Below are 72,089 nucleotides of genomic sequence, written 5' to 3'. Positions count from 1 at the left end.
TTGTTCTTCAAGACCTTTCCTTTAAGGTTACCCCATAGGAAAACGTCAGGTGGGGTAAAATCCGATGACCTTGGGGGCCACAATCCTTTGGATATGACTCTGTTAGGGAAAAACGACCCTACCTCAGCCATGCTCACTCCCAAGGTGTGTGACGTTGCACCGTCTTGTTGGTACCATCCGAGTGTCAGTTCCTGATCGTCTAAATGGTTCAAAAACTCTCGGAAAAGGTCAATGTAAACTTCACTTGTCACAGTAGAGGTCACTGCTCCACAGGTTTCAAACTTCCTCACTAAACTGTGTATGCAGTGTTTCGACGGTTTCTTTCGCCCACCGAAACGTTCCACAAACAATCGCTGGCATGTCTTAAAGCAGCCACTTATCCAATATTGTTTGACAATAAACACGCCCTCTTCAAAAGAATACCAATACATTGTTAGAAACACAATGACAAAGTCACATCAAGCCACTTACTCCGCTTACGCTTCACTGAAACACGGAGACTCGCTGAACCTGCCTGTTGACCCACTTCTTCAGTCTTTACGACGCACAGTGTTGCTACGTCAACTTTCTCATGTACTGAACTGCAATCTGTCCAAATTTGATACCATACGGTGAAATACTTACCCAATGACGTGACAATTTATGGGTTCCCTTTCGAGTGGGACACCCGTTATTATACCTTCTTCAAATGTTTGCTCGTAGGGACCTATATTTTCTGCCGTACACGATAATCTTTATCTTTTTTACGTTTACATTTTGCAGCCATTCTTGAGAACTCCTACCATTTCTTTTTATTATTCTGTTAAATCCTGCTTCTTTTGCGCCAATCAAAATTCATTGCTTCGACGAAAGCAAATGAAATCGCGTCGAAAAGCAGATGACGCATGCTGCGAAAATAGCATGCATCTAGACTTTTCAGTCCAGCAGTTGCTTGCAAATGCATATTCCGTTCGACACGATCTCTTTGGCGTGACGTAAAGATTTTACTCACCCACCCCCACTTCTTTCCCCACACGATATGAAAGCATCGACATTACTCGTTCCTTGCGGCAAAATCGTCTGCTCTAAAGGCTCGGATTATTACCTTCTGTATGTTTTTGTTTGTGAAGTTGACATATGAGTACCTAATATTAAGGCTGGACTGGACCTTTGGCCGCGACCAGGCAGCTACTTTTAAATTTCCTCTTCCTTCAAAAAACCACTATACCAAGACCTGAAAAATCACATCTGCCTTGGATTCCTTCTAGAGCATCGTTTCTCAACCTATGGGGCGCTCGAGGGAGCGTTTGGTGGGTCGCGAAGACGGGTTAGAAAATTCATTTAAAGTGTCTTTAAAATCTATTACATTTACATTACTAGGATATATTGTTTTAACAATTGATAAAAAAATGTGTTGTACGTAGTCTAAACTCTACATTTCTGTTAGCGCTCTACACTCAGGGAACTAAATGCATCATATCGATTGATGCACCAGAATGCATCGATTGATGCACTAAAGGGTGGTTTATGGCTTCTTCAAAGAATCAGATTCACATTTTATGCATTTGGGTGCATTTTTGTATGTCGTGAAAGAAACACCAAAGTGCATCATTTGATTCAAGTTAGGATATCTTTCAGTCGAGATGCACTTCAATGCATCAGTTCATGCGTTTTGATGCACCTTGATGCATTTTGATGCACCAGAATGCATCTTTTTCGATGATGCACTTAAACGTTAAGGAACATCAACTGATGCATTAAATTGCATCTCGACTGAAGGAAATCCTCACTTGAATCAAATGATGCACTTTGGTGTTTCTTTCACGACATACAAAAATGCACCCAAATGCATGAAATGTGAATCTGATTCTTTGAAGAAGCCATAAAACACACTTTAGTGCATCAATCGATGCATTCTGGTGCATCAATCGATATGATACATTTAGTTTGAACACTAGTTCGGTGAGTAAAAAAAATCTGTTTTCAATTTCATCATGTGTCTTTAGTTAGATGTTAGACTAGAGTAAATTAGTCTTTTGAATTACATATTTACTTCTTCTATAATGAACCTATGTGTAATTTGTTTAAGATTTCGTAAAAGAAGGCTTCTTAAACTATTTGATGTTAGCAAAAATATGATCATAAAGGTGCACATCCCTACAAGTAATTCTGCCGGCCCCCATTCTCATGGGTCCCATGAAGTGTAATATCCTTCAAGGTGGGTCCCGGACTGAAAAAGATTGAGAACCACTGTTCTAGAGCATTCAAATGAATTTTCGTAATTACTTGCCTTTCTCTGTTGTCTAGATATTATCAATAGTTTAATATAGACACGAAACAATTGAGAATACCTAGACCACACCGAAAGCAAACAACACCAAGATTCACATGAATGTTCTCAAACGAATCCTAAGTAGATGTAATTTTCATATTTTGGAATATTATAGCGGTTTTTCGGAAGAACAGGAAATTTCGAAAAACGGCTTTGCTGACGTCGGCCAAACGTCCGGCCGAGAATAAGAAAATTTGTCAATATTTAAAACTAATAAGATGTTCATGTTATTGTGGAGGGAGAAATATACCCGTATTTTGAATTTGTTTTTATTGTTTTAAAAATTTCGCGTTTTCCTCTGTGCTGGGCAGAGCGGTAGCGAAGGGGTGAAGAATTTTCATAGCATGAGACTGTCAGGGTTAATTCTCCTCCGTTACCACTCCAACCACTCCAACCACTGGGAAAGGGTTGCTGCCATTTACTATTGCTATTCTTGGTCGACAATGAAAATAAATAGCTGTCAATTTATACTAGAATCTATTCTATAGAATGACATATACAAAATTAAGAATTACAACTCTCCCACCCATTTGTTTCACATAAGATAAAACCCCATTGACCAAAGAAAAAAATGAAATATTTGAATTGTGAGTTTGTTCAGTTCGTGCACTTTAAAATTTCAACTTGATAAATTGGAGGTACACACGCGACGCGGGGCGATAGTAGGAACTGCCACTGCCACTACTGCAGTTGGGCTTGACTTACGTGTCTGGATCAGCTATCCTCGCCTACAGAGCACTAAATTGTTCTGGTGATATGAGCTCATCTTCTAGTGTTGTAGCACAACTCAGTGGAAGATAAATCCTCCCATCCACTGTACTCATGTTTCGTCCACCTCACCAAAAGACACAAAGGAGCTCGAGACCAACGAAAGTTCTTCTCCTTTCCACACTTCGTATAACACCGTTGCACACCTCCTCTCGTCAGATTCTCAAAAAAAAACTCCTTGGAAAACCTACGTTTCCCTCTTCCAACAAAATTTCTTAAAAAAAAGAAGAGAGAGAGAGAAAGCCAATCAGCCAGTCAGTTCTATCGCCCTTTGGCTCCTCTGTCCTCCCTAGGACCAATGGTCAACCGTCTTTCATGGTTCCTCTCCATTCACCGGGTTTTGCACAAAAAAAAAGTCACTTCTTGGAGACCCCCTTTCACATAACACACACAACTGCCAACTCGTGTCCTTATTTACCCCTAACTTAGTTCCTGTACAAATTCTTTGTTGTAGCATTAGTACTCTATTATTACATGTATAACCACCCTTCATTCCTATGCAATGGATAGAGGATTTTATTATTAATTAATTGTCCAAATGATGAAAATGTAAAACTCAGTTAATTATATAGGTGTTTGGTTATACTGGATTCTGGGGTGTCGCTGGAATGCAGGGGTTGGGGTAGCCGTACGGCCTCTCTGTCTTCTGGGTTGACAAAGAAAAAGACAAGGAACGGTCGACTAAGAAAAACGAAGAAGAAGAAAAATGACGGGATTGCCAACGAGAAAAAAAATTATGAAAAATTAAAAGCATAATACTAATAGTAATAACAAAATAAAGGTGCGCAGTACACCTCATAGTGCCAGTAACAACATAAGGCGACTTACTTTGCATTTACGTTTACATTTCGTGTCTTTCTTGTTCATATGCAAGTGTGAGTGTGTTAATTTTCGTTCGTCCGGCCTCGTTTCACACGTCATCAACTCTAGTCCATACGTATTGTAGAATCCTGTAAATAATACCTTCCCCCGTGAAAAACACACACATACAAAAAATCGATGTGGTCTTTATCTTTCCTCTTTTAAGGAAAACTTTATTCATCAGCTACGTCAAGTTACCATGAACTGGCCAACAATTGTACTGAATCTTTATTTTGTTATTATTATTAGTATTATGCTTTTAATTTTTCATATTTTTTTTTCTCGTTCGCAAGCCCGTCATTTTTTTTCTTCTTCGTTTTTCTTAGTCGACCGTTCCTTGTCTATTTCTTTGTCAACCCAGAAGACAGAGAGGCCGTACGGCTACCCCAACCCCTGCATTCCAGCGACACCCCAGAATCCAGTATAACCAAACCCCTCGTATAATTAACTAAACTTTACATTTTCATCATTTGGACAATTAATTAATAATAAAATCCTCTATCATTGCATAGGAATGAAGGGTGGTTATACGTGTAATAATAGAGTACCAAAGCTACAACAAAGAATTTGTACAGGAACTAAGTTAGGGGTAAATAAGGACACGAGTTGGCAGTTGTGTGTGTTATGTGAAAGGGGGTCTCCAAGAAGTGACTTTTTTCTCCCCTTTTTTTGTGCAAAACCCAGTAAATGGAGAGGAACCATGAAAGACGGTTGACCATTGGTCCTAGGGAGGACAGAGGAGCCAAAGGGCGATAGAACTGACGGACTGATTGGCTTTCTCTTCCCTTTTTTTTTTTTAGAAATTTTGCTGGAAGAGAAAACGTGCGTTTTCGAGAGTGTGTTTTGAGAATCTGACGAGAGGAGGTGTGCAACGGTGTTATACGAAGTGTGGAAAGGAGAAGAACGTTCGCTGTTCTCGTACTCCTGTGTGTCTTTTGGTGAAGTGGAAGGAACAAAAGTACAGTGGATGAGAGGATATATCTTCCACTCAGTTATTCTACACCACGAGAAGATGAGCTTCTACCATCAGAACAATTTAGTGCTTTGCAGGCAAGGCTAGCTGATCCAGACAGACATGTAAGTTAAGTCAGACTGCAGTAGTGGCTGATAGTAGCACTTTCTGCTATCGCCCCTCGTCTCTTAAACCATCACGGATAGCGGAAATATGGAAGATAAGCGTGTGTACCTCCAATTTATTAAGTTGAATTTTTAACGTGTACGAACTGAACAAACTCACAATACAATTCAAATATTTTTTTTCTTTGGCCAATGGGGTTTTATTTTTATGTAAACAAATGGGTGGGAGAGTTGCACCTATTGATTTTGTTTATTTCATTCTAGAATAGATTATAGTAAATTCACAGCTATTTATTTTCATTGTCGACTAAGAATAGTAATAGTCAATGGCAGCTACCCTTTTCCAGTGCCTGGTTGGAGTGGCAGCGGAGAAGAATGAACCCTGGGAGTCTCATGCTCTGAATATTCTTAACCCTTCGCTACCGCTCTGCCCAGCACACAATGCATGCAAACTTGGTATGGTCACAAAATCTGGATAACGGATATCGGGATTTCAATTTATCCTATATCCGTTTCGGATACAACAGATACTAATCCGAATATCCGGGTAGAACAGATTTGATGAAGAATTTGTAGAAAATCCATACTGTGAAATGACAAATAAAAGAATATGTGGATAAGCCCATAAATTGTTTGGCCATCCCTAATGCAAACATGACGCAAAAACTTTAAAAATATGGCTCATCCTAACATACGATATATATATATATATATATATATGGGGGGGTCGTGTAAGTGGTGAGTTCAAACAAATTTTAGGGAATCAATATTGTGACACATAAAATATACATTTTCCTTTTGAGGAATTTTGGATAGAAATTGCACATGTGTGTGTTGTTATTGAGAAGGGAACGACACTTCTACTATGAAAGTATTTCTGTTACAGAATTAAATACAAGGGTTAAGTCATAAGTCATGGCAACTATTTTTTTCTCGAAAACAGGAGACAACACGAAAAATCTAAGATATACATTTGAAAATGTATGGAATGTACCTTCGAAAGAAGCCACCAAATTGTGTATGTAAACAAAGGTGAGGTAGTAAAGACGCACCCAAGTTCAGTCCGTGAGTGACAGCGTTCGAAAATGGAGGTCATGAAGCAGGGGCAAAATAACAGTTCTCCACGACAGAAATGCACGGGAATGCCATACAGAGCTACGGGAAACACTGGGTGTGCATGTCATGTCCTATCAAACAGTGGCGAGGTCTGCGGAGGCCTTCATACGAGACAGTGTGTCAATTGCCAAAATAAAACACTGTTGTCCAATGTCCTGTGTTCTGCCTCTTCCCTACGAGAGTCTCCTGCATCCAGACTTCATCTGGTGGCTTCTCTCGAAAGTATATTCCATACACTTTCAAACGTATATCTTAGATTTTTTGTGTTGTCCCCTGTTCACGAGAAAAAAAATAGTTGCCATGACTTATGACTTAACCCACGTATGACTATATGATATATATTTTATTGCATGTTGTTTACATGTAGACAGCCTAAGTTTTTAACGTTAACGTTTGTAGTTGTTACATTGGACGATAGTTTTATTCCAGATCAAGGTTTTATTAATTCGCGAGACCCAGTAGCGGCGATTGGGAGCACTCAAGGGGCAAGTGCCCCCCCCCCCACACTTTTCAGCATTTTGCCTCCGGATTGTCATTGTGTTCTCTTAATGCGAAGCCTTATACATATCAAGCGAAAGTAAACTGTTTTTGCCCTAACCCCTCCCCCCAGTTTTGACACCCAATCGCCGCTACTGGTGAGACCTGTAGATTTTTTTTTGTAAGGAACACAAATACACCGTGTCCACATTTTATTGGACGATTTTATAACAATGCAATTTAACTAACATTGAACAGACAGACATGATGTGAAAGAGGGATGTTTGAAGAAGTTTTGTTATGTATGTGTGACGCGCAGTGGCGCAACCACAGGGGGCATTGCTTACCCCCCCCCCCCAACCTTCGACGGAAGTCCATTCTAGGGGGGGCAAGGGGGTGCAAACATTGACAGCCAAGGGCACTTGTAGGTGTGCACAAAGGAGCAATTACCCCTTTCGATTTAAAGTTTTATGCAAATAAAAATACATTTCGTAATTTTTTTTGCTCGCTTCGCTCGCAATTCCTGTTTTTCTCATTTTTGTCAAGTTCAGAGCCATAGGTAGGGGGCGACGGAAGTCGGCCATGGGCGCCGAATGATCTAAATTTTAAAAAAAGTTGTGAAAGAGATCGTTCACTGTGAGGTCCTATGTCCGAGGAAACCGCCATCGGAGACGTCACACAACATGCTTGAGAAGGTTTGGTGAGAATGGCATGGACATCTGCCGTGTCACATGTTGGGAGCACATAGAATGCATTTAAGGCCTGTGTGAAACTTCAAATATTCCTCTTTAAAATGATACTAATATCATGTATTTCTGTTCATTATTATTGAAAAATACGTACAAAATCGACCAATAATTTGTGGGCACGGTGCATAAACATTTATTTCACATACAGCTTCTTTGAGCAGCAATCTTAGCAGAAATGAATGTAAAGTAGGAAGTAAAGAATTGTTTTATGCACGTACGAAACTCGCCATTCTTTTATGAATACCCTGTAGTGTATACCCACGAAATGTCCGCACGAGAGCAGATGATAATAGTCACATGCGTCGGAACTAAGGACGCTTATTTACGACGCAATTCCTCAGCGTCATCTTGCACCGACGTCATCTTCTCCCCTTTAACAACGTCACGCGCTTGCGATAGGCATTTGTATTCCTGGTGCGGTGTTGCGTTTCATGTAGGCCAAAGAAAACGACCTCCAGAAGGAGGCTTCGAGATTCACAGTTAACCAAAGAGCTCCCAAACCTCATTCACTTCCTAATTCACGCATTTCATAACTTATTAGTTATGTACTGTAAACAAGGGGCGTCTAGAAAGTTCCGGGACACCCGTCACTGGGAACTACTTGCGACATCTGGTGGCCACATCTCAATGAAGTGCCACCGTCAATAAAAATTGAACACCTAAATCCTGAAATACTGGCTTACCAGCAATGCGTTATATGGGTTGCCTAACTCTACGGCGATGAGTCCAACTTTTCCATAGGAATTTCTGCTATCGCCTCAGAGTTAGGCAACCCACATAACGCATTGCATGGAAGCGGGTATTCAGACCTCTTTGATGAAGATAATAGCAAAGATAAACGAGTCATACGTTTATCTCTGGTGATAACATTAGTAGATTTTTGTGAAATAGAAGTAGTTATGCGTTATTTGTATTAACAATGATTACAGAAGACGAGATTCTTGTTAGAACTCATATCCTCGGGCGAAATTGTCACAAACATGAGAAATATTTCACTATAGCTTTGTGTCCATCAGTTAACGTTATTTGCCTGGTAACCAACAAGTCCTGGATGATTCGATTTCCGGCGTCAACTTACCTGAGTGTATCCTAAAGCTAGTCCCTATTTATGTAATTGTGCTAAACATTGCTTTATGCTTTTTTGTAGGGTGAAATTAATGGAAATTTTGCTGTAACCCGGAAAGAAATACTTCAGAAAAGATTTTTGTCTAGGGGTGTTCCCTAATGTTAGAACAACTCAAATCCAAAATGCCAAATGTTGAACGTTTCGGGAAATACGAGGGTCATTCAAAAATTATCCGCACTATTAGGTTGCTCGCACTGCTTTCTGAACGGACATGTCAGTGAAGTGTGCATTTGTCGTTGATTTTTAGCATATTTGACTTTCAAACTCACAAAGCAGTACGAGCGACACAATGGTCAAAGGAAGACACTGTATATCCCATCCGAGAACACAACTTTTTTATGCTAACCCTCCCTTTCTACCCATTTTATTGTATTTTCTTTAGTCTACCATGCTCATGACTGACTTCACGTTGCGTTACGCTAGTTAGAAATATCTGCACACTGCTATTTACATGATAATAAATTGTTGTCTACAATGCCATATGTGAAGTTCAAAGATTGTTCGCGAAGATCTGCTTTTTCGAGAGACCTGTCTGCACGACAGGAATACGCTTAAAGAAACTGAAGTTCGAAATTTCTGGAGAGAGCTTAATACTTGTACCAAAAGCTTACTGCGCGAAGCAGTGTGTTTGAACAAGAACGGTTGGAAAGCATTTCTTCTTCTGTGCTGCAAATCTGTCTTTCAGCTTTTTTTCTGAAAGACCAACTGTCGGCGCTCGTCGATTTTCTTCTTGCAGTGAGGTGACGCGTTAAGAATTCCGTTTCAAACCATTCCTTTATATGAAAAGAGCTTTTCGAATCGTCTTGCCCGCAGCAACATTTTCTTTTGACAACTGCATGGAGGAAATTCTCGTTTTTGGTTTCCGAATGATCTTTTACTTTGTCTCGTGTGTTTCTCTACTGAATATAACGGACATTCTCGTATATACAGATGGACACTCTAGAGAACTGCTAATTCTTTCATGAGCCGAGTACTCAAATGCTAAATGCTTCTAAATTTCAAGAAATTTCAGACACTTTGGTGCAGAAAATATCAAGAATTTTGAAATAAGATCTTTAGAAATTTCTCGGCTGTTTGGTATTACGGGAAGTCGACAAATCATTTCACGAAGTCTGGATCTAACTTTGTTAATTCACTCCCTGTCATTTTGAATTGAAGACTAAAATTGGTAAACGCTGTAAGTGCCACAATAATTCAAACACCATTTTCCACGTTAAATTGTGAAATGTACCATGCTTTATAATGTGGTAAACGTGAAATGTGGCTGGTAGCTCTCTAAGTAATTCTAAGGGCGTGTAAAGAGGTCACTAGTGTGCACGTTCTTATGGGCTGATGTGCGGAACGATGCGATTTCCCAACACTTTCGCTTTTGGCACTTACAACGTTTACCACTTTTAGTTCTCAATTATTGTTGTTTATTATTATTACAGTACCCTTCGGCATGTAGAATTATGGATCAGAGGCACTTTGAAGGACAGTAGATTAAGTGGTCTCTGACTTTGATTGATACCTGTGCATTGTGAAGTATAAGAATCAAAGAACTGTTCGTCAACAAAGTGATAATGTTTATTGAAAGCAAGCATGGCGAATCCAGTTTCTATCTAAATAATAGACTTGATTCTGAACTTGTATACAACACCAAAGTATTTTCAATTCAATTTGAATATTATGATTTGTAAAATAATAATGATAATATAACAATAATAATAACATAAAAGTTTCTATAACTCTGCCCCCCTGAGGAAAAAAATCCTGCGGTTACCCTTGTAGTCGCATATGCATATATTTGCAGAAATAAACACGTGTGAATAGGTTAGGTCGGTTAGGTTTAATGCTGTTTGCACAGCAGACAATCAATACGTGACGTTTAAGTCACTGCTAACAAGTCGCTAACCGCTCGTCCTCGGTCAGGGCATGGCAGCTCTTTCACCTATTCCCATCGTCATGGTTTACCTAAACATTTCGGAAAAGTGACGGTAAATATAATTAAAATATAAATTCGTAGAAGAATTCATCTGAATACAACTTACTTGTGCCTCACCTTCAGACAATTTCTTCTCGCCACGTGGGAAATGTGGTTTTAATCCCATTTTAAGCTGACAACTTCCTTGTCATTCACCATTCCGTTCCTTATAATATCAGGCAAATTCCGAGATGATGCTGTTTAGGGCACCACTCCCTTCTATCTCTCTATCATTAGTTATCGTTTTGCCTCCATTGTCAGGGCTGAATTGATTGGCTGAAAAGAATAATATCACGTTCCGCCTAATGGGGTCAAATTTAAGTAGACTTAGCACACCCCACTTACCGTCAAATCGATCAGGAAGAAACAAGTTGTTGCCCTTCATGTTTCACAATGTACATGCAAATGTTTTATGAAATTCCTGAAGTCTTACCATGTGACACAATGCAAGTGTAAAGAAACCGTTGTATTTGATAATGTTTCCATACAACAAAAGAACGTACAATATTGGGGAGCGGTGGAATGTAGTGAATTAGCTGCTCGATAGATGTCACTGCTAACATTATACTTACCAAAGATAATAACGACACACAAATACTTTGAAAAAACGGGAAAAGAGACATTTGAAAACCTAAAATTGATTCAATTCTTTGTACGTTTTCTTGTTATTTGTTCAAGTCGCGTTGTATTGAAGAAAATGCTATAATTTTGACACTTCTCGTTAGCGTTTTATAACGTTTAATATTTATCACTCTCAAACAGCGGGGGCTCAAGGCCATGGCACTACTCTCAAAAGAAACGCATACCTCGCCAAGTATTGTTAAATGAATACATTAATAGTTTACAGACACGGAGATTCGAATCTTGCAATCGGTCAAGCTGACGTGACGACCGCCCTAACCTCCTCACTGCATCGCCAGCTGTTTCATTCCTACCCTCGCGAGGCAACAGTCCGTGCCGCCCAAGAGCTGGCCTAACCCATGGACCTAACCAAGTTGACACACGTGCAGAGGGTTGATGAAGTCTCCGCGAGGAACATTTCCACCATGAGCCGAGAACAAAGTGGCAGGGGGCGGGGTTAGCCCATAAGAAATCGTGCCCGTCTTCGCTTGGCACGGCGAGGGAACTTTCGCAGTGTTGACACAGTTGCCACCTTCAGAGAAAATTCGCTAAATACAACTGATATGTAAGACGGGAAGTAATTTCTGCCTACTTTTGGAGAAACGAACCTAGTATTTTTCAAAAGTTAAATGAACATTTGTGATAATAGATAGATGCACCAAGAGGGCCATCCAGACATTTTTTAAAATATAAAAGGAAAAAATCCTATGATGATGCGAGTTTCCTTTTCGACAATTTCTTTTCATAACAAAGATATTTTCGACATCCAGTTAGAATACATGTGCATGGGGAGGAGAAGGTGATAGGAGTTGTTTTTCCTTTCCTCTTGTAATTGTTATATTTTTAGGGAAGTGTCCTGTAGTGTATAAAGATAGATTAGTGAGTGAAGATGAATCGGATTAGTACGTTATTACTTAAACACACGTTGTATTCCACGTTACCAAACGAGGATAAACATCTTGGCCAGTGGCGAAGCCTCAAGGAGGCGGGACATTGCGGAGGGTTTTTTTTTTTCGATTTCTTGATCACGTTGGCACTACCCATCATAGTTTCCGCCGGCCGCCACTGCTCTCAAAGAGACCTGAAGATATAGTCCCAAGTTTCTGATCGAGCCAATGGTCCACTGTAACTTCAAAATTATGCTCTTGGTGTAAATAGTTCTGTTTACCAATACAACAGAAATCATAAGCGATACTTGAATTATAATAACCCCAACCTCTGGTAATTTTTACGAGGTGGTGTTCAAAATTATAGCCTTTTGGGCAATCCATGGGTCGCACTAATAAAAATAAGCCCGCTCATTTCTCAACTTTTTGTAGCACCTACTCCGTTTTGTAGGAATAAAAACTTTGAGAACCTGCTCGCATTTTGATATAAATAAAAAAAGATCTCATTCTCAGAACCTGAGCACGTGTTTATTCCTTAAGATGTACTCGACACAAACCACGAAAGTGAGTCTCTTTTTAAATTAAGAGTGGGGAAATTCGAAAGCAATTTTGACTATTTTTTTCAGGCCAGAAACTATTCATCCTACTCGCTTTGCCCTGAAGTACCACTCCTCGAGGACTTTCAAATAATAGAATGGAAGGGTCGTTCTTCCAAAATGAGGCCAGAAGATTGAGGATGGCGACTCAGCAAGCTGATGCAGTGGTGTACCCAAGAGGGGCGGGTTGGTGGGGGCTATAACCCCCCTTTTTGGCCAAGTGTTCCTAAAAAAATAACATAAAATGGAGGAAAAGATGGCAGAATGACGGCTGACTACTAAAAAAATATATACCTAACCCCCTCCTTTCGAAAATTCTGGGCACGCCACTGAGAGGATGTATGTTCCGGTAAGGACGGACACACATCCTTGGAATGATTCACTGCGACTGCCTCGGGGACGTGCATTACTCAGGTGCTCGTGCAAGGAATATGCTCTGTGCTACACATCGGTCTGTTGGAAAACTGTGAAAATCGTGAAAAAGCTTTATGCAGACGAAGACAACATTTTGTGCTTCATATCTTCTGCGTATGGATTCCATAATTTCTTAAATTATAAATAAAGTAATTTTTTTTTCATTTTTGATTTACATGGTACAATAATGCTTTCAGATTCATAAAAAAATATAACTTCAACTGCAAGCCGATGTGCCAAATTGATTTCGAAAGACATTCAAATTCAAATTCTTTATTTGCGGGGGCGAAGTTCAGCCTCTGTGTGTGTTTATATATGTGTGTGTGTTACCAACAAAAACTACATTTCACACAATCTAGCAGAAAAAAGCATTCCTGCTCTAATTGTTTCCTGGCATGGCGTTATTTACCGTCCATTGCTTCTGTTAATAGTGTCTATGGAAGTATTTGTGGGTCAGGCCAACCGTTTCTAAATAATTTATGAAAAGCTTTCCTTTGCCGCCATTTTCCAATATGACGGATTTTCCCCCAAACATTTAGATAGTGGAATTTTAATATGTGATTCACTACACCATTTCACACAATCTAGTACAAAAACCATTTGTGTTTCAATTATTTCCATGTGGAACCGTATATTTCCGCTACTAATGAGGCATTGGGACCTTCTACTGGCCAGCAGGTACTGTGGGATCCGTGAGTATTACCGTGCAAATTGTCCATGACTATTTTCTTTACATCCTATATGTTTTAAGCGATGGATTTTTATGTATGCTGGTGCAGAAGTTGTCAAAAGTTTTCTTTCAATTCTTGAAGCTCTTATTGGGTCAAATAAAGTGCATGAACATGGTGATGGACAATTTGCACGGTAATGCTCAAGGATCCCACTGTACCATGTTTCTAGCTATTCGTTTATGATACTTAGATGGTTGAGGGCGTCTGGAGGAAACGACCTAGAGTAAGTATTATGTAGCTTTAAGTTAGTCTTCGGTTAAGTCTGTGTGGCCGGCCATCTTTCTACTTGTTGAGGTTCCTGGTAGCCTAATGCGATCGCGTTTTTCTATTTTTTCATGTGCTCAGTTACACGTCATTAATTTCATTCATAATGCAACGCCATTGATGTATATTTCCTTGTGTTGATAGTGGCGTGCTCGCTAGGGGGTAAAGGGGGGTGGGTTTATTCCTCTCGTGGAAATATATCTAAGAAAAAGCTGGATCCACGGGGCTATGACATGTACACATTTCTAAAACAAGTCATATTCCAGACCCATTCAAAAATTCTGTGCACTTCTGGTTCTTCCTTTATAAAAGAAAAGCCGCAACAAATTTTGCGTTTTCTCTCTTAGGTAACTGAACGCCTCATTAATTCCTCGCCTTAACACCAGAGGTCTCCCTTGTGTCAGTTCAATTTAAGGTGACGACGTGGCCGAGAGATGCTAATATGTCCGCCCCAACGTGACTCGCGTCCATCATTGCTGGCTCGCAAGACAGCTGCGGAAATTTTGCACTTTAACAAGCGGCAGCACACCATGACGGATTATCCCCGCGCTGCGAATCGGGGCACGTTGACGTCAAGGCTGCAACGCCATCTGTTGAGGACCTTATGAAGATTAATGGAGCGATTGCGGGAAAGACTAATTTTCACCTTTTTCTTCTCCTTAATTTGCTTCAGGAGTGTATTTACTTCTCCTGTTAAGGATCTTCCTTACTTTGCACACAAAATTTCCCGCAGAGTTTTGTCCTGTGATTCGAAGCGGTACATAAAGGGCTTTCAGTGGCGTATTCTGAAAATTTGACCTGGTTTACCGCAACGATTCTTATTTATTTAATATATTTTTATTATACATCCTATCTAAATTAATTATATGTAATAGAAATAAAACCAATGGTGCAGACATGCAAGTAAAACAAAAATAGAAGTCGGCAATTTGTACATTTTGTCATAAAATCTTCCTTTTTACCTGAATTGAACCTGGATTTCCCTGCACCAATGGAAATTTCCATTCATACAGTAACACTGCCTCTGCCGAGCCCGGGCCTTTTCAATGGTTCAGAGGTAGCGTCCTCGCCTTGTAATGGGGTCCCTGGTTCGATACCCGGTGGAGGCATATAGTGGATCGGGTGCGATGGAGAAGTTACTTAAATAATTTGAAAATACTAATTTTGTAGTTCTTGAATCCGCGCACATTATGTAAAGGACAAGAACCTTAAATTTCAAAGCTTTTTTTTTTCTTTTTTTAAATAAACCACTCCAATACCCAGTAATGCTGAAATATTAACTTTGGAGAGAGAGACCTTCGATATCTTCGGCCCTGGACCCGAACTAGCACTACACTTAGGCTTCGGAAGTTCCACTGTCGTCAATATCTTCAGCTTTGAACCCGAACTGGAACTAGTAGTAGACTTGGTTACTTTACGGTTTTTAGTCCTTCTCATTTTCGAATCTCAAGCTACCAATCGACACTTTGATTGATTGATTGAGTTGGTGTTTTAAGTCAACTTTATGCACAGTAAGGCTAATCGGGACTGTACCTACAGTTTAAAGTGGGATCCGAACCACTATGTGCCTCCACCGGGTATCGAACCCGGGAGCCCTTGAATACCAGTCGACACTGACGGATTACTAATGAACTGTATCAACTGTCACACTTACCCTTGAAGTCTCATTAACCGATTCTATTGTACAGATCAACCAGGAAATTGAAGCCGCGTATTTATATCCTCATTATATTCTAGAACGTTCCGCAGATAAAACGATTCGTTAATATTGCCAGTAGTTCGACTCCTTCTCTCATTCAAGACCGTTCCCTCTCGCGCTTTCCAGAGATTAAAAAATTGCAAGGAATTGCCCTACGTGTGGCCCTACTTTTGCACCTTCCAAATGCTGACAATACCGAAAGCTCAAGAAACGTTTTCGTGCAATATTATCTGCAACAGGATTACAGAACATTCTCCATCTTGCATTGATAAGTATTTCTGTCCTTAAATTATCGTCACATTATTCAAGAAGCCAAAAACCTAATTTTATGTAGTGTAGACTGAAAAAAATTCTGGGAGGAGGACTCGACCCACCTGATCTCCACGTTGGATACGCGGTATTAAGAATAACAGGGTTATAGAACATTCTTCGTCTTGTCTCGATAATGATTTCTCTCAAATTATCGTCACATTATTCAAGAAGCCAAGAATGTAATTTTATCCAGTGTAAACTGAAAAATTTCCTGCGGAGGGGCGAGCGCCCTGTACCCCACCTTGGATACGTGCTATTATCAATAACAGGGTTATAGAACATTCCCTGTCTTGCCTCGATAATTATTTCTCTTCTTAAATTATCGTCACATTATTTTATTTCACACCACAAGAAACCAAAATTCTCATTTTATCTAGTGTTAAATGAAAACTTGGGGGGGTGGGTGGGTGGGCTGGAGCCCGCTAAGCCCTCCCTTGGATACGTGCCTCTCCCATTGCACATGTATTTTATCTTTGTTGTTGTGGTTGTTGTTATTATAATTATTAAACCCATTGTTACTATTCATCAACGATTCAAGAATTAATTCTAATTCTTGAATAGAGCACACAAGATTTCACGTTCCAATACTGTTATATCAAATTGTGCCGAAAACATTTTTTTAATAATGAAGCGACCTTTTTTTCAAATAGGTTGTTCACGGTGGCGTTCCCAAAGGGGGCTGATTGCTGTTTTTAATACTTATAACCCCCCCACCCGCTCAGTATTTCTAAGAGAAATTACTTTAAATGCTGCAAAATATAGCTAAATGTGTACAGGACAAACTAATTAAAAATAAGAAAACTCCCCTTTCAAGAATCCATGGCACCCCACTGGTTGCGCATCAAGTATTACGTTTAATTTACTTTTGAAATATTTTTATTACGTAAACCATACAATTCTACATATCTAGAAATGTCAAAAGAAAATTTGAACCCTGTTTGTAGAGCTTAAGTTTTTGTCATATCTCTTTGTATGTTATTTTTGTCACGTGTGTGGTTTTTGCGTGCTTATGCTATTTTTTGTTGTTACTCGATTTAAAAATATTAATATTTAAGAATTAATCCATAGCAATGAAATTTTTACACAACAAATGTTATTGCACGATAATGAAAATGTGTTCTCTTTTTGAACTGATATTTTGTTTTCTAATATCTTTGTTGATTCTTCTCAGGTTTTACATTTTCTATCACTATTCTTTATTTCATAATTATTAATTATTATTACAAGTAGTTCAATTGGGGAATGTTTATTCGCATTGTCCACAAAATAAAAAAAATCCCTGAACTTAAAAAGCTACGGAGGTAAAAGAAACATAGGTTAAAACGTATGGTGCACTTACCTCAATTAGTCACAACACTGCAGAGCCATCTGTCAATCAAAGACGAGAGATTGAAGCTTGATTTAGGCACCGCGAAACAAGCACCGAACTGCCACATGGCTTCTGCGCTTCTGACATGAACATTTTCTCGTGGACACATGCAGACAATCCCCCCTCCCTTGTCCGTATTCGTTCCCTCTCGTCTCCCCTCTGGAACTTACAAGGCTTTACTCCGCCTCGTCGTAGTAGAGACTTCCTAATTCGTCGGTTCGCCGCAAGGTGGCCGAAGGATCGCTACGACATTGCTTCCCAGGTAGCCCAGTGAGTAAATGGCACATATTACATATAATGTTCATGTCGGGAAAAATAGAGGGGAGCTGAATTTTTCGGCAGAATAGTAGACCAGGATAACTCACCTCCCTAACTCCCCCTGCCGTCGCTCGAGTTCTCTCCCACTAATATCTCGGAAACGAAGCAGCGTAGGACCAGAGCGTATAGAAGAAATAGTGTGCGCACTTCCTGAGTTGCCGTGGTCCACCGCCTAGATGGCAGTGGTGACGTTTGAGACGGCGCGGAAGATGCTCGCGTTGCTTACATAACTAACTACATAATAAACAAAAATGCATGTTACTTACGTTTGGAGAAGAGCTCAGCAGCTGGATAGTTTGGAGAATTTCCGAGATAACTTTGCTGTCTTCGAGGCACTTAATTCCTTTCTTATCTCCTTGGTGCGGAAGAAAAATCGACATTTCAGATAGTGAAATACGAGTTTAGGTAGCGTACGCAGCACATGATCTTCACAGCATCCTAATTGCGAAGTTTTTACAGCAATTATGCTTAAATTGTCCAAACACTCAAAAAATATATCACCCCATAAACTATTAGCACATGATATTTTTTCTGCAACAAATTCTTCCACTCGTAACAGCACATCATAAACACTTTTCGATGCATAGGTAAGGTATTTACAGCCGTCGCTCTAACCATAGTCTTGGATTAACGTAAGTGAGGCAGGTACATAAGTTGGTTCCCCGTGCAGAAAAGTTGTACACAGTTTACAATCCGTCGCTTTGGAAATATACCGCACTATGTATCCTGCCAAATGATACACCAAGTATTCTTTACCAACACTTTGTTCATTTAAGTTCGGTATGTTGTTTTCCCAGTCCGGTATTTGAATTTCATCTTCAACAATGGAAATTTTTTCCCTTATTTTATTTTCAGCTTGCTTCTTCACAGAAATATTTTTATTTTCGGTTGCTCTTGCCAGAGTTCGCATTTGATTAACAAAAGACGTCGGAGGAGATTCAGTCCTGTATTCACAGTTTCCGCCCGCAAATAAAGCAAGTTTTGCTGGTACGTAAATTGATTGCAGCATATGTAAGTGCAGAAAATCCACAGTGGAGGGATGATCATCGCAAGTGAACGACCGCAATATACCAAAATGGCGTTCTAGGGGATCTTGATTAAATTTTCCTGTCAAAACGTACTTGTAATTGTTCTTCCACAAATATTCGGACACTTCTAAAGTACTTTCTAGAGTCACTCTTAAGGACTCAAGAGTTTTTTCTGAAGCGAAGGAATTTCGATTATCTCTAAGGACAGCATTCCATTTTATTAAAGTTGTATGTGCTTCTGATCCTTTATATACTGCCTGTGCAGGAGTGAATGAATTTAATGCGTCAACCAGGCAGTTTAGGTCCCTTGTGAAATTTTCCGTTGTTTCACTGCCTTCTAACCCCTCTGCATTAATACTCCGATAAAATTTTATTCCATTAGCCACAGATCTGATGAACAGCTGCATTGCGAGTCTTACATTCGTTCGTTGGAATGAATTAGGATCCAAATGAGCAGAGGTCACTTTGTAGCAAGCTTTCATACCGGAAAGTTCAGTAGATGAATCATGTTCATACACTTTTCTGTAAAATGAATAATCAACAATATCACCATTATAGTACACCTGCACTTTATCATGGAAGTTATTCCTTATGCATTTAAATATATGTGGTGCGTCTGAAAATGCCCAAAGCTTTCTACTAGGGTCAGCTGGATTGGGTATAGAGCACTTAAGATTGTTTCTGTTTCCGGAAATTCCTAAGCATTTCCATAACTTTTTGTTAGATTGGCTACCGTCAGATGTAAAACCAATAATTCTCACCCCTGCTTTTTCCAAATGTATGATTACCTGGATAAGTATTTTTGTGAGAATGTCACCAGGGGTGGCATTCCTGCTAGCATATACTGCTATGGGTTGAATCCAATTATACAGAAAAGGAACAAACATAAAAACTAGAGCATGATTTGCTAATTGATTCTTGCTTTCGTCTGGAGTAAGATTTCCCAAATCAACAAAGCCGTCTATTTTTAAGGAATTCGAGTTAAACTGAATTGCTTCCCTAAGTTTAACTTCATCAAAAATCAGCATTCCGCTACGCTCATTATCATTCTTTTCACTAAAAAAATGTGTTATAGCGTCGATGGCATGAGAATTTACGCCGTAAGGACATTTAAGACCCTTCACCAATTTTCTCAAGTGAGCTTCAGAAGGCAAAGGTAGCAAATCGTGATGCAAACAGTGTCTATACCCCTTGGGGGACTTAATTTTTAATAGAAGAGAATCCAGTATAAACTCAGAACTGTATCTCATTCCTGTCTTACTTTTCAGTTGGCATTTCTTTAAGATTGTATCAATTACAATTTTTTGATTTTTGCTAAGAGACGCGAACTGTTTTGACTGTGTGACCGTTGTCTTTAATTTAGCATCTTTAACGCCTTTTTCAAGAAAATTTATTTTAGCCTGTGCGACCTTTAGTTTATTCTGCGTTCTAATTAATTGCGTTTCTGATTCTTAAGTTTTTTCTTTAGCAATGCTATTGTATTGCTAGCATCCGCAGTGTGAAGCAAATCATCCTCTACTGATAAGCTTAATGATACATTGCGACGAGTACTTACTTTATTATCATCTGTCCGCAAGGATTGCCTTTTCATGGGAGATTTTCGCTTCTTAACTGTCTTAGAGAGTTATTTGGGCAGATTAGGAAATATATGAGGAACTGCTTCTGGTTTTAATTTCCACCTTTTTCGTGGAATTTCTACTGTATCGCCATCCACTATGAACGAATCCACTTTCACTAAAAGGTCAGTGGAAAAATGAATATCACACACATATCAATTATGACTTAGTTTTTTATCTTTTCTAGGGATGGCACTCTCCCATTTTGAGAGACCATTACTGTCTTTAGGTGGCCTAAAAAAATGTCTACTGCCTGAAGAACAGCGGTCATATCCAGATCTACAGCCGGGTACGAAACACGTAGGCATCTTGTAGTTTTCGCTCGCTGCTGTCTCAAGCACAATAATAATGCGTTGAACACAACACAAACTAGTCACAACGTATCAATCACAAATCTAACGACACTAAACTCAATAACGTAACAACGTTGTCATTAATAAAAGTACACAATGTTATTCTAGCACAACAAAACACAACGCTCTACGTAAAGCGCGGCCGCACTGCAAGCAGAAGACGCTCGCAAGCGAAGGTGCTGCCAGTGTTTCGGTGGGGCACCGCTCTATTCACTTGGCTTACGGGAAAAAAACAAAGTGCACACACTTTCTCTTCTATACGCTCTGGTAGGACCTTGGAACCAGTTAAGAACTTTTCCCATGCAAATGCTCTCCATATCTCGTACAGATTATTTTTTTTTACATTCCATGAATAGTTAAAATATGTATTTTTTAAAAAAATTAAAGAGTGGTTACCTTAAAATTTTTAAAGGAAGAGAAATTTTGAAACGTGTTTCAATAAAAGTTGTAAACTAATAACTAAGCTCTCCTAAGATATTTTACTTTAATACATTATTTTATAAGATTAAGGATTAAGCATCTATTATTTGCAAGTGTGTTGAAGCGCTAGCGTAGAGCCAATTCGCCAATTAATTAACGGTTTATACCTCCCCGGTGGCGTAGTGGTAACGTCGACGCCTTGTAATCAAGGTGTCCCGAGCTCGATGCCCGGTGGAGGCACATAGTGGTTCGGATTCCACTTTAAACTGTAGGTTCAGTCCCGATTAGCCTTCCTGTGCATAATGTATACTTAAAAGACAAATCCAATCAATCAATTAACGATACAGATATATGTCGGAAAAAATTAAGTAACAGGTATAGCAAGAGCTTAGACCACCACAGGTTCCCATTTCTCCCCTGCAAGCTCTCCCTTCACACCTCTTAAAGAACAAAATGGATTCCAATTACTTTCGCCTTTATATCTCCGCAACAAAGTGACGTACGATCTCTTCGATTTTTTTATTCGATTACTCATGTTATTATCTGAAAGTTTTGTTATGTAAACTTCTTTCCGTATGCATCGATTTTTCTTTGTTATTTCGCAAGCAACTGTGTCCTTTTTTAGCTTTCGTGTTAGTATTTCTATTCGTGTTGTTTACTTTCCGTATCCCGAATCTATCAGGCATAAACTATTTGAAAAAAAAAGAAGAAAACAAATCACGATGAAAAATTCTGGTTCTTTGATTCTCTCACGTAGTATCCCAGACAGCCCAGTGAAGCTTGATCCATATACATTACCAGGTGATGTGGATGGTACCGAGATGTACTTGTAAAAACCGAGACGAGAACGAGACCAGATCCTTCGAGACTCTGTGTATGTATGTGTGTGTGTATGTTTGTTCCCGCATAACTCTCGAACGTCTGGAGCGATTTCAACCAAACTTTTTACACATATCACTTGCAACCTGGAAAGAAATACTGTGGGGTAAGACACCCCTGGCACCTCTAGGGGTAGAGGTGGGAAAGGGACATAAAATAGTATTCTGTTGCGTGGCATTTTTTGTGTGTCACATCCTACGAGTTATGCTTCCCGCTACACAGCACGGCGAATTGGGTTGCCTACACAGAAGGTGCGACTTTGCTATGTAATTGCCGTTCAACTTTAAGTTCATCACCTATCGGCAAGGGGGGTGAAAAATGACCTACATTAGTGTCGAATCCATAGTTTTCTGAGTCGCTAAGCTAATTGGTGACATTCGCGATGAAACAAAATATAGGTATAATTCATTATTTTCCTGTCTAATAGAAGATTGTGATAAATAAGTACCCGGGCAACGCCGGGTAATCATTAATAAATTTGGAAATAAATTATTTTTTTTTTTTGACACAATATATGTTATTTGCCTGTCTAAACAAACATTGTTCGTTTCAAATTACAAAACATGTGGTTTTTGTGGTCAAAGCAAACAAAAATTAAGAAAGTTCGGAACTTCTGTAAATTTTGAATGGGTACTAATAAATCAATCTATCAATTTTCAGTTTCATTGGTATATTTTCATAGACGCTTGCTGAAAGTCGATTGGTGTTTGATGTGGTGGCTAAAGCATTCATGCATGTTTCATGTTTTCTTTATTTCCAACATCGAATCCCCAAAATTTCATTCTGCACCCTCTCAGCACCCCTAGATGATTAATCCTGGCGCCGTCACTGGAAACGGACATCCATATACACATCATAAACTCCGTAGAAATTTGAGCGCGAAATGCAGGCTCGATCAGGACTCGAACCTGTGCCATAGCACTGACAATTGAGTACCAAACCAACCCTGGTTTCGCCTGATTTTTCGCTTTCGCCAAATTATAAGGTAATATCACAATTTTAATGTAATTATTTTAGGTGTTTAATGTTTTCTTAATATTCTTTGAAGCGAAAGCACAAACTGCTTCAAAGGCATAGCGAAATCCATGTTTCCAGCGTTTCTGGCTGTTCCATTGTATTTAATACAGTGTCTTATAACAGGCGAGTTCTGGTGTACTATCGAGCAATGGTGGATTAATGAATTTCTCTCGGAAGGGACGGATGCCTATACGACGCCCCCTTCTCAACCCAAGGAATAAAACTATATTTCCCATATCCTCAATAATCCCTATAGCGCATCTAAAGTTCTTTTCAGTGTCCTGATTTTTCGAACCCCCTTCTCGTCGCACATTCGTTAGTACCCATGGCCTGAACCTAATAACCCGTAGCTAAAACCTCGCCGTATGTGTCGTGAAATTTCACAATGTTTGCTACATTTAATTCCAAAGGTGCAAATTATAGTATTACTTCCAAGATGATTTACTCTTTGTAATATATGGCTGTTCATTGTGTTAATGTGTATAATGTTAATATTAGATTTGTTTTTACTTGAACACGTTATTAGGAAGCATTTATTACCAGAGGTACCCACAGGGGGAATTCATGACGGGCCTGCGTCATGAGAATTTTTGGGGCGGAAAAAATTGTATAGTTTACCTACCAATTCTACATATCCTCACACAAAAATGGGGGGATCGTTTCTTTTGATTGACTTGTTATTGATTTTTAGTTATGGTTATTATGTGCAGTTCTCTACCTACCTGTGGGTGATCGCTGCGATGGGGTTGAAATGAAACACCACCTCTTATGCCTTTGGAATCGGTTTGAAAGGTTGGGAAGTGCTGTTCGCATTATACAAGGTTAGTCAAGTAGACAAACTGTTAAGAATAAGGTTTAAGATAAGATTTACAACATACCCACAGTCACTTCGAGAATACATTACATCTACCTGAATAAGGTATTCCATATATACATAACAAATCATCTCCATTGCATCATAGGATTAAGCTCCGCTCAGAGTTCAGCACCCGAAACACCAGATCGTCCTTACATAGAGACCTTGTAATCCCCAAACCCAACAAAAGCAGATTTGGCCAGAATTCCTTCTCGTGCCTAGCAGCGGTAACCTGGAATTCACTCCCGACGAAGGTCAAACTCAGTACCAGCAAAGATCAGTTCTGTCGTCTTCTACGTTCACATACCTATAAATTCTAACTCCAGTAATATTATTTTCATTGCTTACCCCTCCCACCATTCCCACCACACACATATATTAATTTTTCATCCTTGTACTTCGAACAGAAATTCCATACACACTTATATCCAAACCCACACACCCTTACACTTTCCTTTCTTCTAAATGTGTATAGCTCTCAAACTTCCTTTATTTCATTGCTACTATAGAACACTTTATATACTAATGTAAATTCATCACATTGTCCTTAGATGTAGCTTTTGTATATATACTACATAGGGCATCAAGTCATTATTTGTATTAATATTGTTCAAAATGAAATGTTGTATGGCTTAATTGTAACCCTATTGAGATAATAAATAATAATAATAATAACAATACACTAACAATGACGCGAGCCTGAGGAAATTATCAACAAGTTTGCTGCAACGGCTTTGCAACGTCAGTAGTTGTTATCATTTATGTAAAATGTTATTTCAATCAATGTCAAAGTAATATACAACATACATGTTAATGTCTATATTGTAAATAATACCTGAAGTATCCATGCTTAAATATGTCTGTATTATATTGTTCCGCAAATTTGGTCACCAAAAAATTTGAGTAAATAATTCAGCATAACGGAAGGGGCGGGGGAAATGTTCTACCTTTTGAGGGGAGTGCGTCATAGGCCTTGGGGGGATGGGCACCCCTGTTTATTACCAAGCATTGTTCGCCACCATCTTCATCATCTTTGTTTTATGCAATGAGAGCTTCTAGAATTGAAACAAACAGCCAAACATGCTACTGACAAGCTTTTTCACCAGCATACATAAAACTCCAGTTCTTAAAAATACATAGAGCTGAAGAGAAAATGTAATTATATCAATCGTGGACAATTTGCCGAACAATACTTGCGCATCCCACTGTTCATCATTAAGGAATACTTCTTGTGCTCAGAATTCTTAACTACGGTCACCAGTCTTGCCGATTTCGTCGGGATAGTCCTTTCTTTGAGATTCCTGTCTCGACCTTTCTCTGAATGCAATCAGGAGGTGAAAATGTCCTGATTTTTGTAGCACGCTCTCTTGCACACGCATGTTGTTCTGTCTCAATGAATGATGTAGAGACGGCTTAAATCTCTGGCAACACTGCTCGAGTTGGGTTCCCCGCTTGCATACGAGAGCGCTCTTACACAAATGTGGTTAGTTACCCAGGCCTGCAATGAGTCGTTGTTCCCAATTCATAGCCTCGCGAGAAAGTTATCACAAGAGAGTAGATGGTAAATGACTACAGGAGGGTTCAGTGGGGACGTGCTGTCTTTCATTCGCCGTCGCTGTTTGCCTTTTCACGGTCAAGAAGACGTGGGCGTCTTCGTAATATTCCGCTAAATGCCTCGTTTTCTCGATTCTAGGTACGTCATTTTTACGTCAGAAAACAGAACGGGATTCCATTTCTGCTGCCATGGCAACCGTCCTTTGCACTTCTGTTTGCTTGACCTTATCTCGTTGAACGAGATGATACATACGCTCTGTTTCAAGGCGGCGCTACTTGATTTCATTTAAAGGACTACATCTCTCTTTTTCTCCCCGGGAAGTTAAACGGAATAATGTGAGAAACAAAAATGATAAACCAGTGAATTGAGAGAATGTAGTTGGAATGTTGATTTGCTTTCCAAATCAATTTTGTACGGGATGTAGAATCAGTTGTGACAGCAAGGATTTCCCAATATTTAATTTAAAGTTATTATTATAGCAGGATATCTAAAAACAGAGATTTATCCAGTGTTTTGAAATATTAAAGAGAGAGAAGAGTTAATTTAGTGCCAAAATGACTTCTAGGAGTGTGCACGAAGGAAAATGTTTGGTCGGAACCACTATAGTACACAGGACTTTTTTCTTTCGGATGAGGCTGGTATTTTAATGTAAAGATGGATATAGCTGCGTTCTATTGTGGGGTAGCGCAATAAAGTAATTTGTAATATCCATTTTTAACCTTTAAATGTTGTTCGAAAACAAAAATTGTAATCGGGGATCATTTTAAGGGAGTTTGCATTTGCCACTCCGAGTTCTTTCTGCTTTCATTTGAAAATTTTTAATTTTTCCCAAAATTTGGGGAGGGACAGCTCGACCCCGCGTTCGCCAGTAGTCGGGGCGGGAAATTTATAAAATCCATACCTTCGGGATAGGTAAGGAGGGGGAGATGTTCGCCATTTCTAGACAATGAAAATCTCAAATTAACACACTGTTTTTTTTTTTCATTGAGAGATTGTTTTTGTATTTCTAGAATAAAAGTGCTACATTCAAGAAATGTTAGATACTTATAGTGCAGAAAACATCTGGAATTAACAATTTCTAAACACGATGGTTTAAATGTTCCCGTTCCCGCTACCTACTTCTTGAGGGCCCTAATGACCTCAGGACGTGAGCATCAGGATACAGGGGAGGGGAGAAGGTGAACACCTCATCTGGAAATTGGTCTTCATTTCAAATTAGTCTAAGAGGCAGTGATGTGCGTCTATGCGTAAACAACGATAGTCTACATTCTACACGTAGACTATTTTATACACGTAGATTACGTAATCTATGTAAACAACATGGCGAAAGGTAATACGCCGTGGAATTAAAAGAAAATTATACTGCGTATCAGTTACTGATGTGTGAAGAGAACTTTTCATACTCTTTCTTCCAAATTCGAACAATTTCTCACCTAGGATGAAACCTAATATAGGAAATATTCTAGTGTTTTATGGGAAAATACCACTCTTGCCTCACGACTGCCATCTGTTGTTGTTTTTTGCATACTATTTATCTTCTTCCATAGTTGATGATAGAAGAGAAGAGAAATTTTGTTGTAAATAGAATTCTCTTCATTTCGTTAGGAATCAGTATAGTTGAAAATGTCACTTTCCTTTCATGAAACCCTTGAAAATTAATTTTAATGCACTTTAGTCTACGTAGACTATGTAAACTACAACCCAATGTAATCTACGCGTAGATTACGTGTAGACAACGCATGTAGACGTAAACTTATAGTCTACGGCACAGGTAAATTGTATGGTTTTGATAGTTCATAACACAAAGAAAGTTAAATTAATTTTCACTCAGAACAACCAAATGGTAAAATGAGTTATCTCGAAAAATCTTGTGCGTGCATTCCAATTCTTTTTATTTATTTCCTTATTACCTAAACAGAATCAACCTTTCATCCTTTTTCGATATGAGGCCACTGACACCTTCTTGGGGCGTGTTGACAAAATATCCGTGACGTGACCCACCACCCTGGCCAGGCTATACCCAGGGCAAGCAGGGTTTGGTAACAAACAGGTGACCTTGAACCATCCAGTATGAGGCCACGTTATGTGGGGGGAAACTTTTTTTTTTTTTCAATCGTCAGGGGCTAAATTTTAATCGGCCACCAGCGGTAAGACCTGTTATGTACTCAGTATTACGAACTGTACGCGCAGCCATTCTTTTATTGTAAGGTAACTGAACACAATGTGGCCTACCTAAGGTTTGCGATTGTTTTTAATCGTGCTCAAAGTCAGAAAGGTAAAACTAATGGCAACATTCAAAAGAGAAAACATTTATGGATATTCACTGAAAATTGGAGCCAGTTCCAAATAATGGCATGGGTGCAGTGAAGATTATGTTAAAATGTAACGTTTAGGCCATATTGGGTGTTGCTTCGGCTCGTAAAACTTTCCTTACTTTCTTTACTTGTGGCTTCAATCTGAAAGCTTCCTTTCGAACCGAATCGACGCGATAAAATGTCCGTTTCGCTTGGACTGAATAGTTTTCTCAATACCATGCATCGTGTCGCCTCAGTCTGTTGCTCGCCCATGCGCGGTAAATGCTTGCTTGTACACTAGAGGGACCTATGTCGCTTGTCACTTCGATGTGCACCCCCGCTGTCGCGTGTCGCTTCGGTCTGAAACCTCCATAAGAGATGTGATTTTCACCACATGATACACAGATAAACGATCCACATACTTGTAACAAAATGCAAGTCGTATAAATGTTTGTGTTGAGCCGGGTATCACTTGCATCCACAGGTTTCATCTTCCCAAGTCCTTCGGAAACTTACAAAGTGATACTTGGCTCGATAAATTTGTTCCCGATCGAACTGTGCTACACAGCTGGCACCCTTTTCCTTATTATAAAAGAATCCCCACTTAACCGTTTCATATTAACGTTCACAGCTCCGTCAGCGTAACCAGATATCCGAGAGGAACCAGACGAGTGCGCATGCTCCGCAGTAGCTCAAACAACACGTTGTTTTGCTTCCGTCACAGTTGCCAGGTAGTCATCCTCTATATACCCAGTTCCTTTCATAAAATTTCTCACATCACTTGTTAGAAAATATACATGTAAAAATCCATTCATTCTTCTGTTTTAACAGAAACTTTAGGAGCAAAATTGTTCAAAGCAAATAGAAAATATAAGGTACATACACAAGTTCACACAGTTATTAGGACAACCAGCAATGGCGCCCGCAGAAGGGGGTAGGAATGTCCCAGTGGAAAGTAGGGGTGTGCGGGACAGAATTCTTTTAAGTCGGGACGGGAAATGTTCGAAATTTCCCGAAGCCCTGGAAATCTCGGATTCTACAATTCATTTTCACCTTAAATGATTGTTTTTGCATTTCTGGAATAAAAACTAACAATTTCCGATAAGTTCTAGACACTTGCAATGCAGAAGACGTCGAAAATTAAATACTTTTTAAAATGACCATTCGGTATTTCCAGACTGCTCAGGATCCCGAAAAGTCGGGAAGTCATTTCCCGAAGTCGGGATCGGGATGGGAAATGTTTTTTTCCCGATTCCGGTTCCGACTTTTCGGGATGCCGCACACTCCTACTGGAAAGAAGCACATAAAATAGCCGTAGTAAATATAATATATAATTTTAATCGTGAATACCTTGATTACTATATATTCTTTCGAACCAATCTGTAGCCCATACTTTTGTTTTAATTTTTAATTACAACTACAGCAGTAGCTAATCTCCTACAACCGCAGACAAGACATGAACGTTCTTCAAATCGCTCGTCCATCTCTTTAGCTTATCTGCTACGTGTGGGGCGAAAACTAGCAGGCAGCCCGACTACAGACCTGAATCTGCGATGCTTGATTGATTGATTGATTGATTTAGTTTATTTTACTTCGCGTTTTGTGCCTCTTGGCTAATTTGCGAAGATGGGGATGAGTGATGAAATGATGAAATTGATGAATGGACATTCACAAACAACCAAGCCCGACCAGGATTCGAACCCGGGACCCTTGGCGTCGCATGAATCTGCGATGCGAAAAAGGCTGGTAGGGTCAAAAGAATGATCCTATGTTTTGGGGAAATACATCTATTTGAATAACCAAGTAGTTCGAAAAACAGATCGTGTATATTTATTTATTTCAGAGTAAGAATAATAATTACAATCTCAAATTAAAGATGATTATATCCTGATATTACAAGTAAATTTGTGCGTTGTGTGTAATACAAATTTCAGTTACATGTTAGTGCAAAAATGTTTGAGATCAACCAGTGCGAAGTACGGACCTACCTGATTGAACATGTTGATTACATGGATGTCGACTATAATACTATTAATACTCCTTTATTTAACACGAAGAAAAATGGGATTTTTATGTCCATATTTTTGTTCATACGTTGTCGGAAATACTATCCCTTTGTAGAATATCTCTATCAAAAACAGCAAAATCTTTTTCATTGTTGCAATATAGTTAATGAACTATATAAAAATGTGTACCTCAAAGTAGCATTTAAGGTGTATGGAAATTTAAGAAGGAAAATCTGTAGACAAAATTTACTATTTAAAGAATAATGATTCATACCTTTGCCCGATTCATTGTGGTGGCTTACAACAATGTACGTACCAGTATAACAATGCTCACATGTTAACCGTTTCTTAGAGCTTGTCTTGTAAAAATGTCTCAAAGAATGGCAGATTCAATTAACAAGGGAAAAGAAAGTAAGTATGGATTACATAATAATTAAATTCACTCTTCCCAACTTCTTAATTGACCGCTCGGAAAGAATTCTAAGTCCTGAATTTGTAAACGTAGCAACATTGCACTTGAGCGCTAGCTGAGTCGGTCATTCAACTAGACGAAAAACGCTGCTGTGAAAGATTTCCAATTTCGCACATTCCATGATCTTAGAAACTATACACCGCTAATATAACACACACACTCAAACAGAAATAGTAAATTGGTTTAAGTATCTTGAGGAATTTTTACGATTCTGCGTGCTCCACTTGAAATTAGATAAGTTTGAAACACTGAATAGGGCTTTTCTCCACCTAAAGGAAATTGCCATCAAGTTTGAGCAGAAAGAGGCAAATTTATGAGGAGTTTATGTGACATTTTATTCACAATACCCTGCATGATATCAAACAGTTCTCAAAAAATCATGATTTTCACGACTTATGGAGAAAAATGTGGTATGAATGAAGAATATAGAGAATGTCTGTAATTACGTTAATATTTGGTATACTAACTAAATTTGGCCTTCTAATCACGAATCTGTAGTTAAAATGCCGCGGAAGCGTGTAAAAATTCACGGGTAGCCCCACGAACTATGCACGGATAGCCCCACAAGCCATTAGCTGATAGCTCCAAAAATCATTCACGGATAGCACCACGAACCATTTCCGGCAAGGTTAGGTTAGGTTCGGTTAGGTTAGGCAAGCATAGTTAAAATTTTGTTCCTAAAACAACACGAAAAAGCTTTTTTCTTTTAAAAAAAATCAACTTACATCACCTTTTTTCACGATTTCCAGACGTGTCCGCGGCATTTTAACAACAGATTCGTGATTAGAAGGCCAAATTTAGTTAGTAGCTATACCAAATACTAAGGAAATTAGAGATATTCTCTATGTGCAGTACTGTAACGAAGGGGAAAGTTTAAAGTTGAAATGACTAAGATTGGTTATGTTATGTCCGTTCCTTCTGACTGATGTTAATACTCTCACCTCCATCTTGCGATGCGCTTAAAACTAATAGCAAATCACCAATTCACGTAAGGAAATGCCTATTGCGACCAAGGCACATGCGATAAATCTACTATAGTGGAACCACAAGCAAAGATACCTGCGCAGACCCGCGACTCCTGTGTACCGCACTCCCGCGAGGAGGGGAGGGGAGGGGGAGAGTGAACCACGCTTCCTTATGGCCCGGGCTGAACGCAAGAAGAAGCTGCGCGGGGACTTTTCGTCCAAGGTTTTTTTCCTTGTGGTCGCTTTATAATAACTATTTATATACTGAGTGACATCTAAATAATGCAAAGCAGAGAATGATCGTTAATTCGCCACTGCCTTGTATCAAAAATACTTGTCTTATTTCAACGAAGTATTTGAATTAGCAATCTTTCCACTAAATTCGCAATATTCAGAACCAACCCCCTCAGACTTAGCTCTACCTATCTTGATTCTGCGCATTCCACGTGACACATGATTGCCTCCTACCATCGAAATAGCTTCAGAAAATGCTGCACCTCTTACTGTTTCCTTTCACCTCGTGAAATACACAGATCAAAGTTAATTTCCAAGCACGGTGGATAAACTTTACGCCCAACGCTGTACTCTTGAAAAAAAAAGTCATGCCTCCATAGAGAATCGAACCTACGATCACCTTCTTTATGGTTGGTTGGTTGGTTGATTTGGTGTTTTAAGTCCACTTTATGCACAGTAAGGCTAATCGGGACTGGACCTACACTTTAAAGTGCGATCCGAACCACTATGTGCCTCCACCGGGTATCGAACCCGGGACCCCACCCTCTTTATGAACAATCACGCTATCTCTACTCCAAGTAGCTCACGATAAACTTAGCTACCAGTTTAAAGAAGCTAATACATACATGATGTCATGTCTATAATTTTCTCCAGGTGGAGGAGAACCTGTTCAGTGTTTCAAACTGCACATGAATTTCCCTACTTTCAATTTGAGAACGAAGAACCGTAAAAAGAAATTCAGCACTCTCATATCTACTTACGAGTTTTGTTTAATTAATGATGTATTGTATTACTAGTTTAGGGTTTCTACCATCATGGAATGTGAAAGAATGAAAATTCACAAGAGCCTTTTTTATTTAGAAAGAAGAACTGTTGCAAGTTGGCTCTGAAGTGCTATGTTGCCAAATTTACGAATTCAGGACTGAATTTTTTCAGGGCGGACAATAAGGTGTCGCGAAGAGTACAGTGGGATCCATGAGTATTACCGTGCAAATTGTCCATGACTATTTTTAATTTTTCTCTTACATCCTATGTGTTTTTAAGCGATGCATTTTTATGTATGCTGGTGCAGAAGTTGTCAACAGCTTGTTTTGAGTTTTATTTTAATTCTTGAAGCTCTTACAGGGTCAAATAAAGTGCACGAACATGGTGATGGACAATTTGCACTTTAATACTCATGGATCCCACTGTACATAGGGATGCACAAGTATTACTTGGTAAATTGTCCATGGCTATTTTATTAATTTCGCTTGAATCCTATGAGTTTTTAAGGAATAGATGTTTATGGATACTGGTGTAGGTTGTCAGCAGCTTGCCTGATACTTCGTTTAAATTCTTGAAACTCTAATTGGCTAAGCCCGACCCTGTGGCCGAGTGGTTAGCACATCGCGCTGCGACGCCAAGGGTCCCGGGTTCGAATCCCGGTCGGGCTTGGTTGTTTGTGAATGTCCATTCATCAATTTCATCATTTCATCACTCATCCCCAAATTAGCCAAGAGGCACAAAACGCGAAGTAAAATAAACTAAATCAAATCAAATCAAATCAAATCTAATTGGCTAAATCATAAAATGAGTATGGTAATGGACAATTTGCTTGCTAATGCTTATGCAGCCCACGTCATTTCTCACAACAAACAGAGTGTCACTAATTCTTGGTTCCCTTGGAGATAGGTCTGGGTTGATCTGAACTCTGTTATTGTTAGAAGGCAACAATACTTGCATGTTGTTTCTATAGAACTTTTTATCTTAAAATGAAAGCTGTTTTGTTATGCAACTAAAAAAAATAGATCTCAAAATTCAATCAACGAAAAATAAATGTAAGTAAGAGTTATATAATAATAATAGAAATTGAACATATTTGCTTTTTGTTCGCTCAGTAAACTTCAAGAATTCGAAATTTCATTTGCATCAGGAATTTTATTGTTATAATGAGGGGGTGCATGGTAAATGCCTACACAGATATATGGAACGACTATAAAATTCAATCACTATTCAATAAATATTATTATTAATTGAAAATTAAACATGCAAATGATATTATGCATATATGTATGCGATTGTCAATTATCGCTTGATGCTCAATTATTAATTGTGACGTATTACCACAATGGACTGCCACTTGACTGAGCTAATTAGTGATGAACGAAATATCTGTGGCTTTTCATTTTCTTTAATAGCAACACATAATATTAGTACCTCCATGAAAATGAGATATATATATATATATGTGTGAAGGGCACTTCCATAAAGATTGAAATTAAGACAACCCGTATTTGTCATGTTTGTTTGGCCTATAAAGGAAGAATATAAACTTATTATCCTAATTTTTCGAACACTGTATTGTGTGTGAAAGTACGTTTATACTACTATTTCCTTTAAACCTCGTTAATTTTAACAATAACGCCAAGTCTATAAACATTACTTACACATAAAAGCACGACAAACTTTAGATGAAATGAATATTTTATCTAATTATTTAATTAGTTGCTGCCATCAACAAAAATTAACTCCAATTACAGAAGGTAGTTTCACAAATACATTTAGCCTATTCATTATCATAATACAGGATGGATCTCAGCATAGTAGTAAAATACGTTCTTTGTAATCAAGACAACGGATTCGATTCCTGGCAAAGACACAGCGCAATGGTTCGATTCTTACCTCACAGTTCAACTAGCTTATTTGAGGATAAAGAAATAAACTTTTATCTATCTTTACACTTATTTTGTACATATCACCTCTTATTGCAAGTTCAGGGAATGAATTGAATTGTAGGCAAAATTCCATTTCTATTTCACAGGCATTGTCACGCTTCACCAACCGAAAGATGCTGGATGATGCACGTAACCGAGCTAAGATGTCAAAGAAGCCAACAGCACCTGCCAAGAGGAGTGCCTTGTTGGAATCAGGTAAACTATGACGTCAATGAAAAGTGTATACTCTATCCAGGGAATCTCTGGAGCAATGCCATGCACAACGGCAGAGAAGGGGAGAAAATGGAGTAGGCAGAGCTAAGCAGAACACGCTGGTAGCTGCAGTCGTTCTTCCCCTCCAAGCAATCCCCTTCCCTCTCACGCGGTTTATTGGTCGAGCCCTCTTCAGTTACTACTTGCGCTGAGACTTTGCTTGTTCGCTCACGCACCAGAGATTCCCGAGACACTTTTGGGTGCGAATGTTCACTTGCATAACTACGGATGCAAGATGGTCTCAACGGTAGAATGGTGCTTCTAGCTATGAAAATAAAGATCTAGATATGACACAAAGGTGGGAAGCACTAGCCTCCTCTAAATTTCTGATAAAGCGCACGCAAACAATAATTTTTATCTAACGCAGTGTTCACCTCGGGCGAGTGCCTGAGTTGTCGGTCCCTATAGTGCCGACTCTGGTCGCACTGTGTTATCTTCTATTTACATTTAGCTTCAGTTGTTAATAAATAACATTACAGCATTTGGTTCTATGTGTTTCACCTTGTACTTTTCAGAGTCATGGTCGACTCATGGACGACAGTCAGTGGACACTGTGACAACAGTCAGTGGGCAGCGTGTCAGTCAGTTGGCACTGTGACGACAGCCAAACTCCAAATGTTGCATGTTGCGAGAAGAAAAGTCATAAATGGTTGGTAAGTACAATTTACTCCATATTCTCTCTAAAATTGCAAATTTACTTTACTGTTGATTTGGCAGCAAGCTTAGTGTTAACATGTTCAATAACTTTGTGAAATACAGCAGATTAGATATGGTGTAAGTATTTAAAAAAATGAAAAGACATGCTGAGGACATCAACAGAAAATTTCTTTATTGCTTGCATTTGTTTCGTTGACAAGTAATTCTCTTCGCTATATTTTAAACGTTTATGTACGAAATGCAAAATTTTAATACAATGACCCCACAAATTTCTCATTTAATATTATAGAGAAAATTTTGTTAAGCCATCGCTTGACTTAAGGAATCTGTCATGCTATTCCTCTAATTTTGAAAACCCGCTACGATATACCAAATGGTAAAATAGAAAAAAATACATCTGTTTAGAATTCATTGTAGAGCATTCAATTGAATGGTTGTGTGGTTTTCTTTCGAAATATCTTCATTTATCGCAAACTGTGTTCCAAATACAGCTTGCTTGAATAATTGGTTTTTGAAATTTTGGGGTTTTTAAACTAAAAGTTAATCGTTGATCTCGAGTGCAGCCTGAACGTTATCGCGGGTGGAATCTGAGTTGGCGCCATAGGCGTAGCTAGAACATTATATTTGGGTGTGCACAAAGGAAAAAAATAAGGTCTTGCACCTTTTTAATACCATATTTTGCAACACAATCACTTGGCTCTTTAACTGCACTGATGTTTGTAAAGGAATAAATTCACTAAATGACAGTGTTGAAAATTTCTGAATATATGTAGTAGAAAAAATCAAATTGCATAGAAATTACTCACACAAAAAATGTTCATAAATGTTACAAACAAATACATCAAAATATACGCCATCTATAACAAGAGACGTCTGTCAAAAGGTACAATGTTCTTAAATTCATCAATAACTTCATTTACATCAATAGACTAAGCTTTTTCCTGTTCCACAAATAGCAAGAGCAGGGCTTCCAATTTATCCTGCTTCTCAGTTGCTCTTAATTTAGTTTTAGCTTGTTTATGTCGAGCATATCTAAAATAGAATCTTTCCGAAATGAAGTAAATAATTTTCTTTTGGCAGAGCAGAGATTGTGTTCAAATACTATGATGTAACTTGTATGTTTATGTTATGTATTTTGTCTACATGTTTTTATTTTTACTTATTTTTCATTCATTTTATTTTATTTTTATGTAGTTGTCTTTTCACAATTTTTGTATCATTTTATTCATACATTTATTACAATTATTTTATCAATAGATTTTGTAACTAAATCATACAGTTTATTGCACACTGTATTAATACTGTAATAACGTATGTATAAGAAATGTAAATTTAAATGTAATCGATGACACGGGTTAGGTGGCAGAACAGCCTCAGGCTGAACCTCGCCCACGTAAATAAAGAATTTTGAATTTGAATTTGAATTTGAATTTAAGCTTGGAGAAAACTCTCTCACACGTGTAGCTTGTGACAGGTATAGAAGAAAAGCGCTGTAGTACAGAGTAGAATGCAGTAAATATCTTCTTTCTCCAATGACATCAAAAACCGAAAAACTATAGACACCAGTTTCATCAGCGATAATGCACACGTTTGTACCAAGTAATGACATTTTCAACTTCTTACAAACTGCCGCTTATTTTCTCTCTTATTGAAATATCTGTCTTTAATTCTCTTTGATAAAGCAGCCCATTAGGTTGTGCCTAGGCACACCTGGCACACCCCGTAGCTACGCCTATGGTTGGCGCATCTTATATCTTTTTAAATTACTGAGGCAAAAGATAAGTTGCATCACTTTTCTACCTCAAACTACCTCAAAAGTAAATGATCAACGTTTTATTTACAGTTACACTTCTAAAGTAATGGTTAATTTAGCTTCATTTTGAAATTTCTTCCTACGATATCACGGCATGTTGTCGTTTCAACGAGCACGACAGAGCGAGGCATCTCTCCTTAGACAAAGGAGCAAATGCTTCATTTTAGAGAATTCTCAAAAAATTTCAAATTGCTAATTTACTTTATTTTTCAGTCTTCCACAAACATGAATAAAATAAATGCTATCTATCTCTTGCAGGTTCCACAAAAAAAAACGGTACACACGTTGTCTAAATTTAGAAAACCCTCCCCCGACAAGAGGCCAGTTATTGGGCCAAGGAAAAAGCTGGAGTACATTTCTTAAGGGTCGACTAGCGGTTAGGTGAAAGGGGTAGGGTGGGGAGGGTTAAAAGGAGCGAGGAACCAGCACTGCGGAGGGGTGAATGGTCCGTGGGGGATGTAACCCAGGCCCGGAGGGACGTAGGCACCAGCGGGTTGCTGAAAAAGCAGTCGTTGGTGAAAACTCCATACTACCACCCTTTGACGTGCCGCGTTTGAATGGGCGTTCCGGAGTGGTGTGATGGGCTAGTGGGCGTGGGTGAAAGCTTCTCCTCTGTTGGCGTTTGTGAGAGGCGGGCGAGGCAATCCCTTCTCCCTTCGTAGTTGTAATTCCGTAGGGGAAGGGTTGTAGGGGATGTAGTGGTTACATGGAAACTCGCACGACTCGCTACTCTATACTTCACACTGCTTAGTCTTCTGTCGCCTGGAAGCAGTTCTATCTCCTTTCCATTTTTTTCTCTTTTCAGTATTCATCCAGTGACTCATGGTCCACAATCAGAAAGCCATTCAAAAGATGGCAACAGTCTCAGACCACTCTCTTCTATTTAATTTACTGTCCCTTTTTTTACTTCTTCAGTCGAATAACAACAAACAAGGATAGACACAATGCAGTGGCGCCAACTTTTATGGGCCTCTGGGGCTCGAGCCCAACCAATAATGTGCCTGTTCACTATTTTATTTTAGAAATAAAGTCCTCGCTCTTAAAAGAACATGTTTTTTCACATACACTTAAAGAAATCTCACAACTTAATTACTTATTAGTGTTATGAAAATACTTCATAATGTGTTACGTCTCCAATGTGATGCTATTCCGTGTCCTATATCATTTATGCATCCATCGTTATATTGTTAAGAAAGTAAGGGAGGAAATGGCTTACAACTAGGATGAGAATCGATAAACACTAAAAATCTCAAAATAGTCAGGCAAAAGAGCACTGCATCTATTGCACACAACCTCTCTAATGAATGAGGGGTTAGAGCTTTGCTCTTCCCTTTAAGGTGATGTGATGCAATTTGATTAGTTGTTGCAGATGCATTGTCCTTCAACTACAGTGCATTCTGATTGTCTGTTGCAAACTAACGCACCATGTAATAGCAAAGAGTGATAAAATTGACGGACTTGGGTTGAAAGAAGGAAACGATACTCAAAATTCAACCAGAATATACAGATATTAAACTGATTTTTCATCACTTTCTCATTTTAGGTACTCAAGTAAGCAATTATTATCGAAATAGGCAGTTATTACTAAAGTAGGCAAAAATAGCCACTGTAAAATTCACGCATTCCTTTCAGAATGACCTGAAACGATTTTTAAATGTAAAAGCCTACATTTTCGTAGCAAAGGACCAAGAGCGGCATTTCAGAGCAAAATCTCAGCCTAATTATGACATATATTATCCCATAAAAATACGGCAAATCTACGAGCTCAGCCCATGGCGCCACTGCACTCATGCCTTGCACAGAATTCGAACCTAAAAACTCTCTTCAGAGCGCGGTACACTAACCACTCCATCGCCACAGTCAATGGCCCAGAACATATCGTGTAGGAATCCACTTCAAAAGCGACACGTTGTTTCTGCCACGTGCAGTTTTCAAGCAAGAGACGGTATTGAAAACTATTTACAATCTAGATATCAACATCATCTAAAAAGCACAGACAAACATCTAAACTCTATAAATATTCCCTTCATAGCTAAGGATTCAAGTTTTGGAATCAGTATGACTAGCATCTTATTGTATGACCTTTACAGTCATTCAACTTTGAAATTTTTAGAGGAGGATACAAAAGAAACTTAAAATACTAAACACTACTATAACAGATAATCTCGACTAATCAGTAGGAAGTGATTTTCTTCCGGAGGCTCCCTCTTCTCCAACTTTCCTCGCTCTTCGTAGCCACGCCCCTTACATAAGCAAAGCCATCTTGTGGCAAACCAATGTAACAATTCTATAATAAAGGGCCTCCCCGATGGCGCAGTGGTAGCGTCGTCGCCTTGCAATCAAGGGGTCCCAGGCTCGATACCCGGTGGAGGCACATAGTAGGCCCAGTCCCGATTAGCCTTCCTGTGCACAAAGTGGACTTAAAACACTAAATCAACCAACCAATTATTTAATAAAGCTACTGCATATGGTTATATTAGATTAGACAGTTAGGTAAAGTGAGCTAACTATGTAGCTACTACTGCTATTTCTCAAAAACGGATATCGCATCATATCATTTTATACAGTTACAGACAGAGATAACCGAGAATTCTATACTATAGTTTTTTTATGTGGGGCAATTGACGTACTTTTTGTTATTTTAGGTCTTATTTTTATTTTCTGAGGTTATCGCGACGATGAAGATGAAGTACATACGGACACAAACTCAACACACATGCCTTCTTCAGGATTCAAATCTAGTCTATGCAAATGGTGTAGGCATCCAAAAGCAACTGACCACTGAATGTAGACATGAGTCACTGGAGCGCGAACACTAATGTCAATTCCATTTTCTTTATTTTCTCTACTCGCGTTACCTTCTTTATTGTGGCATTGTTCTTATTTAAAAGATGTGTTCACTAATGCAATGCTTATAATCGAAGTTTGTGTTACGTCACACGCATATCTCTGCATACTGATCATTATGAACTGCTGAAACATCTTACTGGGGCAAACATCACATATCCATGCCTTCAGTAAGCTCAGGATTCCTGATTTTGTAATTCATCAGGTCTATATTTTTTAAACAAAGACCAATTTTGTTAATCTAGATCTATTATTAAACCGTTTTAGGGTTCCATGTTTTGTTTCCTTGTTTGTTTGTCTCTCTCTCTCTCTAGCTCTATCTTTCTTTCTCTCTCTCCGTCTCTCTCCCTCTATCTCTCTTTCTCTCTCTCTCACGTTTTTCATTCTGCCTCTTTCAAGCTCTATCTTTCTTTATCTCTCTCTTTCTCTGTTCTATCTTTGTTACTCCCCTCTCTAGTCTAACTTTTCTCTCCATCTCTATTCTTTTCTTTTTCCTTCTCTCTCTCTCCTTTTTTTTCTTTTATTTTTCTTTCTCTCTCTCTCTCTGCCTCATTATTTTCCTCTCTCTCCCTCTCTGTTCTTCTTTCTTTCTTTCATCCCCTCCGTAGCCTTATTTTTCTTTATCTCTCCCTTTCTCTCTCTCTCTGCCTCTCTATCTTTCTCTCTCGCTCGCATTTTGTTTCTTTCTTTTTTCTCTCTCACACCTCTCTTTCTTTCCCTCCTTCTCTCTCTCTCTCTCCCTCTCTCTTTTTCAATCTCCAAGTTCCCTCGAAATGGTATTTCATTGGTAAAGTTATCCACTAGGAGTTCTCTCTTTGATTCTTGTATCAGCATGTCATTTCTTAAGCTGTCCGTGCCCGATCAAATGAAACACGAACAACACATTGAATTCCAGTCTTAAAGTAAGTGACGCCATACAAGACCATCTTGAGGTTCAGGCCACAGCGCTCAGTCAAGACGTCATCATCTGGAGGCGATCGTCTTAACGCTGTAAACCCCTTGTCGTATTTTTATCATAGAGAATTAAGCTATATTTATTTCTTTTATGAAGTTAAATTTTGACATTTACCTTCCCGACGAATATAGATAGAAGAGAAAAGTAGAATATTGAATATTTATACCAAAATTTTTATTCAGAAAGTCCCTATGGCCACCACAAAAAATTCCTAGCATAGCACAAAGAACGGGTTGAAAACCGTTAGAAACTTCCTGGCGGAAAAATTTAAACAGTGTATATATTTGAAAAATATTATTGGGAATATTTGTCAGCTACAGTAAAACTCGTAACCCCTTTTGTATGAACTGTTGTATGTAAAAATCAATTGATTAAATCAAAACCCCGCATGTTAGGTTGACCGCAAACTTTCCAAGTTACCTAATGAATTAAATTGTCTATAACTTTACCAAATTAATCAACCAGATAATGCAGAGATTCTGTGTAGCTATACAATCTCAATACAAAAACTTACGAAAGTTATTGGTACAAGGGCAATGTTACATTTCTGCGTATAAAGACTAAACGTAAATCATTTGTCACATTGTAATTTCGACCCTATTGACTTATTGAACGATAATAAACAAATTGAATCTTTTCATTGTAGTTAGTAAGATCTGTGACAATAACTAGAGTTTCCAACATTTTCATTGAAAAGAAAAAGCAGATTAATATTTCGATCTTAGTGTTCACTTGGGAAATAAACATTTGGAATATTTCTTCACAGTGTCTTTACTCTGTTAATAAAATCGTGAAGAATGTTAAAAAATTATGAAACAATAAACATTATCCCTGATTTAATAATCAAAGTTACGAACATCGAAGCTTCACAAATACAAAAAATAAAAAGCAGTTCATATGAAACAGTTTTATTAAATTTAATACATTTGTAGTTCATATTAACATAGCTAGGTACCAAAATGCATTCTGTGTGAAAATATTTGTGTTTGAAACATAAGTAATATATTCTTAGATAATTTTACACACGAATATTTCATCGAAGTTCTTGTTACACATCGCACCCTCGTATTTGAATGCACAACATATCTTCCATTAGCCTCCGATTAGCCTAAAGAAGCATAAAGCGAGCTAAAATAAGAATGCAAATGTACACATCTATCAACTTTGCCCTGTCGTATAGCTTTCTTTCATTAAGCATATTTCGAAACTGAAAATTTGTGCAAATAATATGAATATGTTATCGAATGCTTGCATAAAAGTTACACTAACAAACTGCGTGTAGACACGAACGTATATTTTAAACGTTGACTAAATCTTGAAATTAATTTGCAATCATAAGCAACAACGTATCTTAACGTCAACCAACGTTTGTAATTCAGGGTAAATTTAAAAAAATTGTTGACAAGAGATAAAACATGAACACATTTAAGAGTATATTGCATTCCTATTCCGGACACATGAAATGTTTACATAATGAACTATTACTCTTATTTATTTATGAGTATAAAACCTTTGTTACTTAACTTGTATCTTTTCGTAGGGACCGAATGGCATGGAATTGCCCTAAACATGTCTCATTTTCAACGACATCTTGAAGAAATGTGAACGTTACTCTTACCTTTTTCATCATAATTGCCTCTGCAATTTAGCACACAACACTTATACACCAGACCTCTTGCATATTTAAGCATATTTACACGTCATGTAAACTCAATTACAGTTCTTAAATTTGAATTACAATCCCATATTCACTAAAAAGGTTCAACATTGATTCCGAAGAAGCAAATCAAACATGGCGGCGATCTCGCCTCCAGTTGATGACGCTTAGTCATGTGACCGGAGCAAGCCATTAGGCTTTCAGATAGAGAAGGTAATGCGCCATATCTCTTCTCGAATTCAAGATTACCGCCAAATACTTTCTAATTACGAATGGTTAAATAAAGCCCTTCATGACAAACTCTGGACCAATCAGAGCACATGTTACTAAAATGGATTATCGAAATAGCATCAAGGTACAGACTGCCATTTATTTATGTTCTCTGGCGAAGAGAAAGTTGTGCGGAGAGAGGAAACAAGCGGTAGTGACTTGCGAGAAAGGAAAGTCGAAATCGTGTAATATCCTTGTCTCTATTTATTTAATCGCAAATATACAACATTGCGACATAAAATAATGTATGCTTCTACAGCAAGGAGTGATGAGGCAATGAATTGCATTCAACAACCAGCCGTGAAATATATCTTGAGTTGATACTAAATTTCAGTTTAGGCAAACAGAGCGAAACACATATCTGTGAAAATGATATTTTATGCTGTTATTTTTTCAATATGATTACACAGTTCCTCTGCTGCAGTATATTACACTTACACCATAATTTCGAGATGCATACATCACACTTCTCTCGAGTTTCTGATATAGGTGTTTCATCTACGTCGCAAACTGTTGCCTTGTGGCTTCGAGCAGCCATGATCGAGGCCAGTTCTTGAAAGTATACGGAATTCAAGCGGACAGGCGATAGATACCAACACAGACATTCGTGATTTAAAACAAACGTGCAGTTGGTGCAGATGTAACGAACGCTACGCCGTGGATATTTCCTTGCAAATAAAATTAGCCGCAAACATGGCGGCTGTGCGCATCCTGACTTTACACGAAACCCACTTATACATTTTTCTTTGGAAAGAACATTTCTTTTTCGCGGTTGATAGGTAATCTGCTTATTTTATTCTTGACGTACACAGTGCCATCTTTTGGCAAAATGTGAAATTGACATTTTTCATTGATCGTGTACGCGTGAATTTTCTGACCTTTCAAGATTTCCAATAAGAACCCAGTTCAACGGCTTCAATTGTCGAGTTTGTTGGATCGTGAATGCTCTGATTCAATAAAAATTGAATCGTGTACGGACAGCTCTACATCCGGGTCCTTCTGTTCATACTCCTTCTCATTTTGCTCTCATTCACTTGCATTCCTACGATTCTAGTATTTTCCTGTCACTTTCCTAGGCTACGTTCTAGTTGTATTTGTTTATTTGTTATTTTACGCAGCTTTGTACTTCTCTAGTTTAATCGCGGCAATGAGGATGGATCATGAATTCATGAAACCCCATGTCTTATGAAAGATTCGAGCCTAGGATCTCTGGCTTCGTAGCGCCAACCACTCCGCAACGGAGGCAGGTGTTACATTCAGTTTCAAACGATGAAAGAGGAGACCGGACTGCTTCTATGTTTCTTCCTTGCTTTCTTTTGCCATCTTCTCTGTCTTACTCTCTCTCTCTCTCTCTCTCTCTCTCTCTCTCTCTGTACCTCCATGTTTTGGGACTTTTCCACATACATTTTTCTCTTTTCTACCGAAGCCATGTTTAACCATGGCAATATCTCTTCCATAATCAATTTCTACTACACCTATGCATCTTTCTTGATTTTTCCAATTTGATTCTTCATCACATAATTTTCCAGCATTTCATTAGTCTCTTTACACGTCATACCTAACAACCACATAAATAGCGTGTAAGATTAGCATAAGGAAAAGTCGTGCAGTGCCCACCACCGTAAGTCTTGTTATCGTTAATGCGCCAGTGTGAACAAATCACAATTGTGGAAACAGTGATCTACAGCAGGGTTTATGCTAAATCACGGAAAGCTTATGATACCTCATGAAGTTATTGAAAATATCTCGTTATAAACTAAAATAGATACATTTCCAGGGTTATAGAAAAATGCCGTCCAGTACCGACCAGTCGCTTCTTTATGATTAACAGCTTAGTGATAAGACGTTTATTCAAGTAAAGAAGAGGTGTAAAACGTTTACAAGCTGATAAATTGAATGTCGCAATGCAAACAAGATTGAAATTAAAATACGTATGTTAGACAAAAGTTTCGAAACGAGGCTGGGCCTAAACTTAGCTACACTTTAGCTTTAGTTACAGCAAATATAAAGAAATGGAAGGATAGGTCGCGTTGGAGATATTATTAGCAATAGAATAATCCATATCAAATAGTAAACTAAACATATTAAGGTTTAGCTCAAGAGAAATTGAAAGTTAGGACACGTTGGAGATATTATTAGCAATAGAATAATCCATATCAAATAGTAAACTAAACATATTAAGGTTTAGCTCAAGAGAAATTGAAAGATAGGACACGATGGAGATATTATTAGCAATAGAATAATCCATATCAAATAGTAAACTAAACCTATTAAGGTTTAGCTCAAGAGAAATTGAAAGATAGGACACGTTGGAGATATTATTAACAATAGAATAATCCATATCAAATAGTAAACTAAACCTATTAAGGTTTAGGTGAAGAGAAATTGAAAGAATGGAAAGATAGGGCACGTTGGAGAGATTATTACCAATAGAATAAGTCATAAAATAGGAATCTGAAACCTATTAAGGTTGAGTTGAACATCAAATATAGGGAACTAGGTCTGAAGGTGACATAATAAAATGTCAGAGCTAGGGTAAAATGAACACTTAGCAATCTGACTTAACATATAGTCATCAAAGATATGTATTAGTATTAACATGCAAGAAGCGCTTTCTAAATAAAGTATAAGTTTCTCTTAGGTGAAAGTTTCTGATAGGAATGAAGATAGTTTTATGTAATGAAGTACTTGTAATTGAACAAGTTATATGTACAAATAAATCAATCAATATGTATAATCAGTACTTAGTAAAAGAAGTGCCCCTTAGGAGAAATAGAAAAAATATTACTGACTTTATAAGCTAGAGTAAATAATAGGAAACTTCATTTTTATGAACTTGCCATTGCTCCAAATTCAGAAAATTTCCTAGAGAGGGTATACATGAAAAGCTTATTAGGAGTCTATATAATGATAGGACAAACAGAATATTATTGACATTATCCAGTTATCTGAGAACTAGATCAGAGAGGAATGCTCAGTGCACAAAGACAAAACTTTATAAGTAATCAGGTGTTTGAGAAAACCGAATAGAAAAATCAGTGCAAAATGATTAGAACATTCACAAGAATTGTTTAGAAAGTTAAGTTTAGAATTTACTTTTATAAGTGTGGAAAGAATGTTGCAAAGTTTTCGAGGATTCCAGACAGAAAATGATAACAATAGAGTTAAGGATTCAAGTCTAGGTAGGTTCAGTTTAGTTAAATATAAGTTACTTTATGTAAAGTTTCAAGATAAGAACAATGATAGTTTAAAGTATTTGTGATATCACTCAAGTAGTTTCTGACACGAGATCCATTCTGTCGAAGTGGCCGCGGTGGCTCAGTCGGTAACGCGTCTGACTACCATGCTCAAGGTCTCGGGTTCAAATCCGGGAACTTTTCTAACGGTGGAAGCGGCCCCGGCGCCCACCCAGCGTCGAATAACATGGGTACCTGGGGGAAACCCTGGGGGGTAAAGGCGGTCAGGGGCGTGATGCTGATCACATCACCCCCACTCATGACCGGATCAAGAAAGTGTGGGGCGTTACCCCCACACCCCCTATACGCCTTCATGGCGTGGTGCTATGCACAGGGGAACACTTTACCTTTGATCCATTCTGTCGGCACCACAATCACTCATCTTTATCATTACATGAGTTTTAACTGGCAACGAGAGACAAGGGAGAACGGTGACAAGGCTGGGCCTAAACATGCTGTTACAGATAGACTATCTTTACACTCATAGGGTTTCCATGTTACCGCTATTGCTAAGGTAGTACAATGGGTTTCTATGCCTGTGTTATATTTAAGGGTGATCTCCGGCTGACAGAGCGGCTGGAGTCCCCATTAGTATATAAGGGTGATCTCTGGCTGCTGTATGGCGGCCGGAGACACCATTAGAATATAGGGGTGATCTCTGGCTGCTGTATGGCAGCCGGAGTCACCATTAATATATAAGGGGTGATCTCTGGCTGCTGTATGGCGGCCGGAGTCACCGTAGTTCACCCTCCAATTGCCCCCTCAGTTCTTAGTTTAATAACTCGTAGTATTTTCTTTTTTGTGTGACTGTATGTGTGTGCGTGCGTGCATGTGCGTGTGTGTGTGTGCCTCTCTCGTCCCTTTCGGCGCTTACTACGGCGGGCTGATCCCTAGATCCTCTTCTGCTGCACCATCACTACGGCGTCTGGGAACTCTGGGGTGTTCATTCCTACGTGGAGGGGGGATTTGGCGGGAAGGAGGGCGGAAGGCATGGAGGTTCTCCACGTCCCCCTCCGACCTGGGCTCCCCCATTGTCCAGGATCTCTTCTGCGGTGCTGGCTTTCTCCCTAGGGGCATTTGGGGGCTCTAAGGGGTACCGGGGGTCCTCAAAGGGACCCAGGGGAGCCCTGAAAGGGACAAAAAGGAACCTAAAGGGCCAAATTTGGCTTTAAAGAATCCATAAGGCCCTCGAGGTCCGTAGGGGGTTCAAAGAGCCCAGGGTGGGAGGTATGGTCAGTCCACCTCTTAAGGAGTGGTATTCCAGTCCGTGATGGTATACACAAAAAGGAAAAAAAGAAAAAGAATGAAAAAACAAAGAAAAATTTAGACAGCGATCTGCGTCAAATCTGATGCCAGCCAGGGTCAAGGAAGCAGCATGTGCAAGTAAGTCTTGATGTTTTATGTAGAAATTTAACAAACGAGTAAAAATTCAATAGAAGTAAAATGGTTCGAACTTAGAAATACGTAGAAGAAGTCTCATTCAGATTAATATTCCTTGAGTTTTGAAACACACGATTCATTTATATTGTGTAGTAACATTGGCATTCACTTTAACAACTTATTTTGTGCAGCCACCAAAAAACATTTTACTTAGTAGTATTGCACTTATCAAGTTTCCTAACGTCTTGCCAGAATTAGACACGTATACTTAGTAGGCGAGCCAAGCAGTAAACCTATGGAAACTTAGCTTGTACCCAGCATGAAAGGGAATACGTATATATTTTTTTTACTATATATATGTACGATTGTAGATATCTCTAAACACTATGCCCTAGAATCCTCTTTTGTGATTAGAAACTACCTTCTTACAGTTGATTGCTGATTTCAATACACGCTGGATGTAATTAAATACACTTCAATTGTTATTCTTTCAGTGTCGAGAGAAAGTTCTCACAACAGAAGTCGTTTTTGAAAGCCGAAATCTGGACTTACAACTCATAAGGTGCTGAAGATGTTCTTATCAAGACAACAAGAAGTGTGATGTACTTGTCAAGACAACGAGATGTCAAATAAATGCTTTTAAAATACCTAATTGTTTATGCTTTACTTTCCATATTTATCACCTTGAGCTCTTGAATACTATAACATATGTAAAGCTCATCTCACTGTGAATTGGCTTGGAAAAGTGTGGCCACCTTCACGATTAGTTGTCCAGGATTTGAAGACAAACAGCAAAGACCAATAAGTAGAGAAGCTTATTCGCTTTCTATTTGGCCATTAAATAAACTCAGATATATATATATATATATGAAGCTATAAAAAAAAGGTAAAGTGTTCCCCTGTGCATAGCACCACGCCATGAAGGCGTATAGGGGGTGTGGGAGTAACGCCCCACACTTTCTTGATCCGGTCGTGAGTGGGTGTGATGTGATCAGCATCACGCCCCTGACCGCCTTTACCCCCCAGGGTTTCCCCCCCGTACCCATGTTATTCGACCCTGGGTAGGCGCCGGGGCCGCTTCCACCGTTAGAAAAGTTCCCGGATTTGAACCGGCCGGGGATCGAACCCGAGACCTTGAGCATGGTAGTCAGACGCGTTACCGACTGAGCCACCGCGGCCACTATATGAAGCTATATAGGTATAATCTAGTTGCACGTGTGTGCGTTTTCTTAATCTGTGAATTGATTATAAATCGCCCAAATATTCACTTTTATAGGTTAGTATCATATTAACGAAAGTATTTTAAAGATTTCTATATGTCATAAGATTAAATCTAGTAATCTAAAAATTAAATAATTGTTTCAAATCTTTATGAAGGAAGTTCAAACTCTTGGCATATTTCCAGTGCAGTATTTAATGTTTTTTTTTATCATTTTTTCAAATGTATCTGTTTTCTTACTAGCGATCGATATATTTCAAAGCAAAGCTTATTCTTATAATAACAGTATCCACAAGACTCGTGAAGGATAAATTTGGTATCATATTTAAAGAGAAACTAAATAGTTCTCAAACCACGACAGGTGCTAGAATAAAGCAGTGATGTACCGTATGGCGTATACAGTATTGATAACAATGGTAAACACACTTTTTATTGCCAACAAAATAAGGAGGTTCTAAAGCCATGCTAAAGCATAGACCCAAATTTATTTGGATAACCGTACAACTAATATAGATTCGGTAAGGAAGAAATTTACCGATATAAGAGATTTTTTTATTCACTAGAACATGTGAACCTTATAATTTTGTTACGACTGAAGGGATTTAAGTAAATAACAGAAAATATAAGGTCTCCGTCATGTTCAAACTGCTGCGTACAGATGACGCTGAAGTGTTAGTTTTGTTACTACCGGTGCATTTTTCTTTTATGACTAGTATGGAAGATTTCGTGGTGAAACAAAGATCACATGCTCTTCCCGCAAGTATCTGAAATACTGTGTGAAAAAATTAAAACATTTAATTCCTTCAGAAAGTAGTGGTTATCATTCAAATTTTTGAAGTGGCGTTTAGTCGCAATATACTCCGTGGTGCAGATTTTAGCATACACTGATGTTAAGATTTCATTCCGTGTTGTCTAACGATATGATCAATGCAAGTTCTTGAAAAAGATAAAAAACCAAGCTACCATAGGATATCGAATCCCGTTTATATACGAGAACAAGGGAGCAAATATTCCACGGAGGATGTTAAAAAGCTGCACAAGCTCGAAGGTAAGTCTTAAGGTACTACTTTACTATACCGGAGACACCTGTCAATGATTTATTTCGCACTTTTTGACATTGCTAACGTACTATTCTGCATTGCGAAACATTTATTTAGGTGAAATAATGAATTTCTAGTGAAAATAATGCCTATTTCTTACATTTACGAGTACTTACTGTTCTTCCTTATTTCCACACAATATGGCGATAGCTTACCCGTTTATCGCGCGTTGTGCCAGTGTTTTGTCGATTTGGAGTGTGCATGCAGTGTTGCAACCTTGTTCACCGAAGAATACCTAAATTAAAAATAAAATTAGAAACACTTCACGAAATTTTTTCACGGAAAAAAGTTCAATTTTTGACATAAAGAGTAATTATTAAACCATTGACGTTAGCCTCAAAAACCATTGACGTTAGCCCAAAAATTCACGATAGCCCCACGAACCATCACGGAGACGAGGTATGCCTACTAGGTTAGGTTCCATTAGCACTCCTTTCGTTCAATTTAGCATATACGGACAACATCGGTTTTTCTCGATGAAAGAAAATACACGGAAATCTTTTAATTTTAACTTTCCACGTCCTGCATTCCACTTCTCTCTTGAAGCTTCCATGTTGAATTACAAATTCCACGGCATCTTCCACACCAGGCAACAACTTCACGACGCATCCTCGACACGTCATCTTATAGCGAAAAGACGGCGTGGATTGAAACACCGACTACGGCGTTTACGTCATCAAACACATGGAACATTGTGCTCTCATGCAGAAAGCAAATGGCGGCAGCAGCAATAGCGCGTCGGAAATAGATTTTCGTAGAAAACCACATGCATTCGCATTAAAATGGATCAAAACTAAAGTACATTACCGAACATGAACAACGCTACAGAAAATGATTTGCGTAAGTACTTTCTTCTGTACATTTGAAGAAATTCGTCTCGGGTATAGTAAAGTGTTACCATAATTTATTTACATGTTGAAGAAATATCTTCTGATGTAATTTTGGTGAGAATATCGCTTGAACCTATCAATTTCTTAAACACTGCATGACTTTTCTTACTTCCAAACGAAGTTGATAATTCTTTGTAAATGTGAAATCAGAATAGGATGTTATATTTTAAGCTAGGCATATTCCTAATAACTACCGTTTTGAGATTATTACTATAGCATAACATATACGTAGCTTAATATAGATTATATCTGATATAATTAAATCAGTATTGCATAAAATGCTCATTTTCATTCCTGTAAGTTAATTTCCAAACCTAGGAAACTCGTGCTATTCACATGTACAACATCGGAATGTTTATTACAAATTAGTAGTTTGTTTAAATGTTTTATACTTTGCCCTTGTACATCGTTGAAACAAGTACTCTCTGACCTGTTTTCTGCGAGAGTTTTTCCATTTTTATTTTTGAAGCAGCTCGTAAATATTCATATATATTAAGTAGGTCAGGCTAAGTTAGATTTGATTCGAATAGATGTAATGTGAGATCCCTGAATGTTTGTAAGTTTCGGACACAGTTCTGTTATCTTCCTTTACAGAAACACGTCAGAAACCCAGTTCTATAAACTGTATGAAGCTCTTCTGTTTTCTTGTCCTTTTATAATTTAGGACGGCTCATAATAAGAGTGCATTTCGTCCAATAGCTTGATGCTGTATATATTTAAAGTGTAAAAGTACACCCTAACATTTGTGAAACTAAAGTCTTACCGTCTATCGAACACAAGTCTGTATGTTTACTGAGAATTTACAAATGAGTACCGGTATAGATTAATGATTCCCATACTTGCAAGTACAAGGGCAATCATTGAATTGTGGATGACACAGAGCTTCATATAAATCATAATTTGTCCTGATTATGCTACGTATATTTAGTTCAATATCATATTGAATTTCAGTAGCCGTTTGTATTAAATAGTTTACTTTGAATACCAGTGAGTATGAAGCTTGACTAGTTTTTCTCTCAGACAGTAGTATAATTGATTATACTACTGGGTCGATAAAGTATGAACCCCCCTCAGGCAGATTTGACTACACTTAAAACTAGTTCAACATGCCCATATGAGCTTTTTGCGCAAGTGTGGAACCCTGTCTAATCCAAGATTTTTGTAAAAATGCCCTCGGGAATTTCCCGTGAAAGTATGACCCCCCTCAGATTGATTTGCCTACACTTATAAAAGGCACTTCTGTGAGATTGTTGTCCATAAGCTTGTTAAAAATATGCCCCTCTTGATATTTTTTTTGGCTACACTTAAAACTAAGCCAAACGTATTAACACACACACACACACACACACACACACATTGACCTTGACCTTGACCTTGAGATGACCATGACCCTGACCTTGACCTTGACCTTGACTTTGACTTTGACCTTGACCTTGAGATGACCTTGACCTTGACTTTGACCTTGACCACACCTACACCCACATACACACCCACACCCACCCACACCCACCCACATACACACCCACCCACACATATTTACTTCCGGCCCACTTGTGGCCTATTTCTGGTTTATTTATATTGCATCATGTTTTGCAACAAATTATTACCTAATATTATGCAAAAAAATATTAGACATGTGTTGTTTTCTGATTGGTTGGTTATGACATAATGTGATGATGTGTTATATTCTGATTGGCTTATTGTTTCAGATGTTTTCAATGCGGTTCTGTGCTTAGGCTATATAAAGAGATTTTGCATTGCATATCAGCCAGTATTGTGAGAGTTGTTGAAGAGTAAGGGTGTGTTGTTGCAGTGCTGCTCATATTTTTTAAACACAAAAATATTGCAGATTTGTATAAATTGAATTACAAATCTATTTGATTTAATATACAGAATTTTTAACAACCTGTCATAGGTTTATTAAGTATAAAGTTTTGATTTGGACCCAAGAAATTTTATATAAATAGCAAAGCCAAAAATATTAACACACATACACACACACATACGTGCATATGCTACCTTGTGGGGACTCTGATAGTGCACATACACTGTGGGGACCGGGGGAAATCACAGTCGTAGTCTGGTGTGTTTGTTGAAATTATGTGACAAATAACACAGTAAAACTATAAACTCCCGAAAATTAAAAGTAACCTACATTGTGAGCAAATTATACAAGAAAAACGTTTCCTATCCTTGTGGGGACACCAGTACCCACAAGGCCTGTGAAATCAGGTGGCCTCGGGTCCCCACAAGGTCCATTAGATTCATGAAAATTTGCACATACACTCCATACACACGATTGATTCTGTACAGACGCTGTGGGGACCGATGTGTAAATAAGTTTGAAAATGCTACCCTGTTGGTACTTGACAATAAAAGAGAGGAAATACTTTTAGTCTCTGTCGATTTTTGCAGTTTTTGTCGTTTATGATATTTTTCATAAACAAAATCGTAAATACTTGTCCTGCAGAGAATAAATCACTGGAAAAGAGAAACAGATGTTACATGAAATAGGAGACATCTGACGGTGGATGTAATTAAATGACTGACAAATAAAGTTAGCAAAATAATTATACTAACGAGTGTTGTGCTATTTTGGGTAGAAATGCAAACTTCTGTGTTTTAACATCAAGACAAAAAGTAAAAAGCTACATAGCACGCGTATTACAAATAGTGATGATGATGATGATAATAATAATAATAATAATAATAATAATAATACCACCACGATGTGATATGATGTGGAAATCTTGCAGAGGGATATAGGACTTGAAATTGATTCAATAAAGTTCCGAGTTCGATTATTTTTTTCCAGTGTCACTTCATCAATTTTATCTAACCGTCACGATTAACCCAAAAAGCCAGAAAGATACGATGCAAAATGTGATATATGCAAAGTATCGTTCATTGTTCTCACAAACTATTTGTGTTTAATTTATATACATTTCGAATCATGCTTTGCTTTAAGTTAAATGTTAATTTGTATCTAAATTTAATTAAACATTACAATGCTGACCAAGGCATGAAACAAGGCTCAACAGTATTACTAAATTAAATTAATTAATAATTTAAAAAGTGTTTTTACAAGGGATATAACTTCTGATGGAAAATCGAGTAGTGTCCCTACAACGTTGTTATCTTCCATTGAAGAAATATATAGTGCGCTCAAGGGTAGAAATTTTCCAAGCGGAAGCGGGAGGGGTGTATCATGGGCGAAGTCAATATATTTTTCAAGGAAGCTAAAATGTAACTTTACACGCCATGAAAATACTAACAGTAACTGTTATTGTTATTATTGATTTATGTACATATCTAATTTATGATAATATATTATTCTTTTATGCATTATTTACATCTCACAAATTCAATCAATTTACTTTATGTGCTCGGATGCTTTGAAATAAGGAAGTCATGGCTTCCATTCGCGATAGAAATTCGATATGCGTTTAAGAAACTTTTCGCTCCACAAGCTTACCTTTTTGTTGTTGAAGTGTATTATATGCTCACAAGGTATATTACTGCCGATCCAAAGCGAGTAGTGTCCCCACAAGGATGATATCTTCTGTTGAAGAAGTGTATGATGTCCCCACAAGGTTTATTACTTCTGATGCAAAGTGAGTAGTGTCTCCACAAAGTTATTATATTCTGTTGAAGAAGTGTATGATGTCCTCACAAGGTTTATTACTTCTGATGCAAAGTGAGTAGTGTCCCCACAAGGTTACTATCTTCTGTTGAAGAAGTGTATGATGTCCTCACAAGGTTTATTACTTCTGATGCAAAGTGAGTAGTGTCCCCACAAGGTTACTATCTTCTGATGAAGAAGTGTATGATGTCCCCACAAGGTTTATTACTTCTGATGCAAAGTGAGTAGTGTCCCCACAATGTTACCATATTCTGTTGAAGAAGTGTATGATGTCCCCACAAGGTTTATTACTTCTGATGCAAAGTTAGTAGTGTCCCCACAAGGTTACTATCTTCTGTTGAAGAAGTGTATGATGTCCCCACAAGGTTTGTTACTTCTGATGCAAAGTGAGTAGTGTCCCCACAAGGTTACTATCTTCTGTTGAAGAAGTGTATGATGTCCTCACAAGGCTTATTACTTCTGGTGCACAAGTGAGTAGTGTCCCCACAAGGTTACTATATTCTGTTGATGAAGTGTATGATGTCCTCACAAGGCTTATTACTTCTGGTGCACAAGTGAGTAGTGTCCCCACAAGGTTACTATATTCTGTTGATGAAGTGTATGATGTCCTCACAAGGCTTATTACTTCTGGTGCACAAGTGATTAGCGTCCTCACAATGTTGTTATCTTATGTTGAGGAAGTGTATGATGTCCTCAAAAAGTACAGGGGGGCTTAAAAATTTTCGAAGGAAGGAGGGGCGACATAACACATGGGTAAAATCAATATTTCAGTCAAGGAAGCTACAAGTTAGATAAAACTACGTAAATTGATGCTTACTGGAAGAAAGCAATGTTTCGTTTCTTTTTCTTATGCCTCAGGCCTCCCCGATGGCGCAGTGGTAGCGTCGTCGCCTTGTATTCAAGGGGTGCTGGGTTCGATACCCGGTGGAGGCACATAGTGGTTCGGATCCTACTTTAAACTGTAGGTCCAGTCCAAATTTGCTTTACTATGCATAAAGTGGACTTAAAACACCAACTCAATCAACAGTATGTCAGTGTTATATCTAAGGAGAAGGCAACTGTGAATTCATTATGGCGGGGAAACAAATATGTTTTTTTTTTCGCTTTGGAAGATTCCTTCCACTGCAACTGCTAACTCATGATATCCGATTAACTGTAAACATGTTGAAGGGAAAGAACGGCGCCACATATATCATGGAGGAGGAAGAAGGAAGTGCAGGCACAGTGAATGATCCAGTGGGTAAAGCAGGCAGGTCATAATGATTTTTGTATTTTAATGCAAGTGTCATTTTTCTCTTCGGTGGGTCCTTTCGGCGGTACGAACGTTCAAAAGAGTCCGTTTTTATTACATTGCTCTCTGTGGTAAAACCACGCATGCTAGGGGTGCAAGGAACAAATATTGAGACCAAAGTAACGTCATCAAAACACGAAGCCTTCGGTTGGCAGAACCGACATTTCAACTGATTCAAGTACTGATCGGCGATATATCGTCCACGTCCAGGCGATATTAACTAGACGATATATCGTCATGATATTTTTGCGATATATATTGTAGAGAGGGAGACGATATATCACCCATATCACGATACGGAAATAATATCGTATCGTGTGCGACGATATTTTCTTGACGATATATCTCGATATCAAAATTCCGATATTGTACATCCCTAGATTCAAGTCCAATTTATGCACAGATGTTAATCAGCCCGCCTCTACATCGGATACGACATTTGTTTATTAAAGTTTACGTATTCTGGTTATTTCACGTCAGGAACATGGTGATTGAACAAACACAATGACGAGGATTCGAACCTGGGACTTCTGACATACTACCAGTCGCAACGGAAAGCAGACTTCAGTTTGCGGGATCCAGAAGTCCTGTCCCGGGAAACTCGGGAAATGATTTTCTTACTTTTCGGATTTCCGATAGGTCAGGAATTTAAAATGGTCGCGAAATAAGAATTCTGGATATACTTAATTATCGGAAGGGAAATCTTCTAGAAATGGCATCAAAATACCGAAAATAATTTCTTTGGGGACAAAATGTGCGTGGAACTCGATAATTTCAAGAGTGTTTGGAAATTCTGAACATTACCCATCCATAAAAGTTTCTGAACTAGTCGGGAAATACGTGAAATGTTCTGTCCTGAAGATCGGGATAGTTTTATAAACTGTATCAATCCCGTCCCGGACCCATAAACTCCGATCACTCACACCCATAAAGTTAAAGAAACAGTTTTTTAAGTCCACTTTATGCACAGTAAGGCTAATCGGGACTGGACCTACAGTTTAAAGTAGGATCCGAACTACTATGTGCCTCCACCGGGTATCGAACCCAGCACCCCTTGAATACAAGGCGACGACGCTACCATCGCGCCATCGGGGAGGTCTGAGGCATTAGGAAGCATTAATTTAGTTTTATCTAACTTGTAGACCTATTTCATTTGATGATTTTTGGTCTTTCCATTAATTTACAGTGAACGAAAATATTCTCTAAATAATTTGAAAAATGTAAATAGCTTGGTCGTCTTCTGTGGCAGAGAAGTACGTGTAGCGTCAGAATTCCTAGATTCGAATCTTTGTCAAGGCATAATGTGTTTTTGTCTTTCCATCTATTTCACAATTTTATCCTTGTCGTCGCGATTAACTACATTGGCAGAAAAGCGAAGTAAAAATACAGATGGAATTAGTTTGATATTTTCTCAAACAGCACATTTGCAAGGGTCATTCAGGGTTAACCGACCAAGACTACAAGTCCTACAAGGACAAAACTACGTGAGTTTTTAAAGAAATCTCCCTGAGCATACAGGCATAACTGCTGTCAATGTGTCAGTTCCGTGAGTTATTTGGCGTTGAAGAAAATAGATTGCTGTCATAGCCACGGCAGGATATCTTGATTTCTTTTTGTCAGTGCTTCATCTGTCTAAAATTTCTTCTCTCTCATATTATCCTTAAGTGGCTCAAATAAATCTGATATTCACTAAGAGCTAAGCCCGGAGTGTAAGAACATGAAGCAAAACCCTTTCGGAGAGTTATTGCTGTCAAATTGACCATGTGGGGAAATTATGGTGAAGGATAACATTTGCAGACAACATCAACGTCTTATTTATACAAATGTCATTATACGGCACCCTTCATCAATGTGCAGGAAAACTGGACATAAATCCTGACCCTTTCTCCAAAAATTCACATAAAGAACACCTTGCATGTCCCAGTCGGACAAACGTGTCCACGCTGTTCATTCGTGAGCAACTAGCGTTCTTCGCCAAGCCGTTGAGATCATTCGTACACTCTTGCCCATTCTCCGGCAGTTTTATCGTTCTCCTATTTATCATTGCACATTACACTATACCGAAAGTCACTGGTAGATGAATTTGCTTAGTTTGATTGATTGATTTGTTTTAAGTCCATTTATGAACAGAAAGGCTTATCGGGACTGGAGCTACAGTTTAATGTGGGATCCGAACCACTGTGCCATGTGCCTTCACCGGATATCGAACCCGGGACTTGATTACGAGGCGACAACGTTACCACCGGGGAGGCCCTGAATTTGCTTAGTGTCTCGTACAGTCGCTAACTAGTCAACCGACCGTCCCTCACAAAAACGCGGCCCAGAAAATGGAAAAACTGTAGCAGAGGGAAGTTTATAATCGCAAAACGTTGATCCCCGTAACTAGCAACAGTCACCTGAAAAAAGAATCATCTGAAGCGTCACCACGAGTACTGTTGGCTAAATGTAAGATGTTAGGGAGGAGAGCTCTTGTTTTATGACAACTGTAGAGGAAATTGCAATTTAGTCGCATACGTCCTTCGATATTTTCTTCTTATGTCACAGTAATGATATCCCCCAGTTAAGAAAATTCTATCAAAGCATCCACGACAAGGATAATTTGCATAGGCATTCCTTCACCTACCGCATTTTCTCAAAATTGATCCATACAACTACAAGCATTCTCATATCTTTTTCCCAAACTGGCCAAGGATTTTCACTTCGAGCACTTGGGGGCAGGGTAATATTTCATATCATAAAAAATTACCGTGACATTTTATTATTATTATCATTATTGTTGTCGTTGTTTTAAAAATCATAAAATTTAAATTGAATTGAAAATACCGTGGCCTTGTTCAGACTTGAGTCCTCTATTTAAATAGAAACTGGATTCGACTTGCTTCCTTTCCATAAACTTTAACATTTATTTTAGGAACAGTTCAGTGTCTTTTTGTATTTTTTCACGATGTGTATATCTGAGACTAGGGTCAACCCGATGGCGTAGTGGTAATGGCGTAGCCTTGTAATGAAGGGGTTTCGAGTTCGGTAGTCGGCGGAGGCAACCAAAACTTCGGATCCCACTTAAACCTGTCGGTCAAGTCCCGATTAGCCTATCTGTGCATAAAGTGGACTTAAAAACAAAAACTCAAATATCAGAGACCACTAAGTCTGATATCTTTCAAGACACACCTTGTCCATGTTTTCACGCAACAGTTTCACTATTCAAATGATATTAGGTGTTCCCAGACATCTCAGGTAGGTCAAGTGCTTCACTGCCCCCCCCCCCCTTCCCAATATGAGCGCGAATGCTAACATCCTACAAATTTTGGAGTAAGGAAATAAATAAAAGCTCATTAAAAATAATATGGGTTATATTTAAAGATTCGTATTTTGCATTTCTGATTTTAACAAAAGTTTTAGCATATTTAAGAATATTTCAGTCAGAGGCGCAACCACGAATTTTTGTTTAGGGGGCAACCACAAGGAATAAAAATAAAAATCAATCAATCAATAAAAATAACAACACGATTGTAATTAGTACTATTACTATTTTTATTATTAATAATAGTAGTAGTACCAAACATTATTATTCACGCAATAAGGGGGGGTTAGAAGTCGGCGCCCAAGCAATAGTGTTGGATCAAACTATTTGAAATATTTTTTCAACACTTTCATTTTCATTAGCTAATAATGAAAAACAAGCACACAAACTGAATTTTTGAACGACAGAGAATGAATATAATTCTTATGGCGAGCGAAGTGAGCAAGAAAATTTTTAGAACCGAAATTGTGAAAACTGAAAATAATATAGATTCTCTTTTACATTTTTTTTTCTTTCATTTGGATGAAATTTCGGCTCCTAGGGCTGACTCCCGCCGCCCCTCTAGCCCTACTGCTCTGAACTTGATGAGACTGTAAGAAAATTAAGTACTGCGAGCAAGGAAAATACGAAATGTATTTTTATTTGTATAAAATTTGAAATAAAGTGGCGTAGTAACCCTTTTTCTCCCCCGCTGCAGGTGCCTTGGCCGTCTAGAAGAAAAAAATGCAAGAAATACGTGAAAACTTATTCCATATTGAGCATCCTTTGTCCTGTTACTCTTAGAGTCTGCCAGTCTTGCTTTTCTTCTACTTCAATGTTTGACCCCCCTTTACCCCCAGAATGGATTTTCGTCCAAGGTTGGGGGCAATGCCCCTGCCCCCTGTCGTTGCGCCACTGATTTCAGTTATGTCTGTAGAACATCATTTAAAACGCCCTATTGCTACTACTTTGAGGGGAAAAAATTCAAGAAGCGCCATCTGTGCATGGCTCCCTAGTCCCCCTTTCCTATCCCTTGCTAGGGGCTTGAAAATAATAAACGTGTATTCATATCATTAACTTACAGACTGTGTTGCGACAATATATTTCTTTTGTTTGCTGCGAAGAAAAACACAACGTTTATGTGCGAAAAAAAAAAATATATGTCACTCACAAAGTACTACAGGGACTACCCGGTTTGAAATTTTAAATACCGAGATCCGGAATTTCTTGCACGATGAATAATATTGATATCTCATTGTTTTCAAAGGAGGTATAAGTTCGACGGGACGATCCCGTCCCCACGATGTCTAAAATTGACAAAAAATCACATATTATGCAAAATGTCGGTGCTTGGGGGAGGGTAACCGTGGGTAAGGCGCCAGAATATCTAGCTGGTTATATTTTTCATTATTGACAATGTAATTGTTTTTTGAAAAAATAAACTCGTTGGAATCATTACGAATATTAAATATCTGAATTCAAAAACATATGAAACACTTGAACGTGGATCGATCTCAGAAAGAAACCCATTCGAACAGAGGCGCAACCACGAATTTTTGTTTGGGTTGGCAAGTGCCAGGATAAATGTGCCATATTAATAATAGTAATAAGGCTAATAATAATAATGTTAATAATGCTATTATTATAACATTATTATTATTGATTTTGACATATTCTTCGCTTATTGTGCTACTTTTGGCTAATTTGCCAAAATGGGGATGAGTGATGATTTGATGAAATTGATGAATGGACACTCACTCAGAAACATCCATGCCCAAGCCGGAATTCGAACCCGACACCAACATTATTATTATTATTATTATTAGTAGTAGTAGTAGTAGTAGTAGTAGTAGTAGTAGTAGTAGCAGTAGTAGTAGTAGTAGCAGCAGCAGCAGTAGTAGTAGTAGTAGGAGTAGTAACGAAGACATTATTACCCTCGTAAATTATGCAAGAAGGGGGTAGAAGTTGGCGCTAAAGCATTTGTGTTCGAACAAACGATTGAATTATTTTTCAACACTTTCAATTTCACATTGATAAATGCATTCCAAATATAATTATTTTTTACATTAACATGTATAACTTTTGTGCACGATACATGTTTCACATATCGTCGGTGAAGGGATGAAGTGACGTATCTTGATTTTTACGATTTTTTAAGAGAGAGATTTAAAGTTTTTCGTTCAACATAATACCGTCGTGCTCATTTGATATTTATTATATCAATTGCAAATTTTATATACTTTATATACTTTAATATAAAGTATTTAATAATAGTTGTATTGATTTCATACATTTAATTAAAAGTGATCCATACATTCACGTCTATTTATCCATTGCTGTTGAAAATAGTAGTTAAAATAAGTTAATATAATACAGAAACTTAATAATGGTTTATCTTTAATGCAATTCAAGATATAGTAACACTTCAGTACAAAGAAAATATGAATTCTGGTTGTACTTGTAACTAAGAATAACTATGGGACTTTGAAGGCTCGTACAATAGAATATTTTTAATATTTTTTTAATGATATTCAGTGTGGAAGATTTTTGTAGAAATACACAAACTCAGGTTCTCTCACTACAGGTGTATCTCCTTCACATAAAAACATCAAATCTGCATACATCTGTAGTGAAATCCTTGGTGGATGTGAGTGAAGACACTTTGGAGTTTTTGTGAATATAACTTTCCTTTGCAGCGAGATACTTCGATAAACCACATTTAAATGGCTGTCCTTGAAATAAATTTTATGTGGTTGATCCTTGATCACCATTAGTTATCGTATGCCTGTTCAGTCAATTCCTTCACCAATATCATCCTTCCTTACAGATATGATCCTCAGATTTGATGCGACATCTCGGAAATCTAAGAAATTCATGCATCGAAGGGAATGCAGAGTGTATGGTTTATCCGATCGTGCAAGTCTAAAAATTGGTAAAAAGCTGAGATGGAATGAATACATTTCCAGTTGATTTTAGTGCCTTCATTCTGTCCGTGGTACGATTCAAAGAAATTTAAATTGATGACACTGATATGCTGAGCCATAGTAACAGTGTAGAGCATCATGGCTGCAACTATTGAGTTTTTATTTTTCCCTGTACAACCTTCAGCGAACAAGTAAATTTCTTCAACCTGTTTTACATCCAATTGATGAAGAAAATTGTTTAGGCAAGTGAAGATTTTCGCATGCACCTCTGTGGGTCGTGGGTTACTCCTTCGTGCCAAACAAAACAATAGCATTCCCTTGTCTTCAGATCATAGAGTGTAAAATTGTATATTCATAATCGTCTTTTATAAAATAACTTTATTTCATTTGAAATGGGAAGATAAATGACTTGCTGCAACTGAAACACTGCAGCAACAGTCTTGCATTGAAAGTCCGATGTGTCTTTAGCTTCCATTTTCTTCTTTCTTACAGTATCTATCTCGGCGATATGTTTTTGATACTTATCACCTAGTTCGCCCTTCTTCGACTCATCTCCTTCCAGAAAGTTGCTACACAGACCGCACGTATCCTTTTTCGGTCAGTGAAAAGAAAGGTTCATGCTTTTGAATATCTTTCTGTACGTCTGATAAGTTGGTAAAGGGGTGATGTTCTCTTTATGATCCTAAATAAACATTCTATACATTTTGCTTTTAGGCAGATCCGAATGAAGACATTGTCTTTTTGTATCTTTCCTGCAGTAGTGAGATTCAACTCTTGGGGTCGGACCCTGTGGTCGCCCCCCGTGGCGGAGTGGTTAGCACATCGCGCTACGACGCCGGGGTCCCGGGTTCGAATCCTGGCTCGGACATGAATGTTTGTGATTGTCTGTCCTGAAAAGTCCTGAAATTGAAATATGAATGAAATAATATGAGTGAATGAAGTGTGATGGGGTAAGCTTCCGCATAGGGGCTTTCCTTTAAAAAAATATAATAAAAAAAAGTGGTTAGCACATCGCGCTGCGACGCCAAGGGTACCGGGTTCGAATTCCGCTCGGGCTTGGTTGTTTGTGAATGTCCATTCATCACTTTCATCACTCATCCCCATCTTCGCAAATTAGCCAAGAGGCACAAAACGCGAAGTAAAATAAACTCAATCAATCAATCAATCGACTCTTGGGAATATCTTTATGAGTTTTACATAATATTCTCTATTATTTTGTCCCTTTCCAGTACGCTCTGATGTTTTCCTCCTCTTCTCACTTTCTCAATGACATCTTCTTTTGGCTAGAGCAGTTCGCATTGTTTTCTCTGATATTAAAAATGTGTTTAGAAACATGGTTTTACACACTGATACTACTTCTCTTTCCTTCTATGGTAAAAAAGTAATGATTTGTTTTTAATCTTCGAGATTCTTCATTTTGCGTAGTTTTGTGTTTACCGTCTGAAACCTTTACATATGTGTTGACGAATTGTCGTTGAAGCTGAAGGTCGTCACTTGCATAAAAGTCCTTAAAAAATTCATGTCTTTCCGCATCTGTGATTTTAAAGCATTCTTTACCAAACTTTTCACATTTTCCATCACATTTTTCTTTCAGATTTCTCCCTGGAACTAACTTTTTGTGCATGGACTAACGTATGATTCACCTTTGTTTCATAAATCTTATATAAATTTATATAATATTTCGTAAATCGTATATCTTGTTTCCCGATATAAGCTTACGCCAGTACGTGCCTTCATTTCTTAACGGCCACTGAAAAAACTTCCCAGATATCTTTATGCAGAAAATTTCAAGATAAACCAATTGCAGGGTGCTTAAATCTCCGGAACCAGTGGGAATTCAGCCACGAAATTTTGACAGGTAACAGAGGAGGTAGTCATAAATCAAAAACGCAATTTTTCGAGTTACGCCACTTCGCCCCTTCACCGACGATATATGCAACATGGAGCGATGTGGACACTAAATTGTGTGCATATTCAAAGTTTATTTAATACATATTATATATTATTTAAATCCATTAGGCAACCAATTCATCCATCTCACAATAAACCAACAGCAAAAATTACATAAATTGTCTGCACGCTTCCTTTCTTCGAAACAATTGTTCATGCATTTAAAACAAAATCAATTAAGACAAGTCTTATTTCTCTGTCTGGTAAGTTACAATGCATTACAGAGAACAATGATATATTGCGAGCAAAGCGAACAAGAAAATTTTTGGATTCAATTTTTTTGCAGGCTGAAATCAATATTGGTTTAATAGGGCTCAAACAATTTCACGAGACGCCAATGCATTCTCTCTCTCTTACAACTATTGTGCCTCCCCGACAGGGACGGCGACAGGGGTGGGCACGGATGGACAATTGCCTACCCAAAAATTGCTGTGCCAACCCAATCAAATTCAATAAATATATGCTCTTGGGAGAATGCAAAAGGTCTAATAAATACGTTTATTATGGTGTTCACTTCATGTATATTTTACTTTTGAATATTATCTATATTACAGACAAGTTCACATATTATCATTCAATAAAAAGCTTTGCCGAAACACTGATTTCGTGAATAGGTTTACAAAAGTCAGAGTAAATAATAAGTTGAATGGGATTAATTTAAGCTTTTCTTTCAACTTCCTTAATATTATCATTGGAAAGCGAAAGGAATTTCCAAATCTTTTGAAACAAAAAATGTAATGTAATGCCCACTTGTATGCTTAAGCAGCCAGTAGGCTTAGGAGGCTTTATGACAGGAGCAAAATTGTGCAGAATATGATCAAGATTAGAACAAGATTATGGGCCTGAGGGCTGCAGCTTCTGACCTTCACAGGGATGATGTATCAAATTGCTTTGAAAATGTGCCACATAATGAAAAGAAATAGATACTTGAAATGTGGCAAAAATATAGAAATATAATTAACTGTCTGCAGTAACTTGGCCAAAAAGTTGTAACTGAAACTGAGTGTGGAGTGGAGTTGCTTGATGTTGTCAACTCCGGGCTTCCGGCCTGGGTATGATTAAGGTGATCTGTTAAACAAATAAAAACCTCTTCTTCGCATTGCTTCCTCCTGCAACACACAAAGTTGTTTAGTTAGGTCTATATTGAAATACTAAGACAGAGGTAATTTGATATGTCCCTTTCATCATCACTATTTTATATACCTGTAATTTCTAATTTCGATATCGTATCCAAAATAGATAATAATAATTTTATATTCATTCTACTAATAAGAAGCAATCAAAAAAATAGATTTTGATAAAACAGCTCTGTAGGTTTGAAAAATAGCTGCAGAATTAGTAATGACTTGATGAGTTAGCAACCGTATTAGGAATCTTCTTAAATGAGTTGTTGTTTTAAGTCCACTTTATGCACAGATAGGCTAATCGGGATTGGATCTACAGTTTAAAGCGCGGTCTGAATCACTATCTGCCTCCACCGGTTATTGAACCCGAGACCGCTTGATCACAAGGCGACGACTTTACCACTATGCCATCAGGGAGGCAAAAAATCTTCTACAGATACATTTTCCCTATCAGTTACGTAATCATGTGATTTTTCTTGTGGTTAACTAACATAGAATAGGGACACAATTTTAGAACTTTGTGCTTCATAACATAATACATACAATTTTATTTATTTATTTATTTATTGATTTATTACATTTTGGTGATATTTTGCCAAAATGTCCTTCTTTAGCTTAGGTAAATATTATGCAGAATGAACTAATAATTTGATTTATACCCGGGTTCTTGCTTTTTGTTAAATTTTGCTAATAAGACATTATTCATACTTATGTCAAACGCTGAGCTGTATTGGGCGCTCGGAATGCACACGTCAAGTAGTGACACCCTTATACAGATCGGATTGATTTCAGTTATTATGTATTAGTTTTAATCTGCGAATTAATTAATGTTTAAACGATATTTTTCATTTTATTGCAAGAGATTTTACCATTCATTATTTTTAGTAAGGGGTTTGCAGTCTGCGTGTGAAACAAAACAAGGTGGCGAACACACTATGTTTGCATTTCTCAGTTCGTCGATTTCATCAACATGTCGTAAGTGTATCTGGCGATTCACAATTATTGGTACTGCACGACACTCGAAACACGATGGGGACATTTTAGAATGAAGCGTCTTGAATTTCGGTCCGTATCTGTTGGTAATTCTATGTCTTGGCCAGTTTGTAAATGCTATAGATACTTCTTACAGGCAGGTGTGCACACGGAGGTGCCAAAGGTACCTGGCTACCCCAAACGTCTTCTAAAAAATAAAGAAAATATGTTGAACTACCATTAAAATAATGAAAATAATATCAGTGGTAAAAAATAAGGAATTTCATTTCATTTGAGATGACCAGCTCTCTCTCTCTCTCTCTCTCTCTCTCTCTCTCTCTCTCTCTCTCTCTCTCTATCTATCTATCTATCTATCTATCTATCTCCGAGTCTCTCCCTCTCCACAAAACAATGTGATATTCCTTTACTATAGTAATCAGTAATCATGTAGTAAATAAATTATTTTTTTCTTGATAAATCGCAGAGCCCCTTCACATATCGGACCGTAAATATTCTTTTCCCGAGGACCGACTTGTCTGTTAATGCAACCTTCTAATATTTTCAATAAGAATTTCATGTTCAAAGATTTTCATGAATGCTCTCACTTCTCATTCAATGACAAGTGTATCAATTTTCAGATTTTTGTTTACATCTGAATGCTACGGTTTAAAATGATATGTAACACATGGCATTATCTATCGAGTGACCAGGTACAGCAATATATTTTATGAAGTAGGCTAATGTGCATTAGAAAACATGGTAAAACTGAACCTACAGATGTACTTCGTGAGAGTGATTCAGCTGATAGTACCCGTAGAGATATAGCCTTGTATTTATCATTTTCAATTGTTTACTTTCATTACTTAAAATATCGACACGGTGATAGTAAAACCTGTGCTAAAGTGATAACAAATGCTCATTCTATATTGTTAAAATTTCATGTTCTTGTACTTAATAGTTTCTGTGAAAATAATATGAAGTTACGACTATAGGCTAGCCATGTCCAGGTAGGTAACTGAAACTTCTCTTAAGGGACCTCCAAATAAATTATTCTGCGCGCACCTATGCTTACAACATCGCAAGTATAATTATTATTTTGTATTTTGCCAGATAAGACTCCTAAGTTTTTTGTTTTAAATTCAAGTGGCAATCTTGTTACGCGTCCCTGGAAGTTACGTCATAGCGATCGTTTGGTGAGTTGGGTTGTATACGTACAGTCATGGACACTTCTGGGTTGTAATGATTGCATTGAAAGTTAATGGGATTGTTATAACCCAGACGTGTCCGTGACTGTACATACAGGTTAGATTTTCAGCGCTCATAGATCAGAAACTAAGCACTTTCGAGGTTATGAGTATGAGGAAAAGTTTATTTTATATATACAGGGTGACTGGTAATTAGATGTATTCCCTGAAAGGGGTTAAAGTAGAGACAATTTGCAATAAATTTCACCATATGATACCCCGTCCGAAAATTAGTAGTTTTCGAGATAATCGAATTTCAATTGTTTTTTTAAAAAATGACAATTTTCCAAATAAAAAGATGAATTGAGAAAAAACTGCTCATTGTATGGAACTTATTTCAGCATTTTCTGATAGCTAACAAATAAGTGGTTCGTTAAAAAAAAGTTTTTCCCAAATAACAATCACATGTAAGTAACGGGTGGGTCTAAACTTACAAGTGATGATAAAAAAATGCACTCTTATTTTACTTGGCAACGTATTAATAACAAAAATGGTATGACACGAAGCGTACAAATTACTTAAATTACTTCCTTGAGTCATCTGCTATCCAACAAGGTACAAATGTTGCTAACATTCACATTTGTGTACAAGAAATAATACTTCATTCATCTTCATGTGAATGGAATCAATGAACAATACAATTAAAGAACATTACACGTTTTGCTCAAAGTGGGCACCTCCGTTACGAATGCATGCACGCAGGTTTTTACGGACATTTGGTCTCTTAACTCGTGATGTGATGGTGTCCTTGATGTGTTGACCAGCTGTTAAGATCCTCTCCCTGAGCTCTTCTTGCGAGTTTACCGGTGTCTTGTCGTGTGGCTCCAAATGTATAAGTCGCAAAGCGTCTAATCGGGGGATCGAGCCGGCCAGGGAAACGGGCCTCGGCCAATCCATTTCTTCGGGTAATTTTCATCCAGCCACTGTCGCACGACCAGGCAGAAGTATGGGTGGGCGTCATCAACAATCATTTGATCGAGCCATTTTTCCTGCCCCAAATCTTAAATGGCATCACTTATGAACATTTTTTGAGGAACGGGATGGCAATGTTGTTGGAGGATGTGCCTCTAGCTACAAGATGTGACATGATTTATCAGCATGATGACTGCCCAGCTCGATCCCCCGATCGATTTGATGCCTTGCGACTTTCACATTTGGAGCCACGTGACAAGACACCGGTAAACTCGCAAGAAGAGCTCAGGGAGAGGATCTTAACAGCTGGTCAACACATCAAGGACACCATCACATCACGAGTTAAGAGACCAAATGTCCGTAAAAACCTGCGTGCATGCATTCGTAACGGAGGTGCCCACTTTGAGCAAAACGTGTAATGTTCTTTAATTGTATTGTTCATTGATTCCATTCACATGAAGATGAATGAAGTATTATTTCTTGTACACAAATGTGAATGTTAGCAACATTTGTACCTTGTTGGATAGCAGATGACTCAAGGAAGTAATTTAAGTAATTTGTACGCTTCGTGTCATACCATTTTTGTTATTAATATGTTGCCAAGTAAAACTAAGAGTGCATTTTTTTATCATCACTTGTAAGATTAGACCCACCCGTTACTTACATGTGATTGTTATTTGGGAAAAACTTTTTTTTTCAACGAACCACTTATTTGTTAGCTATCAGAAAATGCTGAAATAAGTTCCATACAATGAGCAGTTTTTTCTCATTCATCTTTTTATTTGGAAAATTGTCATTTTTTAAAGAAACAAAAGAAATTCGATTATCTCGAAAACTACTAATTTTCGGACGGGGTATCATATGGTGAAATTTATTGCAAATTGTCTCTACTTTAACCCCTTTCAGGGAATACATCTAATTACCAGTCACCCTGTATATATATATATATATATATATATATATATATATATATATATATATATATATATATATACAGGGTGTCGCAAAACTCTTTCAACAACGCTTGGGAGCTGGTAGATATCATAAAAATAAGTAACTTTTCCCTATAAAGTTTACCTCGAAAGCGCTTAGTTTCTTTGCTATAAGCGCTTAAAGTCTATCCTGTACGTATGCAACCCAACATAGCAAACGCTTGCTCTGACGTAACTAGCAGGGGCGCGTGGCAGGGTTGCCACTAGCGTTCCTCGTTAAGAGAGACGACTTAAAAACAACAACTTGGGAGTCTTGCCTGAGCAAAATCCAAAACATTAATGATACTTACGATGTTGTAAGAAGGATTCACAGTATTTATAAACTGACCAAAACAAATAATGGGCAGACTGAAATTCAAAATTACTCATTCTAAAATATCTCCATAATTGATTGGTTGATTTGGTTTATTTTAATTCGCTTTTCTGCCACCTTTGGCTAATCGCGAAGATGGGGATGATATGATGAAATAACAAATGAGACCAATGTCTAGACCAGGATTTAAACCCGAGACACCTGGCGCCGTAGCGAGCTGTGCTAACCACATCACCACGGAGTGTTTCGTACATCATGCAATATCAACAATTACAAGGGACACGTGACATAGGGGAAATCCACGAACGAACAAATGTAAGCATGATGTGTTTGCTGCCTCGTTTCGAACACGCAGACTGTAATGTAGAAATTTTCAGCGAAAAATGCAGGCTCGACCAGGACTCGAACCCGGGTTATTACAATTTATTTGAAAATTATTCCTATCTGTAATAGCGTTATTGCTAATAGTGTTTGTCTCATAAGGAAATAATTGAAAGGCTATTTTAATTTAATGATTGATTGATTCATTGCTTGATTGATTTGCTTCATTTTACTTAGCTGTTTGTGCCACTTTTGGCTAATTTACGAAGATGGTGATGAATGATGATATGATGAAACTGATGAATGGACACACACAAACATACATGCCCAAGCCGGGATTCGAACCCAAGACCCCTAGCTTATTTTAGAAAACAGTGGCAACCTATAAATTTTACCGACAACTGATATGCATGTAAGAAAAATTATGTGTTTTAAAAATTGGTATCAAGAAAATTCCAACGATTATTTGCAATACTAGGAACATGCGAATTAAAAACTTTCTCTCGCCACCCCCCCCCCCTCTCTCTCTCTCTCTCTTTCTCTCCACTCAAACTGGTTAATCTTGAATGCTCTATTAAAGAAGATGTAGGAAGAAATTAATATTTTATTGAAAGGAATTACATTGAGTTCGGTGCATACTTACTGCCTGTACTAGTTTGTTCTGCACTTCACGATATCGTTTGATATTGGTACATCAAGAGAAATCCTCTTAATTTACACTCTTTTCATGTGTGAGAATTAGTTTCCTCATTTTGTGTCTTTGCTTAGCATTCTTATCATGGAACGTGAAAAAAATAATCAAATGGAAACCATTGAGTACACGTCATAAATTGTACATATTTATCATTCATTGTAGCAACTTGATATCAACATTGAAATGTAAGAGTAATATTTTCGGAAGGCACCAAAATGTCAACTTTTAGTTCACCCTGGAAACAACGTTTTGTAGCAAACGAGCGAGATTCTGACATCTAGATGAATTACCGGAATAATTCGTGTGAATTTATATTATTCTCATTGTACGTAATTTTCCTACACTTTCGGGCAAATAGTAAATACGAGGACATAAGATCCAGTGACATTTTTGTCCAGGTCGGAACTCGTGTCCGGAACATTAGGTAGAGAGGGATCATGTGTTGATCACTAAACGTACTCAGTCACCGAAGTGGCTCAAGAATATTCATCTGCCGGAGATTTTTGTTTATTTTCAGCCTGCTTTTTATAACGAACTCGATTTGCAATAGCGCTAGTTCACTTTATTTCTAATAAATAAATTGTAATAACATTACAGTCTGCGTGTTCGAAACGAGGCAGCAAACACATCATGCTTACATTTGTTCGTTCGTGGATTTCCCCTATGTCACGTGTCCCTTGTAATTGTTGATATTGCATGATGTACGAAACACTCCGTGGTGATGTGGTTAGCACAGCTCGCTACGGCGCCAGGTGTCTCGGGTTTAAATCCTGGTCTAGACATTGGTCTCATTTGTTATTTCATCATATCATCCTCATCTTCGCGATTAGCCAAAGGTGGCAGAAAAGCGAATTAAAATAAACCAAATCAACCAATCAATTATGGAGATATTTTAGAATGAGTAATTTTGAATTTCAGTCTGCCCATTATTTGTTTTGGTCAGTTTATAAATACTGTGAATCCTTCTTACAACATCGTAAGTATCATTAATGTTTTGGATTTTGCTCAGGCAAGACTCCCAAGTTGTTGTTTATAAGTCGTCTCTCTTAACGAGGAACGCTAGTGGCAACCCTGCCACGCGCCCCTGCTAGTTATGTCACAGCAAGCGTTTGCTATGTTGGGTTGCATACGTACAGGATAGACTTTAAGCTCTTATAGCAAAGAAACTAAGCGCTTTCGAGGTAAACTTTATAGGGAAAAGTTACTTATTTTTATGATATCTACCAGCTCCCAAGCGTTGTTGAAAGAGTTTTGCGACACCCTGTATATATATATATCAGCATCCAACCGTTGTTGAAGTTGTTTTAGGACACCCTGAATATGTTGGAGGGGGGGGGGACATGAGTGCATGAAAAACTCATATAAGGTCTTAGATTTATACTGCCCACCCTAATTTATGAATATACAGCTTCTGCCCACCCGGTCGAAATTTTTTGGCGCTGCCCCTGCACCTCGATGGTATAATGATAACATCGTTGCCATGTGATCAGGGGGGCCTGGGTTCGATATCCGCTGGAGGCACATGGCACAGTGGTTCGGATCCAACTTTAAACTGCAGGTTCAGTTCCGATTAGCATTTCTGTTCGTAAAATGGACGTAAAACCATAACCCAATCAATCAATTTTACAACTTATTTTCCTTCAAGTCGTTCGGCGCCCAGGGCAGACTCCCTCCGCCCCCTAGCTACGGTACTGAAGACTAAGAAAAGCAGGTAATGCGAGCGAGCGATCAAGAACATTTTGCGAAAAGTATTTTCTTTGCATAAAATTTCAAGTTGTGGGCGGTACTTACAGGTACACTTAGCCGTCAATGTTTTCCCCCCTGTCCCCCCAAGAACTCATTTCCGTCCAAGGTTGGGGGGCAATGCCTCCCCTGCCCCTCCCCCCACCCGCTGCATCGGAATGGAAGTGGCGACACGTGAACTGCGTTCGCGCTAAATCTTTCGTTGCTGGGTCACTTGATGTCGACAAATAAACTCAAGGTCAACAGATTTAGGGTCGCGTGGGTGGTGCAGGGAAACGTGTAAACTGCTTACGTGCCACCTATGATGTAAGCGCTCTCATTTTGATAGGAGTGTTTGGGATT

General features: G+C 38.2%; 1 long non-coding RNA gene across 1 annotated transcript; it reads left to right on the top strand.

Moving 5' to 3' along the window:
* The first annotated feature begins 30,063 nt into the window (after positions 1–30,063).
* Positions 30,064–37,742, top strand: LOC146004056 (uncharacterized). Its single transcript, XR_014443887.1, has 4 exons — positions 30,064–30,094; positions 34,155–34,263; positions 34,836–34,973; positions 37,596–37,742. It is a non-coding gene; the product is annotated as an uncharacterized LOC146004056 (long non-coding RNA).
* Positions 37,743–72,089: the final 34,347 nt, after the last annotated feature.

The sequence above is a fragment of the Lepisma saccharinum genome, chromosome 21 (assembly GCF_977018435.1).
Source record: "Lepisma saccharinum chromosome 21, izLepSacc3.1, whole genome shotgun sequence".
Classification (NCBI taxonomy): Eukaryota; Metazoa; Arthropoda; class Insecta; order Zygentoma; family Lepismatidae; genus Lepisma; species Lepisma saccharinum.
The sequence above is the reverse complement of the archived record's forward strand: the minus strand, read 5'-3'. Positions and strand labels throughout refer to the sequence as shown.